General features: G+C 35.0%; 2 protein-coding genes across 9 annotated transcripts; one reads left to right on the top strand and one right to left on the bottom strand.

The window, feature by feature from the left end:
* Positions 1 to 4,857: 4,857 nt before the first annotated feature.
* Positions 4,858 to 21,060, top strand: LOC306869883 (interleukin-31 receptor subunit alpha-like). Its single transcript, XM_079416810.1, has 16 exons — positions 4,858 to 4,936; positions 5,046 to 5,081; positions 7,818 to 7,880; positions 9,008 to 9,110; positions 9,280 to 9,443; positions 9,640 to 9,782; positions 13,062 to 13,197; positions 13,461 to 13,558; positions 15,664 to 15,874; positions 16,029 to 16,208; positions 16,690 to 16,818; positions 17,289 to 17,435; positions 17,988 to 18,131; positions 18,285 to 18,378; positions 18,482 to 18,563; positions 19,584 to 21,060. Exons 1-16 carry the CDS (start codon positions 4,900 to 4,902, stop codon positions 20,133 to 20,135), a joined length of 2,319 nt encoding a protein of 772 aa, XP_079272936.1. The 5' UTR covers positions 4,858 to 4,899; the 3' UTR covers positions 20,136 to 21,060.
* Positions 21,061 to 21,262: 202 nt separating this feature from the next.
* On the bottom strand, positions 21,263 to 55,476 carry LOC306870025 (uncharacterized protein). 8 transcript variants are annotated; one of them, XM_079417049.1, is made up of 12 exons: positions 55,224 to 55,476; positions 38,298 to 38,431; positions 32,323 to 32,438; positions 31,109 to 31,276; positions 30,631 to 30,809; positions 30,353 to 30,483; positions 30,144 to 30,249; positions 29,397 to 29,489; positions 29,172 to 29,303; positions 24,260 to 24,334; positions 24,062 to 24,176; positions 21,263 to 22,710 (listed from the first exon to the last, which is right to left on the bottom strand). In XM_079417049.1, exons 1-12 carry the CDS (start codon positions 55,349 to 55,351, stop codon positions 22,555 to 22,557), a joined length of 1,533 nt encoding a protein of 510 aa, XP_079273175.1. In that variant the 5' UTR covers positions 55,352 to 55,476; the 3' UTR covers positions 21,263 to 22,554. The 8 variants fall into 8 exon arrangements, with proteins under 8 accessions (XP_079273175.1, XP_079273174.1, XP_079273178.1 ...); XM_079417048.1 differs by having other exon boundaries at positions 29,397 to 29,507; XM_079417052.1 differs by lacking the exon at positions 55,224 to 55,476 and adding an exon at positions 52,689 to 52,795 and having other exon boundaries at positions 29,397 to 29,507.
* Between the last annotated feature and the right edge of the window lie 604 nt (positions 55,477 to 56,080).

The following is a 56,080-nucleotide window of genomic DNA, read 5'->3' on the forward strand; positions in this document are numbered from 1 at the left end:
GGCAACAAAACACACCTGTCAGTCACATGTTCCAATACTTTTGGTAACATGGAAAATGTGTGGGTTCAAACAAAAAGTGCTATCTTCTAAGTTGTGTATCAGATCCAGATTAAAATACCTGTAAATAAAAGCTGAAATGTTAACCTCTCATCTCATATTTGTGTTTTGATGTCAAACCCAAATGTTTTCAGTCTACAGCAAAAATAAAGGAATTGGCCTTACTGTTCCAATACTTTTGGAGGGCACTGTGTGTTTAATTGTCACTATTGATGAGGATTGTATGATCTCTAAATAACATCTGTCTTTATAAGATAAGATATTTGAAGTTTACCTGAAGTATTCTTGCACTAGTTCCACTTTGACTCAGATGGACTTCAGCACTAATGCACAATTAAAGTGCATTAAGTACACAATTAGTTGCTCAAATTTAGCAGATTTGAAGTAGGCCTATACTAGGTAAGTATATACTAAAATTACAGTTGCAGAGTATTTTCAAGAACATGAATATGTAATTGTATTGTAATGTATTTGTAGCATACTTAGCATTAAATAAATGTATTTCAAATACATTTTAGTATTTATTTTTCACTAGGGTTGTCACAACTGTTTTATGGAAAATCACATCACTAATGTGATAATAATATTTACAATAAAAATACAATAAAACTTCAAATAAAACAAATATCTAAAAATATAATAAAATACCGAACTACATAATACTATTATTGTTAGAAATTGAAACAATATAAAAATAGAAATATAATACATTTATACATTTAAAATTTTAATTAAAACAATAAGTAAACAATAATATCCTGTCCAGAGGAGAACTGGCCCCCCGACTGAGCCTGGTTTCTCCCAAGGTTTTTTTTTTCTCCATTCTGTCACAGAGGGAGTTTTGGTTCCTTGCCGCTGTCGCCTCTGGCTTGCTCAGTCGGGGACACTTCATTTCTAGTGATTATCATCAATTTGATTTAACAGATAAACTAAACTGAGCTAGACAATGACATCTCTGAATTCAATATTCAAGTCAAGTCTGCTTTATTGTCAATTCTTCCACATGTACGGCACATACATACAGAGAATTGAAATTGCGTTACTCTCAGACCCTTGGTGCATACAGTTAACATTTAAGACACTGACGGTAGATGTTCAAATACGGAAAATTAAAGTTTAAACATATGTACATACAACTATACAGATATACATCATAATAATGATTTCATGAGCATCAGCTCATCAGTTTTATCAGCATACGTTATTTTTATTTTCTTATTATTTTTGGAGGGGGCGCTTTTCTTGTTATTACTCCGTAAAGATTCACATAAAGAAAATATAACCCAAACCATCAGGTAAAATGTGCTCACACTTTTGTTTTATTCTCGATTATATTACGATCCCCAGACCATTGAAGTGTTAAAAAGCAACGGGAGATGCTCTATCAGCAAGTGTTTTGTCCAGTGTTCATCACAGCAACTGTGCAACACCTGACATAACTGTAAACGTATAAATGTCAACTTTTTAATCACTACAAGATTTATAGATTCACTCTGTAGCTCTTTCAAACACATTTCAAGAAACATACATGCACACATATTTAAATGCTTTATTTGGATTTACAGTTAAAACAAGATTATTGACTATTTTAGGGACTTTTTTTACATAGAAAAGAAAAAAGGCAGCATTGTGCACATTATCTTAAAGTCAAAGTGGTTACAATAAGTAACTTTGCAACTACATGTCAGCTAACTATCACTATTATTAGCAAACTGTTAGATAAGGGTTAACAGAATAAGTTGACATACTTATAGACAGCAGAATATCTAAAGATATTAAGCAGACAGTCTATTAATGGCCTACTCTAATGACTAGTAAGTGACATGCAGTTGCAAAGTTACTTATAGTCAGTCGAATGTCTAAAGTGGACTATCAAATTAAAGTGTTACCATCTAAGTATGTAACTGTGTACTATGAGGTGAAATAGCTAGTTAGTTAGTTGGTACATTTACTTCACACTAGATGGCGCTCATCTACAATAGTTTGATTTTATGACTGTAAAGGTTTGTGATATTCCCAATGATATAATCTATAGTCCAACCTTTTGAGAATGATATAAAATCAGATTGTTTTCATTGGGATTAGGGTTAGGGGTTTAGGGTTTATACAAAGAAAAATAAAATTATAATAATAATAGAAAAAATTTTTTCACAAGAAATATCACTAGTTATTCAGACTCTCAGGTGCATTTCTCTGAATCTCTGAATATGTTTCTTCTTTGACTGGTGTCCATCTGTGGCTAATTCAATAAACTGAAATTATGTGGAAAAGCACACTCATGTCTATATAAGGGCTCACAGCTGAAAACCCATGTCAGAGCAATAATTGAATGTATTTTAGCATATGGCTGCAACACAGCAAAACATTATGCTAAATACTTTCTGTATGTGTGTTAAAATATTTTTTTTTCCCACTGTCATTTTCATCTCACTATACTTTGAGTTTCAACCCTTACCACAATGTCACACAGAGCAAAACAGCCCACACACTCTTATCTAAATCAAGGATCAAGACTGTCATCTTCCATCTACCAGGTGATCAAAGCAATGAGAGGTGAAAGTATTGATAATCTTAAAGGTGGGGGATTTTAAAAATGTGCTGTACATTACTCTAAATATATGACCAATTTCCTGTGAATGTCCCTTTGACTCCTCTATATTAAATTCAATTCAATGTTTGTCAAACAGACTAACACAAATGGCTGACTCACATATTGATGTTTAAACAAGAAGTCGGAACAAATTTGAAATATGCAAAGGAAATATATTTCATTTTTTCAATCTGGCTTATGCTCGTTTCTCAGAATGAGACATGCTATATGTAAACAAAATGAAAGGATGTTCATTTTATCAAACCCTCTGATCATCGTGTGGTTGCTGTTGTTCGCACTGTCACAAAAACATGTTCCATGTGCTGTTAGCGGCAAGCTGGGTTAAAAAAAAAAACCTCTGTTCTTCCATACACACAAACAACATTGCAGGTAGATTGCCGATAACACAATCAATCTTATTGAAATTGTAAAACAGTGCATATGTGAAGGCTTAGGTTTTGCCTGGATGTCTTTTCTGCGTTGATAAATGAAATGTGTAGACGTTGTGTTTCCTAAATTGGGCCTCCTAACGTTAAAGTCTATGAAGTGTGAACATGCCTCTTCCTGTGTGTGTGTGTGCATGTAGGAGAAAGAGAGAGATATTTAACATCTCACAGCTCATACCACAGGTTCTCTAGTACAGTATGTCTAGTAACTATAGAACTGCAACATACATTATTTAGATAAAACTGTTTATGCTGATTTTGTGCTGTTTTATGCACTGGACTTGTTTGTGTAAATATGGTATTCTCATATTTATAAGCATGATATATGTATTTAATCGCTTTGTATGTGCAGTTTATTAGTAACTTCAACAATTTCAGAGAGAGAATTAATTGATTTAGACATTAGAGTGTGTAGTACATTCATCAGGCTGAGAATATGTTTCCTTGAAAGCTCAACAGAAGCAAAGAATGAAACTGTCATAACAGTCGTCTTTGGTTTTCTGAAATCTGTCATGTGAAACGTTTACTCATTTCTCAAAAGTTTCAAGGGCCTTAGAGTAATATAGTGTTTTGTTCCCTTAAAAAGGCAAGTTCCCACCACACATTTTGTACTTGTTATGCTGCACTTCAACTGTGAACGTAGTAAGCAAAAACTGAATTTTGCCATGAGATAAAAAAAAAAAATCAAATATCAAAGTCATATTCATAAAGAAAGTTGATATCACATAGGCTACTTATAGTCTGTCCAATGTAACTGTTATATAATAACAACTACGTATTGTTTATTTGGTGGTAACTATAACTCGCTTGAGAATTATTTACAGAATTATTTAAGGATTTACAAAAAAAAAAAAAAAAATCAGTTAAAAGTGTAGTTCTTGTCTGGCCAAAAGAAAAACAAAAAAAGAGCTCCCCTGAAAAATTGAAGACCAGTCTGTACATCTTACTCTTTTCAACAGAAATTTAAATCAATTTTTTGCTGTTTTATTTTTAAGAGTTGACACAAACCTGCAGTTCAGTGACACAATTAAAAGGAAAGTTCTCAAGCCATAAGTAATTTCACCAGACTTGCCTCTACAAAGTTCAACAATATACATAATAGTTATATTCTGAGTTTGCAGAACTGAAACTGGTTTTCTGCACAAGCCCTGTATAGGTCAGTTCCATTGCAAATTGATATTTGTTTAGAGGATTAATTAACATCCAGATACTGAATGGCTATGATGGCACTATATAGCCCATAATGTAAGCACTATGCTAATTTGACTGTACATGAACATTTGGTCAGACGATAAAAACGTGAAGGCTGGCAACAGTTTTCCTAAAAGTTCTGTCATAGTTTAATGTCGTTCCCAACTGTGGAACACACAAGACAATATTTTAAAGAATGCTTCAAATGTGTTGACCATTTCCTCAGCGACTTTCATAGTAAATAAATAAATAGACAGACAAAATATTTTCAGTCCTGCAGCATTAATCTCTTAATTCTCTTAAATGTGGCCAAATCTATTCAGGCTTTGAGACGTAACTATAAAGGCACATTTTCACGAGCACAGAAGTGTCTGAATGCTGCGGAGAATCAGCTGACTTTCTGCCAGCATCGTTTAGCGCCTATAATGGCCAAAAATACTCCGCGCGCCTGAACGTTACAGAGTTGTGCTCTAGAAGTAGGCAGTTCACTAGGTTCTGAGACAGCCTATGAGAGTTAAAGAGCATCTGTTGGGCTGTAGTTTCATGTGTGCTGAGAAGGGAATACCCATTACTCTTCCGTTAGTTGGTAGGCGCAGAGTGTCAGAGGAGGCGACAATGCGCAAGTGCTTGGCTTCATTTTATATTACTCTAGGTATGTGCTTTAGCTGGGTTTTTTAAGCAAGTATTTAAACAGAAGTATTGTATATTATTGCATTTAATGTGGTTGCTGAAGTGAATTTCAGTAGATTTATTAATTTCAGGTTTTGTATCTCTCTGGACAACTGAAGCGTCAACAGGTCAGTACATCAGAAAGTGGCTGTGGTGTGTGTGTGTGTGTGCGTGCGTGTTTACCTGTAAACAATAAACAAGTTTTAGAAACAAGCCTAATAAGTTTTAAAGATAAAAAAAAAAAAAAATCAAAGACATGTTTTCACATAAAATAAAGATATATTCCAGATTCAGTGTTCAGACGCTTTTTGACCCGAGTTCGAGCCCGCCTTTTGCCGAACTTTTTTTCTCCCTTTTCAAATCTCATATTGCATCAGAAAGGCATTTATTTTAAATAAAACTGAAGGAAATAATCAAAAAGTTGAAAATAAAGTATCGGGTAGGGTTAGGGTAGGTGTAGGGAGGGCTTTATTGTCCCAATGAGGTGGCATCCATTTAATAATTTGAATAAAAACTATAATTTACACTCAATACCAGGGACGGATTATGACGCAGAGGTGCCCTGGGCACGGACTGATTAAAGGCCCACCTCAGTTGAAATTGCTGTCCTTTTTCTTAAATTCAAATAGCAATGGATTTTATCTACACTAAGTGCAAATAGCTATAGATTATATTTACACTATGTAAAATAGCAGGATTTTCTGCTATTTATACTACTTGTTGCAAAATAGTGGCAATTATCTGCACCTCAGTATTGTATTACATTATAAAAAAACAGTATGCATTAATAACGTATTGAGTGTAAATTATGATTTTAATTTAGATTATTAAATGGATGCCACCTTATTGATACAATAAAGCCCTCCCTACACCTACCCTAACCCTACCCGATACTTTATTTTCAACTTTTTGGATATTTCTTTAATTTTTAAAAAATAAATGCCTTTACGATGTGATATGAGATTTGAAAAGAGAGAAAAAAAGTTCGGCAACAGGCGGACTCGAACTCGAGACGAGTCGATCGCGTCAAACAGACCACAGTAAGAAAAAAAGGTGCAAGAAAAAAGAAACTAAATTACAATGTCACTTGCAATCCTACAGGATTTGCGGGTCTTGTCTTTTTCTGCTACAGATGACTTGCAGGACCCTGTTCGTTATTGCACTAAATTAGTTTTAATCGTTTAAGCACAGCGTCTTGTCTCCATTGGCAACGAACACGATTTGTGTCGAATGCAAGTGACGTCGCAGGTAGCAGAAAGTGCAAGAGGTGATTGCAAGAGACATTGTAATTTAGTTTATTTTTTCTTGTCTTCATCACCTGGCTACTGTTGTAAAATGTTGAGCGATTCAAACTAAAAATAATCAATAAATAGAACTAAATAAAAAAGACTGCAAGTGACGTCACTCAAGGAAGCGCAAGTGTCTGAGAGTGCAAGTCTGAGAGTGCAAGTGCAAGTCTGCAGCCAGACCCTTCTCCACAAACCTGTGTTTACCGAAGAAATGCATCAAATCGATGGCACTTAGAACTGTTCTCTCCAGAAGAGGATGCAAAACCCCCACGATTAATAACTCAATCGCTGGGTTACGTCTGACCCAGGATCTGAGTAATACAAAAACTACCCAAACATTGGGTTGCTATGTCTGACCAAAAAACTACCCAAACATTGGGTTGCTATGTCTGACCCATGAGCTGGGTAGCACTAAAAACTACCCAAACCTTGGGTTGCTATATCTGACCCAGGAGCTGGGTAACACAAAAACTACTCTCAGCATTTGGGTTAAAAAAAATAACCCAGGATTTTTGTGAACCTCTTTGTACAAAACATCTTTGTATACATTTTACTTGTTTCTATTTAAGCACAAGATACTCTCTAGTGCTTTCTCAAATCATGCTGGATTGCACAAACCTGTGGAGTTCATAACTATTTTTTTTTTTTTTACATTAAAGCTATCCTATGTCTTGGAATATGACCCAAATCAGAATTTTCACCGGATATTGTCATCTGAACAAGTAACAAGTCTGCCATGTTTGTTCTGCCCAAATGAGGAAAAAAAATATTACCATAAATCGCGCTACCAACAGTGATTAAATCTAACGATCGGTCAGCTCATATCACATCAAACCGTGCAAATTATTATTATTGTTATACTTTATTCTCAAATGATTAATGTTAACAACATCAGCACTGCGTGACTATGAGTAGGTATAGAGTGTATTAATGTGTAGATTTCAATTTCTGTACAGTTTAACCTAATTGTCATACCATTCGAATTTCATATTAAGAAATTCTTTTAACCCCAAAAGCAAACTATGCTCCCTTCGAACTGGTTTTCTATAAAATACAAATCTTGTGTAATCCCAGGCTATCTGTAATCAGAAGCATGTTTAAAACTGGAATATAATTTAATTTAGTTCACATGTGTTTCATAAACACAATCCTTCAAAATGATACGTTTAATTATTCTAGCTGCTGTGAGATAAATGATCTGCCACCTGCAGGATCCTCACATGAGATAGCCTACTAGCCGGGAAAATTTCTTATGTTTACAGACAGTGCCATGCTCGAATTTCCTGCGAAAACCTACCCGTACCACTCAGATTATAAAACATTATTATAAGCTAACCGTTGTGAATCAGGCTAAAGTAAGGTGATAGTTTTGAACACTGGCTGGATATGTACTTGCTCAAATATTGCTTTCGGATCAATAAAAAAAAAAAAAAAAAAAACGTACGGACTGCAAAAAAAAAAACCAGAATACATTCAAATTTGTGGAACTTAATTTCTTCTTTTGCAGGCGCTTATAGTCATTGTTTAGAAGATAATAATAATAAAAAAAAACAGCTTATCATTGTAACTTTACAGGATCCTGTAACTGTGGACGTGACAATTTGAACTTATTGAAAAATAAATGTAACAACACTGAAGGTAAGAATTTAACTTTTCCACCAATGATGTAAGCTATGTCTTTTTATCCAGTAAATTGGAGCGAAACAGAATATCCTGCTTTTTCTTAGTGTAACATGAATGAATAATGGTGGTGGTGATGGCGCAGTGGATAAGACACATGCCTTTGGTGTGAGAGACCCGGGTTCGAATCCACTGTGAGACACCAATGTGTCCCTGAGCAAGACACTTAACCCCCTAGTGGCTCCAGAGGCGTGCGACCTCTGACATATATAGTAATTGTAAGTCGCTTTGGATAAAAGCGTCAGCTAAATGAATAAATATATAAATAAATATATAATACACCTGAATAATACTTTATTTGTATTAGGAATAATGTGCATTGTCACATCAAAAGGTTTTATATCACCACTAAATTGTTGGAGAAAGTTTTGTGCTTGTGAAAATGGGTCAATACAAATGTCCTATAGCCACTTTTTCAGTAAACTTGAGTTATTGTTTGAGATTGGCCTATAAACTATTACTGTTTTCTGACATATAGAGCAGTTGTGTGGAGAGTATAAAGACAGTGGATTTATTTCTGACATGACCAACCTGAGTTTGAATCTTCCTTTCTCTAATCTTATTCTTCTCCCTTTTTCTATATATATAAGCAATTCCATGTTTGTTTGTTTGTTTGTTTTTGGTTGAAGTAGATTATTAGAAGAACTATTATTTAATATAAAACATAAAGTAGCGCTTAACCTTCTTGACTATTAAATAAATACAATTCAAATCATAAAACACCATGTCATAATTTTGACATAATCTCTGCATGTTCTCAGATTTTACATGAAAAGTTTTGACTGCATTCACAAGATCTGCATTCCACCCTGTTGGTTTATTAATAACTACAAACCAATATTTGTTGTCAAAATAGTGGCAGCTTAATTTAGGATGAGTTTGCAACTTATTTCCAACCCCATTCCCCTTTTCTTTTTTCTTTTTTTCAGGGGGAGGGGGGTAATGACTAGAACATAAAATGGTTTACGCCTCACGATTTGGACAAACACTTTGTATACACTTCATTGTTAAGACTACTGTATTTGTGGCAAGTGACATTTTTTTGTTGTTGTTTATATTATCAGTGAATTTTTCTAATTTCACAGGAGTTTATGATTTGACATGCTATGCAAGACATAAGAAGGATCTTGTGTCCTTCTGTGAATGGAAAGGAGACAACTCAACCTCATACACACTGTACACACAACAGTAAGTTTCTGTAAGAAGTGAGAAATGTGATGATTTCAGCTTTATTCTGTTTGCAGTCTGGCTGAGCTTCACACCATTTCTATTGTTTGATTGTTATCGCTTACTTATATATAAAATTTGATAACTGAAAATTATATTAAACAATCTACACTCTTTGTTTGCTGTGTAGGAGGAGATGTAAATGTGTAAAAGTACATCAGAAGAATGGAATTTGGACTTCCGATGACTTTTATGTTGTCGCAAATCATACTGCGACAGCTCACGTTATTGCAAGCAGTGGATATCTGCACTGGTGCACCTACAAAAATTTCAGTGGAAATCCATCCAAGATTAGTATGTTAATCAACAATATTAGTATTAGTAACTTTCAATTTATTCATATTTTAACTGTTTAATCTACATACATGATTTAAATTGTGTTTTCCAGAAACAGTATTTACTAGAAGTAGATGCTGCTTGAAAATTCTTTTACCAGACAAAAATTCTGCAGGTTCTGCATTGGATTGTTTAATGGTTTCTTTCTTTGCAGCACTGTGTGGTCCTCATTCAAAACTAACTTACAAAAGAATTTCAGGCCATCTGACCGTGCAGGTGGAGTGGGGAGATGAAATAAGTTTTATTAAAAGCTTCTTTGTAGAGTACAAAGAGTTCAACACTACGAGCTGGAAAGAGGTCAGTAACAACATCCTGCAGTTTAAGAGTGTCTGAGGCTCCACTTGTTATACAATCATTATATCTCCTTGCTTTTATTCTGCATATGCACTTATGTAAAATAAGGTGAAATGTCATAACTCTTTTGTTCAACTTTGTTATTTAAAGATGGGCCAGAAATTAACTGTTTAATTAAGGTACAGTAATTTTCAAGGGCATTTATTTAATTCATAACCAAATCACGCTTATAGCGCATTGTGACATTCATTTGTGAACTTAATTACTTGAAATAAATTCTCATATTTTCATAGTTAAATTCTTATAAATAATAATGGCTGATTCTTATAAAATAAAATAAAAAGTACAAAAGTATCGCTAGCACACGTTAATTAATTTGCCTATCCTTATGTCAGATGAGTACAAAGGGTATCTTTCTTCTTTCTAATCCCTGATTAAGCTTTTTATTAAGTAACATCATAATCATTGACATCAGTGTGGATCATTATAGATTTGAGAAAGCACCTTATAGGGTGTAGTGTGGCTTTGTGGTTAAAGATCTGGAGCCTCATTTATAAACCTTTGTGAGGGTTTAAACCCCAAAAGCATGTGTAAGAACAAACTATACAATAAGAGTATCTTATATGTACAGTATAATCCCTTTTCCGTTAGTTATAAGAATTATTACACATGGATGAAAGCTAAGTCTGGTCTGAACTTATATCTAGTTCCATCTATGAGCTACATTTTTAATATATTTTTTAAAATACATTCATGACCTACTACTGGGATTGGCAACTTTGGTCTTGTGGAGAGCCACTACTGAGTTTTGCTCCATCCCTAATCAAACACATCTAAAAAAAAACTAACTTTTGGATCTTCAGGATTGCTTGAAAATTACAAGCAGGTGTGTTTTATTACTTTGATTTGCAGTATATACTCTAAGAAAAAAATAGGGGCTGTACCTTTTCCAAAACCCCTCAAATGTGCATATTTGTATCTTAAAGGTACACATTCGTACCTTAAGTGTACATATTAGTACCTAAATTGTACATATAGCACCATTTTAAATGTTACCATCCAGTGACAACTTTTGTGCTTTTTTTTCTGAGAGTTAATTATAGCACACTTAGGCCCGGTTTCACAGATGGGCTTAGCTTAAGCCAGGACTAGGCCTTAGGTAAATTAAGATATTTAAGCAGCTTTTATAAAAATGTCTTAGAATAAAACTTTACAGGTGTGCATCTTGAGACAGAACAATGGCACTGGCATATTTTAAGATATGTCAGTGCAAGATATTTTTTAGTTGAGACTAAGGGGTTAGTGGCATACTACAACACATGATGGTGCTTAACTTCCATTTTAAGAGTGGCTATTAAGACAAAAATAATACAGTTTTTAGCATCTCTCATGTTTCATGTTGTTGTCTTATTATAGGAAAATAGTATACAGTATGTTTATTCATAGATCCTTTTGGTGAAAACCCACCTTTTTCAGATGAAAATAGGTCATCTACGAGATTTGTGTAGATCCAATGAGAAAGTGTATTTGGTGGTGGTGATGGTTGGTGGTGGTGATGGTGGGGGGGGGGGGGGGGGGTCTTTTTACAGTACCATTACCAATTCATATCTGTACCCGCTTGTAGTCAACCACTCCTGTGTGTTTTTGCGTGCATGCTCTGGTTTCGAATTACAGCGTTGAGTATTGCAGCCAATCAGAGGCATCTCTGTTGAAAGCAATGGCCAGTCAGATGTATTTTCTTTAGATTAATCAGAAGAATCCCCTCTGAACTCATTTTTTGTTTTTGTAAGTTTACAGAGTTCTAGACGCTTGCAGATTTACCTAATATAATCAGAGAGAGGCAAAACATAAACACACAATGTAAATAAGAGACTGATTGTGTAGTTAGCTAGTTTCATGTTGCGCTATAAGACCTTTGCTCTGTTTCTCTAAAATCTCTGCATAATCCATTGACAATTCGAAGAAATGTTTTGTTTGTCTAAGAGGACCGAACGTCCACTTATACTATTTCAAGAGTGACAAACACAAGTGTAAAAAATTACGCCAGTGAATCCACTAAATTGTTCCATCTGTCACTGCTATGATTGACACTGATAACTGCCCTGGGTGGAACGATCTATCTGACAAACCGATGTCAAAAATAGACCTGTGCATTAAGTGATGCAGAGTAAATCCATAGTAACAAAACTACAACATCAACAAGTCTGTGTTGGCTGAATATATTTAGCAGCTTCTACAGTTAAAACTATATTTGATGTGTCCTTTTTAAGGCATTGTTTAATTTTTTTTTTTTTTTAAATAAATCTAAAAATACTTCAAAATATTTAATGCATTATTATTTAATTATACTTGCTATACTACATCAGTACAGTACAGTACTACAATTTGTTATAATCACCATTTTATAATAAATTCAAAATCAAGACCTGAAAACTAGGGAGTGGAAATGACAATTGAGCTATTGAGAGATCCTCTGCTGCCATCTACTGGATATAAGGGTAATTTCATGTAATTGTCATCTCAAAAGTCTTTGTTTTCCACAAGGTTTTTTGGCAATTTTTTTTGTCATCTCCATGAATGAAAAGTGAATTTTTAAAGTGAATTTTACTGAACAACTGTAAAGTTAAAAATAATAAGGCTTTTAAATATTGTATAAGTGTTTAAAAAAAATTGTTTTGTGTGTGTGTGGGGTGGGTGTTGCGTGTCTTTGTCACCTTTTTCACCCATGATGCGTTTGCATCCCTGTTATTACTTGGTCACTGGAGTTGCACAATTAATTTAAAAAGTAAGTATGGATGGCAATTTTGTGAACAAGAAACATATATACTGTACACTAGGCCCCAAAGTCTTTCAGATGTTCAGCTAAAAGTTGTTGCAACAGCCCAAATGCCACTATTGTGTCCCTGAGTGTGTAGACTAATTTACAGTATCAAGTTCTGCAGCATGTTACAGTATGGTATAACACACTGGAGTTGAGTAGAATGCAAGTCAGCTGATAATATGGACGGTTTGGTACAGAACAGTAGTAGTAGTGTGGTGGGCTAACAAAAACAAGGGTGAAACATAGTTAAGAATAGATTCTATCTGTCATTTTATCTTTCAGTCTGTGAAACCTTTAAACCTTTTCAAAATTTTCTTTCAAGCCCACTAAGTTTGTCTTGGCTAACTTTACTTGTCTAGAAGTACAAAGGTAGGACTTGCAGTAAAGTTTGCCAAAGGTCCATTTCCTGATGTGAATTGACTTGCTTGTTCCACCTAATTTTCTCTTCTTGTCCTCAACAGCAACAGTCTAAAAACAACAAAGAATGTGTTTTGTGGTATCTAACAACATCTCTGCCTTACGAGTTGCGAATACGTTGTGATCCCACCGAAGAGTGTGTGCAGTGTCCTCGTAGCGAGGTCATCATGGTTCCACCGGGTGAGTTGAGCACAGGGTGTGTGTATTGACCCATCTCTGTATTTTCTTGAAATCCATGTCACGTAACAGGAAAAACACTGCCTCGCCTTCCATTGTTTGATCAAAGAATCGCACTAAACTAATGACACTATTTGAGCCAATGATGTTCCCAGTCCCTCTGCTCAAACAAACAAGTCCATTTTGTGGTGCTGGTGGCAGAGAAATCACACACTTTATCTTTAATATTTAATTGACCACTGTCTTTTCAAAAACAAATTTCCCAGAACTCACAGATGCACCATCAATCCAGCTGGAGATTCAAGACCATATACAAAATCGTTTTATATCACCAGGACAGAGAAAAGCAGTCGTGAAGTGGGAGGTACTAACACGTGTCATTCCGCAAGGCCATCTGTGGTGTTTTCTGTGGTTAAACTAATGAGATCTTATACGAATGCACTAATCAAATACGATCCTACTGGATAACCAAAAATTCCATTAGGATCTTATTTGATTCTTAGAGAAGTCTTATTCCCATTTGGATCCTGGTTACCAATACTTTTCTTTCATTAATGAAAAACTACACAAGTAACACAGTATTAGCATTCTAGTAACTACTATAAACTATTAGCACTTATTTGAATGCAGTAGTTCACTATTAGCTAATCAAAAATGACTATTTTTCATACCTCCCAGAAAACTGCTAAGAAACTCAATACAGTTTCATTAAAAATGTAAATAATACAGAATTATTTCTAATGTGACAATCATGGTAATTACTCAAATATTACCAAATCCTTCAGATGGAATTACTAATTATTTTGGTAAAGCATTAAAGTGAAAAACATGATAGCTGCCTAATAATGACTGAAGTTCTTGTAACCTTTTGAGGTTTTTGTAAGGTTTTGAATAGTCTCAGCCTCAGACGTTACGCCCACAGACTGTTGGCTGTGAACGTCTGATGCATGTCGCACACACAATTGGAAACACTTCAGGAGTTTCGAAGTCGTCATCAGATTGTTTGAATTATACAGGATTTCCGGGAGACGTGTGTCGCGTTCTTTAACCTTCCGTCTGGAAACAAAGATGCCGTGATGCCAAACAACCCCCTCATGGAAGATGAAATCCGTTGTGTTTACAACGGTGACTATTAGTGCTTATCAAGTTCAACTGATAAGCTGGATTTTCAAAAGTGTGTAAAATATTTAAATTTCACGGCATAGAATCTTTACAATATCTACAAGGGTTTTACACACATTTCTATGCCCCTAAACATGATGCAACACAAAATGAAGCGTGATTGGTTGCTTTACCGGTCAGTCATGTGGCCTCTTGAGCAGGCCTTGGCCATTCAAAGCAGCCAAGGTTCTCAGACCTTCTGCTATCAGTCTGAAGGTCTGGCTATGGCTTACAGTAATTACTAAGGAAAACCTAATTCTAAAGTAAGGACTCTTCTAACCATTCACAATAATAAAAAAAAAAAACTGAAGTAGAAGACATATGGGGTACGTTGGGGTACGTTAAATTAGTGACTGGCATTTGGGGTGTGGCTAATGACTTGAAAGGTTCCAATAGTCTTTATGGCTCTCCAGTGATTCGGTGAGAAGTGTGGACCTAAGCTACCTTTTCTTTAAGTAGCCTAGTAAAGATAATTTGCACAAAAAAAAAAAAAAGACTACAGATAAGGGTGAAGTTCTGAGGAAAGATTGGCCATGGTAGCAAGGTCTCGGAAACTAAAAATCCATTTCTTTAAAATGATCAATCTTTAGTAAATGGTTCTGTTAGAGGACTCATAAAATGTACTAATTAACAGCTTCTTCAAATCATTAGTCTGCTACCCCCTTATGATTATAAGTGGTTAAATATTAAAGTAGTGGATCAAATGTTAATTTATTGACTAGTTTCATGTAAAATAAAATTTAACATGTTTTCCTGGGAGGTATGAAAAAAATAGTTACTGATCAGCTAGTAGTTGTTGCTTTTTTGTTCCAGGAGAAAGAGCAGTAGAGGCAAGGATTTATTTACAAGCGATTTATTTTAATAAACAATCCAGCAAGAGAATGCAGAAGAGAATAATCCAACTCATGTAAAGACAACAACAACAAAGACTACTGACACACAAGTGTTTATAACCAAGGGATAAACAAGGCACAGGTGAGGGTAATTAATGCTGTAACTGTGGAAACAAACTACTAACTGGAACAAAGGAAGGGAATTACACACCAAAAGTCCAGGATAAGGAAATCGAAACTGAACTAGTTAAAAGTTAACTAATTAATTAAGCATTGCTAGTTAAAATTAGTTATTAGAATGTAAACATTGCATTACTCATTTGTGCCTGTGTACTTATTCATTAATAAAGGAATAGTGTTCCTATACTAGGTTCTTAATAATATTATGATTGGTTCCATATAATAGAAATTCCGTAATCAGCTATTTGTTTTTTTGGGGGGGGGGGGGTGCTCATACCATTAATTTTTTCACCAGTATCCAAACAGTGAGGCTGTGGCTTACTACAATGTGACAGTGAGGAAAGTATCCGGGGAACCCAGCGATCAGGACAGTTTCAGAACTGAAGATTCATCTCTCACACTAATCCTGTCTTACTCTGCATACAACATCAGCGTCAGCGCTTTAAACACTGCTGGATCGTCTCCTGTTTCCAGTATAGCCACTGAACAAATGGATGAATGGAGGGGTACATTACTTTTATATTTTCTTGAATTCTACATGCAGACTACTCTGGTTAGCCTTATGTCCAATAAGTAAACATATTGTATATGAACAGTGGGTGAGAAAATTTGACATGTTGCTGTTTGTGAATGCTGTGTATTATTTAAATTTTTTTTTAGATTCGTTTGGGTCATTCAGTGTCAACATAACCAGCAACAACAGTTTTAGTCTGTCCTGGAACAGTTCTGTCTCAAGTGTTTGTTACTCTGTGGAGTGGTGGGCCAAAGGACAGATACCAACTTTTCGTCCATTCTACGAAAAGCAGAAACACAAACAAATAACTGGGGAAACCGACAGCAGTACTGTTCCCTTTCATTCTCCCTTATTAAGTAGAAATGAAAAAATGAGTTGATGTAAACTAAGGATGTCCAAAAAGATGAAAAAAATCTAGAAAAAGAAAAAGTTCTATGAAATCTTTGTTTTTACGTTGTATTCATATTTCTAGTATTCTCAAAAATATTGATTTAATAACTCTACAAATTTGGTGTGAATAACTTGTAAAAAGTACAAGTGCATATTTTTTAGTAATTATTTTTCAAATAAAAAAAAAGTATTTTTATTTATTTTTTGATCATAAATTTTGAAATGTTATTATTGTTATTTTTAGAATAAATGATTAGGTCTAGACACAAATAAATACTGTTTTCTATCAGCATAGTAGACACTTTTGTATATATTGTATTTTGTATATAAGATGATGATAATTAACAGCTTTATTCATTCACAGCATTCAGATAATGTTCAATAATGTTCTACTTTTTTGTCTTTTTTTTAATGCAGTTTTTCAGCCATATATAAGATATTATTTTGTCCTGCACACCAGACCGTACCCAGACATCTGCAAGATAAAGAATGTAAACAACAGTGAGACGACCTATGGCACAGCCCAAGCTTACTTCACTGAAGGAAGTGAGTCTAAATATTCATATATCATAAAACTACTAATATATGCTGAAAAGAACAGCTAAGATGTTCAGGCAGATATATACTGGTGCTGATGCATTTTCAGAAAAAAAAGTGCAAAAATTATTTTTAAGGGTTCCTTTAGTTGTATCTGTTGTACTTGTAGGGGTAGAGTACAGTACCCTCAAAGGCACCCCCAGGACCCCCTTCTGAAAACACGGATATGTGATATACTATATATATATATATATATATATATATATATCTCCTGAACTCTGCCAGAGAAAAATGTGTTATTGTGTGAGGTAAAAATAAAGGATAAACACCGACAATTTACAGTATTTACAGTCAGATTATCTACAGTTATAATTGCTCTGCTCTAGTTTCCTGGTAATAGTTAAAGCAGCAGATAAGAAGAATCTAGATAATCGCTGCATCATTGTGTCTGAATGAGCTGAAGCTCTTTGGGATTTTAGGTCCTATCGGTGCTCCTGGGAATGTGAGCATTTTGAATATTACCCAGCATTCCTCAGTAATCACATGGAGCCCTGTGTCTGAGGAAGACCTTCGCGGATTCTTATTAGGCTACTACATCTACTTGACATGGGATAATAGTGAAACATGTGAGTAGACGTCAATCATAAGTTTATTACGATATGTTTATTAATGTTTTATTTTAAAGTTATTTAAAAATATATATTATGTACATTGCTAGTAGATTATTAATTATCATTGGAAAGTATTTTTTATATGCTATTCCTTATACTTGTGTCTGATTTTCAACACTGTTTCAAAAAAAAAAGAAAAAAAAAGAGCAGAAATCTGACAAAAAAAAAAAAAAACACATTGTGCATTAAGCTAAAATTTCGAGAATCACTTTACCACTTGTTTATCTTCTTTTATCTCTTTATTTTCAAGAAAATTATTAAATTTAGTTTAATTTTAAAATGATTGCCAAGGTAATAGCTCACTAATTACTGGAAAAAAAATGGACAAAATTTGATGTAAATTGATAGACCATGAGAGTTTCAAGTTCGTATTAGAAAAATTTAATTAAATTAAAAACTGATTCTCAAGAATCAGTGAAACCCAAATGATAACGGAAAATGTGACATTTTTAATGGCAGTCTTTTTGTTTTATTCTGTTTTTTCTACCATATTCTTCAAATATTAAGCCTTCACAGTGAATCCCAGCGTATACAGTTATGAGCTGCAGAATCTTGAAAGCAACAGTGCGTACCGTGTGCAGCTGTCTGCATTTACAACAGCTGGGGAAGGACAGCGGAGTGATTTCAAACACTTTGTCACAAATCCTCTAGGTAAACTCATATTTTTCATGAGATGATAATGTCTGTTATTGAGCTTCAAGCTTTATCTGTTCACGATACAGAGTAAATGTCTAGAGGTTTGTTTGTTAATTAAATGGATTGAAATAGTCACATACGTACTGACTATATGGCTTATTCTGACAGAATTCACAGCTTTGAACAGCATTATAGCCGCGGTCGTTGTGGGAATAATAATTCTTTTACTAGCAGTTCACCTCAGCTGTCGACTTCTGCACAGGTAGAGACACATGCATTTTATGTTCTGAAAGATTGCCACTATATGACCAATCACTATCACTGCATGTCTGTTATCTAATGGAGCTTATTCTGCATTTGTACAGAGCCAAGAAACTGCTGTGGCCGAGTATACCAAATCCTGAGAACAGCAACGCAGTTCAGAAAATTGAAATTTCCTATGAACTGGTAAGCAAAAGACAATATAATGATGACAATACATTTCATTGTCAGCATACAAAAAAATGATATACAAACACTACTGAGACAGGCCAGAAGTACAGTGATGACCTGAGATGGTAATACAATGGTTTACAAGGTACTTACAAGGAATATCATTGTCTTACCAGTGCATGTCAAAAAAGATAATGTATTTATTAATTATTATTATTATTTATAAATATCATGAATCCATTCATTATATCATTACATGAACTTTTTCATCAAAACATGAAATTATCTGATGCTTTAAGAGACGTATTGAGCCATGAGGGTCTTTAGGGGTCTGCTCTTTAATATTATTTACTGTTTTTTTATGCATGATTCTGCTTGTTGTTTGGATCACATGAGATTGATTTTGAAAACAAATTTATTTCAAAAATAAATAAGTTGTGAAGGCTTTTTTGTTCAAATAATTTCATTGATTTAACAAAACTGCTTTCCTCATTATATCAGGGCAGTTGTATCAACCTGGAATTTTTGACTTTCAAAATGACTTAATACAACCATTACAAACATGCACATCATGGAAGAAGTGTATCCAAGAAAGTATATGTACGCTACCAATCAAATGTTTGTGTCAAAAGTCTGTTATGTTTACTAAAGCTGCATTCATTTGATATTGTGAGATATTATTTCAATTTAAAATAACTGTTTTCTATTTTATTATATTTGAATATATAATTTACTAATGTGATGACAAAGCTGAAATTTGCATTTTTTTAAGTTTTTGAATAAATTGATTACCATGTTTATATATCATGGTATTTATATGGGACGCCAATCATAGTACTATCATGGTACATGTCCAAAAGAACACAGCATTACAATGGTACCATGCCAAGAAAGCCATGAACATCCCATGACATTTTTTTGTAATAGTACATGTTTTACTACATTCCAGTTCATGATGAGATGTTTGAACATATTTATGAGTGAAATCACTTTTTGAATCCTTTGGCCACATTCTGCCATGTGTTTCTTCTGCAGGGTATCCTGGAGCCACTGAACAGACAGCGCTTAGAGGAAAGTGAGGGATGTGATTCTAGTACAGTGTGTGTCGTTGGGAGCAAGAGGGAGGCATCTCCTCTCTGTAGCCCTCCTATTGCTCAGGCTGGTGTGCCCACCACACTTCTCCTCAATGAAGATGAGGACAGCCCATCCATCCCGGAGCAGATCGCACCACCTGACACCCCAACACAAGTCCCCACCAATGAGTCAGAGTCCACAAAGACCTTCCCTATGGACTTCAATAAGACGGACTCCACTTTGAACACTTCTGTTGATGAGGAAATCACAACCTTTGAAAGCAAAGATCCTGGAGAGACCATCTCCAACACGACAAGATCAGACTTCATCCCAGCATCTCAGCCTGCTGTGGTTTTCATGAGCGATTACACTACCATGGAGATCTTCCAGCAGGTCACTATGGCTGGGATTCAGGGTCCATCCATACAAACAGTGAAACCTGGATTGGTTCCTGTACATCCAGGGCAGGATTATGTTCGCCAGTCCTATTTTTCGCAAGAAACAGTCCAGTAACCCACCCCGGGCATGTAACGGTACTGAATTATTGAACCCAGAAATCACAGTGTCCTGAGATGCTTTTATCCAGTGATTTAGAGGAGACTTACAGTACAGACACAATCCCTCAGAAAATAGTTGAGTCTCGGGGTCAGAAAACCTAAAAACAAAATTGTCAAACAGCACCTAGTTCACCACATGTTCTTCGGGAACTCCGGCATATTCAGTTATCAGACACGACTGGAACTTCAAATGGGACTGGCTTCTATGGTCAGATGAAAGTAAAAAATTAGCTTTTTAGCAGCAAACACTCAAGATGGGTTTGGTGAACACAGGGATAAAAAGTACCCCATGTGTACAATGAAATATACTGCTGTATTTTTGATGTTGTGGGCCTATATTTCTGCTGGAGGTCCTGGACATCTTGTTTAGATACATGGCATCATGGATTCTATCAAATACCAACAGATAAAAAATTAATAAGTGACTGACTCTGTTAGAAATCTTATAATGGGTCATGTTTGGATCTTCCAACCGTACAATAATCCAAACACAAACCTCAAAAACAACACAAAAATGGGTCACTGAGCACAAAACTAAGCTTCTGCTATTCCAGTCCTCTGACCTGAACCCTGTAGAAAATGAGTGAGGTGAACTGAAGAGAAGCACCACCAACATGGAGCTGTGAATCTGAAGGATCTGGAGAGATTCTGGATGAAGGAATGGTCTCTGATCTCTTGTCAGGTGTTCTCTAACCTCATCAGGCATTATAGGAGAAAATTTAGAGCTGTTAAACTGGCAAATGGAGCTTTCAAAAAGTATTAAATAAAAGGGTGCCGTTAATTGTGGCCAATGTGTATTAGAGAAAAACATTTATTTCATAATGATATTTCCCCTCATTTTAAATTCTTATCCAATGAAAGTTCAGATTTTTGTGAATTTTTTTAAATAAAAGATCAAAAAAACATTAATTTTCACAGCCTTCTTTGATCATATTTACCAAGGGTGCCGATATTTTTGGCCATGACTGTATATATGTATGTATATTTTATTTATATATACATATATACTTCAAAAACAAGATAGCGAGTTGTACATGTGCAAACATCATTCACTTACACAATATGAAAAACACTACAGTTGATTAGCTGGAAGTATAACTCTTTAATGTAAATTTTATGTTAGGGAAAATCTTTTATATACGTATGTCTAAACAGATGCAAAAAAAAAATCACACAAACCAATATCATTAAGATGTTACTTCTTATTCATATTAGTTCTGCTGCTGACAAGTACTGTATATAATTATATATACCCACTTACAAAATTAGACTGAACAAAAAAAGACTGTATAAAAAATAAATAATATTCAGAAGCTTAAAGCTTAAATTGTAGTTATTCTGAACGAGCCAGCGGTCACTGCTAATAACGTTGCTGTGCTCATCAATCAGCAAATCTTAGAAAACCTATTAAACATCTGAATATATGTCACGCAACAATACTTTATATGAAGAGATTACTGTAGGACTGTAGGACTGGTTCAAACAAAATACTGTTAAAAAAATAAGGATAAAACTATGCATTTTACACAAGCTTTCCTATAATACTAGATAAATAACTCTCGACTTGATTTTCTTTGCCATTAAATATTTTGTTGCCACACAAACTCTGTCTAGGCACTTTTTGAACATGTACTGTGTTCTTACACAGTTCACCTGGAGTGTTATAATACACATGTTCTAAATGTATTTTTTGTTTTTTAACTAAATAGAAATGATGGAAAAGACCAGGTAGTGGGTGAATCTCAACCAAAAAATCTATTTCTGGTATTATTTTCATCACACTTAAGCAACTCCTTGTCCACTTTAATGTAAATAAGTAAAATTAAATTAAAAAAGTCTGTCCAGGCAGGATGTTTTTACATTATAGCAATAATGAGAGTTTTAAGGAAAATGTACTTAAATGTCAAAAGAAAAATCAAAAACATCTTAAAATATGCATTATTGTCTTAATGCAAAATACGTAATTTTGATTTTGGGGTAAAACATAACTTTTTTTATATTTACAATACTAATGGCTTGTTTTAGTAAGATGGATCTTCCCACAAGAATGTAAACACAAAGTTACATGCAAAAGAAAACAAATGCAAAACTTATAAAAAAAAAAAAAGTGACCTCAACACAAGCACCTTCATTCAATTTACACCGCATCTCTCAGCACAATAAAGATCTATCCAAAACTTTACATTTTCATCCATATGAATATCATATGACAGGTGGCATATTCACAGCAGTAGAAAATGTTTTCAGAAGCCTAAAATCACACAGCAATGGACGCAAAAGAAAGCACTTCAAAAGGAGTGACAGCTGTTTGAGTATGATACATGATGCCGTGCTCTCCAGACATCACTGTTCTTGGCATTATGGGTACACGAGAATCACTCAGCTGTAGAGAGCTCATCCTCCTCTGCGTAAATGCTCCTATAGCTGCCGTTGAGATGAGGTCGAGGAGATCTGTCATCACTACCCACAGAACCCGACTCATCCACGTCACTGTCATACTCTTGGTCCGCCTGCTCGTAGACCCTCTCCATCTGCAAAAATCAAACCATGAGTCAGGAAAGGACACACAAGAGTAAATCTGACTGAAAGCATCCCATGTATATTATAATAATTTCTGAAGGACATAGGACATCATAGGACACTGAATACTGCTTTAAAGGCTGCTGAAAATTCAGCTTTGCATCACAAGAATATATTAGATTTTAAAATAGAAAACTGTAATAATATTTCACAATATAACTGTTTTACCTACTAATATTACTGTATTTTTGATCAATTAAATGTAGCCTTGGTGAACATGAGAGCCTTCTTTTTAAAAACATTAACATAAATCTTACTGATCAAACTAAATAAAAAAAAATCTTACCCTAAAGTTTTGAATATATATTATAATATTGTTCAGTACATTATCAATCATAATTTATTAAATTTCTTGCATTTTAAGTCAATTATTGGCCAATGCAAATGATTCATGTGATAAATCATATTTATAAAAGTCACATAAATGCATATAAAGCTTGTAAAACACTACACTAGGTATGATTGATTTCTAGATTCTGTAACTGATGTATTCATTTTCAGACTGATGTTTTGATGTACCATGTCAAAAGTGTTTTCTTCGAATGGCAAAAATGTCACAAAGGAAAAAAACATGTAAAACAGTTCACACTTCGTCAGAAAGATGTAAGATTTGGCGGAAATAGAAAAGCTTTACAGTTAAAACGGTCATATTGATGGTTATCAGAGGTAGACAAGAGAAAATAAGACTGAAAGTTGATCTTTGAGAGCTGTGATCACCTGTTTCTTATCTATAAAAACTAGAGCAGCACTCTGAGATACAGCACAGCTACATGTTGTGCAAATTATTTAAACTAAACACACACAGTGAGCTCTTTGAGATGCATGGGAGTAATGAGTCCCTCAAAATGAGCATTAGAGGTATAGAGTTTTCATTTATCCCTTCAGCATTCAAAAATATTAGCAATACAATATAATAGTATCAATGCAAACTGGTTATTAATCCAGCAAGCTGAATACATAAGAAATTGACTTTATTGACACTAGCTGTTCTCCCATAATCAAACCAACAATCTGATTAGCACCACACTGCTCTAACCATCAGTCCACACGCCTCCAGAGATTAGCTGTACCTGGTAATGGTGTAGTTTCATGAAAACCACAATATGAATAAAGTGACTGCACTTACATGGCACTATTAACATTATACGTCAGAGTATTTGGGTTGGCGTTAATTTACATAACCTCAGACCAAAATTACTGCACCAAATCACCAATACAACTTCATTTTGCTTGTGTTTCATAAATGAAACTGAATGTGTAAATGTAAATGAGATGTGTGTTTGAAATATAAATTGGACACACCAGTGATGGTTTAGCCTTATATTCATAATCCATGCTTTTCCTCCTGGGCATTGAGCTCTCGGTCCTTTCCCTGCTACCGTCCCATCCTTTATCCCTCTTTTTATCTTTCTTGCCTCTGAAAATATACAGAAGAGATTAAGATTTTAATAATGAGTCTGATCAAACAATGTCAGACACAAATTGTCACACACAGTAAACCTTTTAGATGGTGATGGTGACCTGGCTTTCCGCCTTGGTGACCTGGATCGAGATCTGCTTCTTTTCTTATGGCCTCTGTGAGATAAAGGGGAAAAACATTTTCTTTATCTAAATGCACAAGCTAACTTCAAAAAAATCTAGTGCTGTCAAAATTAGTGTGTTAATGCAGGTGATTACTTTTTCCAGTTTAACGACATTAAAAATATTTAACGCAGTTAACACAGGGGTGGAGCTTGGGTTGGGCCACCCCACTCACAACTGCTGATTCGGTCTCGTTTTCTTGATAAGAATTGCTTTAATTTAGACGCAGTCTTTATGAACACACACTTTTCAGACACGCACTCTACCTCAGTGCCAGGCGCTAGTCAAACGAGCGCAGAAACGGTACGGGTGACAAGGAGATTCAGTAGAACAACAGTGAAATGCAGTCAGATGAGATGTTGTCAGGCCATATATCAGTAAAAACTCATTTTCCTGTCCTGTCAGCCGTTATACAGTCATCAACATTTGAAGTGGATCAAAACCTTTCATCAAAGTTGTCCTAAAACCAAAATGCATTCTTGTCTTAGGACAACTTTGATGAACTTTCTTTTTATCCACTTAAAATGTTGACTACTGTTCACTTCATATTAAAGCGTGAATGAAACTACGAGGAAGCATGTGTGTCAGATCCTAAATATGACATTTATTATAATGGGTTTATGCGAAGATTGTTTTAAATTAACTTAAATTAAAAGTTGTTATTTAAAAAAAAGTCTTATTAGGGCCCAAGCCAGTAAGGCGCAGGGCCCTATTGTTCTTCTAAGGATTATTATTTTTTTTTTTTTTTTTTATTTTTTTTTTTTTTTTTTTTTTTATTTCAATCATCCGGGCACTTTTGGGGGCCTTAACGTGCCCGAAAACTCTCGAAAATTGGCACGCACGTTGGAACCTGCGGCCATTAGGACGCCGCTGAGGCTGGGACCCGGGCGTGGCACAGGGGCTCTACGGCGCCCCCTGGAAAATTGTCAGAAAGCTTGATGTATAGCTCACACATACTTGCACGTATTCATATGAAACTCGGTACACATATAGAACTCATTGAGCCGAACAACTTCCGCGCAGCATGTCATAGGCTCCGCCCAACAGGAAGTCGGCTATTCAGGGCTGTTTAAAAAGCGCATGCTCTGGAATTTGATATACTCCTCTGAGGATTTCCATACGATTGCCACCAAACTCGGTGAACATGATCTCAAGACATTGGGGACGCTAAATTGCGAAGATATTTTTGATATGTCGAACGGTTTGCCCGTGGCGAGGCGATGAAGTTATGGCGAAAAATGAGACCCAGGAAATGCCTAATAACGTCCACATACATTGTATGATGTATATCAAACTTCAGTGATTTGTTCGTTGTATGATGCCGATCGGATAGATGTGACTATTATGACTGAAAGTTATAGCGCCACCAACTGGCTGCAGGAAGTGTGTCGTTTTCAAAATGCTTTGAATTCAGCATCTTCTTTTACCTCGATTTGCTTCAAACTTCACCAGAATAATGTCAAAACACGGCCGATGTAAAACTGTGAAGGGAATATTGATATCTAAAATTATGTTGCCATGGCAACGTGTCAAAGTTGAAAATTCGTTTCTGGTGATTTTGAGGCAGATAACATGTTTAGAATGTCATGAAACTCAACACACATATCAGTATTAATGATAGTTAGACACTGGAAAAAGCTCATAAACGGGCGTGGAAGAGACACTCTATAGCGCCACCTTTTGTCAAAAATGAGGGGGTTAGTTTTAGCTACAGACACCAAACTCGGTACATAAATTGTTCTTATTAATCCGGACAATTTTCTAATTTACAGTCATTAGCTACGACCAACAGGAAGTCGGCTATATTTATTTTAATGTGGGTTTTTTTTAAAAACGGGCTGTAAACAAATTAATACTCCTCCAAGCAGAAACACGGAAATCACACCAAACATTTTTTATCATGATGCCAAAATACTGAAGATGCTAAATTGCGGACGGATTTAGGATATCTTGAACGATGATTTAATGGCAATTTATTAAAGTTACAGTAAAAAAGATAATTTTTTTTTTTTTTTATCTTTTAAGAGCAGCTTCCAAACACTTCATAAAAAATTACATACACAGAACAATACAGTCTGAGGATATGTGATTAATTTCATGAATTTACAATACACTATGCTTAGGAGAAAATTTAAAAACTATCAGAGAGCTCTTAGACTGCTTCTGAGTGAGAGAGCTCCCTGTCAGCCTGCAGCTGAGTGAGGGGTGGGGTGGGGTGTGAGTGACTGTGTGAGTGACTGTGTGGATTGAGGAGCTGGGTGAGAGAGAGAAAGAGAGAGAGGGTCTGTTTTTTAAAATCTTTAAAAAATGCTTATAAATCATTAAATAAGGTCTCAATTCTTAACATTAGGAAATGCATTAATTAACGTGAACTAACAATGAAAAATATATTTTTACATCATGTTAATTCTTCCATGATAGTATGAACTAACAAAGAACAATTTTTTTAAAGCATTTATTAATCTTTTTAATGTTAGAAAAATAGTCATGTTCAAAAGATAAACTTTCAAATGTAATAATATATTAACACATTTTGGAATTAATATTGATCAACATTAAATGGTATATAATTATTAATGATTATATATATATAATGATAGCTACAGACACCAAACTCGGTACATAAATTGTTCTTATTAATCCGGACAACTTTCTAATTTACAGTCATTAGCTACGACCAACAGGAAGTCGGCTATATTTATTTTAATGTGGGTTTTGTTTTTAAACAGGCTGTAAACAAATTCATGCTCCTCCAAACAGAAACACGGAAATCACACCAAACATTTTTTCTTATGATGCCAAAATACTGAAGATGCTAAATTGCGGACGGATTTAGGATATCTTGAACGATGATTTAATGGCAATTTATTAAAGTTACAGTAAAAAAGAGAAAACTTTTCTTTTCTTTTTTTCTTTTAAGAGCAGCTTCCAAACACTTCATAAAAAATTACATACACAGAACAATACAGTCTGAGGATATGTGATTAATTTCATGAATTTACAATACACTATGCGGAGGAGAAAATTTAAAAACTATCAGAGTTCTCCTGTCTCTGTGCTTCTAATGTTTGCGGTAGGTGACTGGGTGAGTGACTGACTGTGAGTTCAGTGAGTGTGGAGGGGGAGAGAGAGAGGGAGAGAGAGAGAGGGTCTGTTTAAACATCTCAATAAAATCCTTAAAAAATGCTTATAAAGCATTAAAGGTTTTGATAACACTTTATAATTAAGTCTCATTTGTTAACAGTAGGGAATGCATTAATTAACATGAACTAACAATGAAATATATTTTTTACAGCATGTTAATTCTTCATTGATAGTATGAACTTACAATGAACTAACAATGAACAAAATATTTTTTATATTAGAAAAATAGTCATGTTCAAAAGATAAAACTTTAAAATTTAATAATATATTAACACATTTTGGAATTGATTTTGATCAACATTAAATGGTATATATTTATTAATGATGTAAATTAACAACAGTTAAATAATGTTGTTTTTTAACATTGGTTAATTCACAAATAACATTAAATATTAACAATATATTTTTTACTTTATTAATTTGTGTTAGAAAAAATTATTCATGTTAGTTAATGGAAAAATAAATCATTAAAAAATGCTTATAAAGCATTACAGGTTTTGATAACACTTTATAATTAAGTCTCAATTGTTAACAGTAGGGAATGCATTAATTAACATATACTAACAATGAAAAATATATTTTTTACAGCATGTTAATTCTTCATTGATAGTATGAACTTACAATGAACAAAATATTTGTAATATTAGAAAAATAGTCATGCTCAAAAGATAAAACTTTAAATTTTTTTAATATTGATCACCATTAAATGGTATATAATTATTGTTGATGTTAACTAACAACAGTTAAATAATGTTGTTTTTTAACATTGGTTAATTCACAAATAACATTAAATATTAACAATATATTTTTTACTTTATTCATTTGTGTTAGAAAAAATTATTCATTTTAGTTAATGGAAAAATAAATCATTAAAAAATGCTTATAAATCATTAAAACCTTTGGTAACTATAATAATTTCTAATTTGTTAGCATTAGTAAATGCATTAACTAACATCAACTACCAATGAAAAATATATTTTCACAGAATTTAAAGTTTTATATGTTGTTCTGTGTGTGTGTGTGTTTCACAGAGTTGATGGTTTGGAATAACCCTTTAATTGCCGTATCCCTTAAAACCAAACTGCCAGAGGGTTACTGTGATGTGCGTGCTCGCTGGGCACCGTTTTATCGATGCCACCGGGGGTGGCGTATGCACTGACGGCTTGGGCCCGTCATCGCTGCTTGCAGCTATATTGTTAAAATTAATAGCTCTCAGTTATACTGTAATATTGAACGGCTATAGTCAAAGGTGAAATATTAGGAAAAAAAACTTCAGAGACATTAGTAGTATTGGTATCAGTGATACTCACCTTAAGTCATAAAAATAATTTTTTAAAAATACACTGTCTATAAAACTATACTATATGTTGTTTCTACAGAAATTATTGCAATTTAAAAGTGCATTTAAAAACTTTAATATTAGGTGTTATTAATCACAGTTAATTTCAGAAAAAATGTGAGATTAATTAGTTATTTTTTTAATTGACTGACATCACTCTAAAAACCTTTTCCCCAGTAAAAATGATCCTTCCAAGCAGCTCTCTTTTTACTGATACTGTAAAGGTTTTTTAGGTCTTTTTTTAATTGTTAAACATCAATAAATGTTTGTTTTATTTTTTTGCATTGTAGGTGATATTTTGAGCATGCAAACTTTGTTTCAGGTTTAATACGGACACTTTCTTCTGACCTGCTTATGCTGCGGGAACGTCTAGAGCCACTGTAGCCTTTAGGAGGCGTCCTTCCCTTTTTGTCCCGTGGCCTCTTTTCTTCCCAGTCATCATCCTTCCTTACTTTGCCGTCTTTGTCCTTCCTTTGGTCCCTGGGTATAAGTGACAACACTGTCTGAAATGTCCTTTGTTGGACAAAAACAGAATATGAGTGTAAAGAGGCCGATATGGTGGTGTAGGTTAACCTAGAATGAGATCGACTTCGGCTGTGTTTCCTTTCTCGGGAACGTGAGCGCCTCTTATGGGACCTACGGGAGTCGTTCACCTTCTGTCGTGATCTATGGGACAGGCGTCCCCTTTAAACATCATTGATGAAATAAGTTATTTTTCCATTGCTACAGTAAACATTGCTACATGCTAACATAACAAATAAAGGAGAATTTATGTCCAAACATATCTAACAAGCAAAGCTCAGGTTATTTAATACAGCTTACCTGCAGAAATTTTAAAATCAAATTTACAATTTTTTTTTTGGCTGGGGCACATTTTCAATGAGGACTTATATCAGCAAAACAAGGGTAACATGTTTTATTCAATGTGTATTGAAATTGGTTTATGTGCCAATTTATCAGTGCATCCAAATTAGAAGTTGGTGCAAAACACCAATAATAAGAGAACTTTTGTTTTGCATAATATGGTTCTTTTAATAATAGCCAGGCTGAAATACACCAGGACTCTTATACTGAAATGTCTATGCTTTACTACTTCCAGATGCTCATTCAAATTCACATGAAGGAAATAAAATATAAAGACATACATTGTTAGTAGCATGTTTGTTTTTATTAGTACATCTTGTATAACTTCTGTAACTAATTACTTTTTCAAAAGGTTAGCTTGATTCCTACTCAACTGTGAGTAGCCTGTAGCTTAGCAAGCTCTTAAGCTTGCATGAGTTTAAATGGAAAACATGTTTAAGGATGTGTGTAATTTACCTGTGCTTGGATCTGGATCGCTTTCTTCGTGAGTGTGATGGGGAGCGAGAGTGAGATCTGGACATTCTGGAACGTCTGGATCTACTGGATGAACGAGTTTTATTTTCTGGAAGAAACAATCAAAACTCTCATCAATTAAAAAAAAAAAAAAAACATTTTGAGAAAGCCTCACTCTGTTTGTGTGTGTGTCCAGGCTAGAGAGGACATACCTGGCTCGATAGCAGCAGCAATGGTTGACTGAGCCTCTCTGACTTTCTTCATCACGTCCTCCAGCTCTTTGGCTGCAGCTTGAGGTGTGAGCTCAGGAGGCTTTACTATGGCATTATTGGAGTGGTTAATCCTAAAAAGTTGATTAATAACTATTAAAATACAATGCTAGCACATAGATAAAAAAATGACACTGAAAATACTGTATTAAAGAAAACTCGTAGATTATTGTGTATTTAAAAGGTTCAGAAGAGTCGCTTTTTCAAAAAAGAACACTCACTTTAGTGGTCTGTCACCAAACATGACTCCATTAAATGTAAGCGCTCGTGTCACCGATTCCTGATCAGCAAACTCCACAAAAGCAAAACGTGTAGGCTGGGTTTCATCTCCTGCCATTCTAACAAACTTAACATCTCCTACTTGCTTGAAGAACTTGAGGAGCTGGTCTGCTGTGGTGGTCTACAGGACATTGACAAAACAAGTACAATGTGTGCTCGAAAGACAAAAGCGAATCTTGTCATTTTTGATGCCCACTTTAATTACATTCCGTTTTCTAGGCATTTGTCATGTAGTGGCAATAGCAATTATGTTGGAGTGACTTGGACCTTCATTCTTGAACCTTCAATGACACCTTGATTATTTCATCTTAATGCATAGTTTTATAATGTACTACAAATACACTGAGATGCAAATAGTATCTAACATCTGCACTTGTCTTGCAAATAACCTCTGAAAGAATTCAATTCATTTTCACATACCTGTGAATTCAAATTGCCGACATACACCGTCCTCCTGATCTCATCAACTTTAGAGGGATCTACATTTCCCATGAGCGGAGGCTGTGACGCAGTTGCATTTAGAGATGTGTCCACAGATGTGTCCCAATTAGAATTCAGGACCCCCAGATTAGCTAAAGGAAGACCACGCTGTCCGCCAACAAATATAAGACTTTAGTGACAACTGACAATCAAAATAAAATACAGTAAATATGTAGCATGCAGCTGATGATGTAGGTAATATTTTTTCATAATTCAGAAAAGGCTGGAATACACTAAACAACTTTTAAATCTGAAAATCATTTAAAACACTAGGAATGATACACTTGACAAATTTGAAAACGAAAAACTACCACTACCAGACTCTTTCATGGAAATCCATGCAGAAAAACGTGCCTCATTAATAAGAGACATGTGAGACATTAAACGATATGTGACCTTGGACCACAAACCAGTAATTAGGGTCTTTTTTTTTTAGATTTATACATCATCTGAAAGCTGAATAAATAAGCTTTCCATTGTATGGTTTGTTAGGATCAGACAATGTTTGGCCAAGAATTCTTGGCCAACTATTTGAAAATATGGAATCTGACAGTGCAATAAAATCTAAATATTGAGAAAATTGCCTTTAAAGTTGTCCAAATGAAGTTCTTCGCAATGCATATTACCAATCAAAAATTAAGTTTTGATATATTTACAGTAGGAAATTTACAAAATATCTTCATGGAACATTATCTTTACTTAATGTGCTAATGATTTTTGGCATAAAAGAAAAATCTATAATTTTGACCCATACAAGGAATTTTTGGCTACTGCTACAAATATACAACCAGCAACTTTTAGAACATATGTGTATCTAAAAGCCCCAAAATATACATTTTTAAACATTCTGCGACTGGATGGAATCATAATCACAAGCTAAAAACACATATGTTGGCCATCACACACTATGTGACTTTCTGTGAAAAGTGTCAACTTCGCCTGCCCAAAACCTGCAAACTTTCTGCCTTTTACCAACTACCACTGGCTCCTCCAAACTGCAAATTTACATTTACATTTATGCATTTAGCAGACGCTTTTATCCAAAGCGACTTACATTGCATTCAAGTTACAGTTTTTACATTTTATCAAATCTGGGCAAAACCCTGGGAAAAAGCAGTGTAGTGTATTCCAGCCTTAATTTGCGAGATTTTTACATTCTGTAGTGTAGCAGGGCTAGGAATGGGCAGAAGTCCTCCTCCGCTCATCAGGCTGGCCACTGGCGCGGCGGGGGCCAAAAGCGAGAGCGCCTTTGCCTCTTCAGGGATTTTTCCTGAAGAACAAGAGCACCGGCATTAGAGAGGCCAATGGAGACGTCTCCAGCTGCTTCACCTACGACCCAAGATTCAGAGGAGTGTCCTCCAACAGCCTAGCGCTCTCTAACACCCACCCTAAGCATCTCCAACCCAGACCATGAACAATCTGAACTAGCATAGCTACTCTCTTTTTACTATCAACACAAGACATACTGTAAACAGGATGACTTTTGCACAAAAACAGAGAAAAGAACATTGTGATTTGTCCTTTTCTCTCTTTTAAAAAAAAAGATCAGAACAGAACATGTAGAGAATGAGTTAACACTTTGTGGTATGGGTCACCTGTACTGGAAACATATTGGTCATGAACCATACGATATCAAGCATGGGCGCTTTTCTCCCTGGGGTGATCGTGTCGCAGTGTTGGAAAGGGTGTGCAACACAAGACAACCGTTCATGTTGGCTGCATCACACTAATAGCACATAGAACATCAGATACAGAAAAGAACAACATTTTAAGTGTCTTTGAGGAATCCCCCCTCAAACTGTCTCCCCTAAAATGTATTGCCTTCACAATAAAGTTAACAACAAATCATTTTTCCAAATATGTTTCAGCCAATGTTGGTACAACATATAGTATACACGCATGCTTTGTGCTTACAGTGGCTATAGTATTCATGGGTAAACTGTTGCTTGGTATTATCTGTGCTTTTGTGTTAAGTTAAGAACTAATATTAAAACCTCAAATGTGACTTTTAGCCACTAGTAGGTACTACTCTAAAGACAATGTTCCCCAAAACCATGCAACGGAATTAAACGTGCAATGTTGTGAGCTTTTTTTAGAAGAACGGTTTAATTTCTTGTAATTACAGTGAATTGAACAAAAGTGCCTTGCAAAAATAAGCAATTCTAAAAACTCTTTCCTAGCAATTCTGTCATTTTACTGAATTACAGATCCTGCACAGGCAGTGTTAGAAAATATTAGGGATGCACGATATTGGAATAAACTGATATTGCAATATTTAGTTTTTCGGTTATAAAAAAATAGTAATTTTCACCAAATGACTTGAATAGCTCAATTTGAAAATAATGAATAATTCTAGAAGGGGAGCAGTTAGTTTTTTTTTTTTATTAAAGTGTTTCCCTGAGTCTTCACATGCCACACTGACTACAAATACACATACATATATATAAACACACACACAATGATTTTTTACTTATTAATACAAAAAATACTTAACAAGATAAGAAATGTATTGCATTAACGCTATTATAATGTAATAATTTCAAAAATCTAATGCAAATCTCTTTGCAAACATGTTTCAAAAACAAATATTAAAACTTGATTTCATAGCATATCTGTAAAATTACAATGCTATTATTTATACAAATGTTAAACTATTAGGCTTAGAATCATCAAGCTCCATACAAGTAAACGAACAAAGTCATGTGCTTCACTCCAAAACCCATAGCACATTCATTTATTTAAAATGACAACTTGCAATGTCAATTTTATTGATATCATGCAGCCCTAGAAAATATGTATTTAAAAATAAAATTCTGCACGAAAACCTGTTTTAGCTTACAAACTGAAGCTTTGAAAACTGAAAAACTGAAACTGAAAGTCCTGATCTCAATCCAACATTGAATAAGCAGCTATATTTGAGCATCAAATGATTAAAGATAACTATATAGCCTACTGTTCTCAAAATGTAACAGTCCTTTCTACTAAAAGTTTTGCAAGAATATTAAAAATAAGTTATATAAATAACTAACAAACTAATTATTTTCTAACAAAACCTGACATTCAATTTAGGGCTTTGATCGGTGAAGAGTCTGAATACTTTTGTGAGGCACTGTGTGGTTATATTAAATAATGAAGATATATATTATTTTTTCAAACTAAAACCCTGAGAAGATCAGTGGAGAGGAACGAGAGAAAGAGAGAGAGGAGGAAATCTTAATGCATTAGATATCAGGAAGAGCTGCCCTTGTACCGTTCAAACTTCCCTCCAATACTGGGCGGCAAGTCAACCTGGACAGCATTCAAAGACAGGCAAAGGGGTGCAACTGTGGGATTGGGGACGAGGGACAAGGGGACAGGAAAACAAACAAAAAAAAAACAATACAATGAATATGCAACTCTTCTAAGAAGCAAAAAAAGGGACAACATGTGAGAGAAATAAAAAAAGGAAATGAAAATAAAATAAAAATAAAATAAAAAGAGACAAGGTGTCCATCTCGGAAGGTTCAGCGGCTACGCTCCTGGTCACATTCCCCACTTGAAGGCAGCGTGGGCCCCGGCGGATATAGTGGCTTGGAAAACAAAGCCTTGAGTCAGGCTAGTGTAGTAGTGTAGCCTGGGTCACTCTAGTCATCTGATATGCACACATAATCAACACAGAAAAAACATACAGAAACCAAATTAATCAACGTAGTAAGCCATCCAGAACCAAGTCACGAGGACAAGCATTTTAGGCAAGAGGGAAGCTTAGATACCATGTTTTGCATGAATACGGATGTTTACACTAAAAAAGAAAAAACTAAAACAAACGAAAAAAAAAAGAGAACCCAAAAAAATAAATAAAAAAATCTAGTGGTTAGGCAGTGGTTGCACAGTAGATTTGAAAAGATCTCACCCTTTCACCTCATACCCTTTGCCTTCATACTCTGCTTACAAATGCTTGTTTTATAATGTGACTTCCCTTTGCATAAAAAGGGTACAAAAACAAGGCTTGAAACTTTTTTTTTTTTTTTTTTAAACCAAGTGATCTATTGTTTCCAGGTCAGTGAATGAAGGAGCATAACCTTCAGAAATCTAAGGAAGTTTTATTGAATCTTTTTTAATATGCTATGTGGCACATGTCTGAATATAGTTAAAACTTAAAACTAATGAATGTTATTTTGTACTTTTCTTTATTTGCAATACAGATTACCCAATAAAAATATAAAAATGTATACAATTAAAAAAACAAACAAAAAAAACTGAATAATACGGAAGTTCTAAGCGGCCATGCATTATTATATTTTTTCTGTCTTGTTTGCTCGTGATCACGACATAACGAAAGTTGTTTTGTCGTTATCACGACTTAATTTTCTCATGATCACGACATAACGAAAGTTGTTTTGTCGTTATCACGACTTAATTTTCTCGTGATCACGACATAACGAAAGTTGTTTTGTCGTTATCACGACTTAATTTTCTCGTGATCTCGACATAACGAAAGTTGTTTTGTCGTTATCACGACTTAATTTTCTCTGTGTATTCTGCATGAGAAAATGCTATAGAAGCAGCATCATCGCAGCATCATGGATGATCGTATTCGCTTTTACTTTGATCAGGGACTCACTCAAACTGAAATAATAAAAATAAAAATATGGTATAAGTACCATCCCAAATATTGAAGGTGTTGTGTGTGTGACCGACTACATTGATCCATGATAGAATACTTGTCATGCATATTCATACTCGGCCATTTTAGCTCTGTGTCTGTCAGTGATTGACGACTTACACATAAGTGTTGGACACTTGAGTAGGAGGCTGTCGGGTCTGCAACTTTATCGTCGAAGACAATATAGCGACCCTGATTTCCTCACGATAGCTACAATTACGTCGTGAGAAAACGGTTTTTAGGTTGAGATCAACAACTTTCGTTATGTCCAGATAACCTCAAAACAACTTTCGTTATGTCGAGATCACGAGAAAATTAAGTCGTGATAACGACAAAACAACTTTCGTTATGTCGAGATCACGAGAAAATTAAGTCGTGATAACGACAAAACAACTTTCGTTATGTCGAGATTCCGAGAAAACTAAGTCGTGATAACGACAAAACAACTTTCGTTATGTCGAGATCATGAGAAAATTAAGTCGTGATAATGACAAAACAAGACAGAAAAATTATAATAATACATGGCCGCTTAGAACTTCCGTTGAATAAGCCTGAGTTGCAGTTTTATACTTAATTACTTAGCTGTTGTGGCCAGCTATTTATTTATTTTTGTTAGTGTATGTGTGTGTGTATATATATATACACATACACACACACACACACACACACACATACACTAACAAAAATATAAATAAATATATATAACTTCCCATAAATTACATAAGATGTATTTTATTGTTTTTATTACATACAAACTTCAGTACCAGGAATGAACAACTGCGAATATGAATAGTGAATTGCGAATAACTGTTACTGTGTTTATATAGTCTGGTGTACTGTGGGCTATTCTTGAAGTTCCTGTGAGCTAACACATCTAATGTTTTAGCAAACAAAATCTCTCACAATTCACACATAGCAAACAACTCAAATTCAAAATTCAATGCTTTGTTCATCAGGCAAGCAAGAACAATTAATGACAGCATCAAACAATTACGCACATACCTATTATTATTCTTTTGGAACATATACTGCTGAACCAATGGCCACTAAACGAATGGGGTGTAACAATTTACACTCAACAATTCTTCAAGTTTATGTTTTTTTCCGCAAAATTACAGAACAAATAAAATCTTGACAATAAAACACCTTTGTCAAAAGCTTTGGTAGAATTTAATAAATTATTAGTCATGAAGCCTAGGAGTGATACTTAAAAATGTAATCCAAATTTTTAAAAAGTAATCAAAATGTTTTGATTAAAATTTGTGAATAAAATCAATTTTCAAACTGGCAAAAAATAGACATATTTAAAAGAGTCTGTTCTTTCCACGTGTGTTAATATTAGTCATGATATGTCTTATATTCAACTAAACCAAAAAGCTGATTGGATTTATTTGTTGGCTTATTGTTTTTTTTTTTATATTTACACTACCGTTCACTGCCAGGTCAGTATCCTTTTTGTTGGTTTGTTTGTTTGTTTGCTTGCTTGCTTGGAAAAAAAAAAAAAAAAAAAAAAAATCAGCAAAGATACATTATACTGATTCAATTTCAAAAAGTCTTTTTTTTGCCTTTTTTTTTTTTTTTTTTTACAAAACTGTTCTTTTGAACTTTCTATTCAATAGTGAATCTTAAAAACGTATCACAATTTCTACTAAAATATTAAGTTACACAATTGTTTACATTGATAACTGAAAATTTTTGAGAAGGTTTTCTGAAGATCACGTAACATTGAAGACTGAAGTAAAGGCTGCTGAAAATAAATAGAAAACAGTTATTTGAAATTGTTATAATATTTTACAATATTATTGTTTTTACTCTATTTTAATCAAATAAATACTTTGGAGAGCATAAAAGACTTTTGCAAAACAGGAAAAAAAAAAAAACTTACAGACCTCAAACTTTTGAATATGTCAATTGATTTTTTTTAATATAGTTTTCCTTAATGAATAAACTGATAATTGATTCTTATATTTCATTTTTAATTGTCACCTCTAGTCCTCCAAACACATGACTTTTGGCATCCTTCCACCCAGCATTTCTCATTTTCTAGCAATGCAAGAAATTGTTAAACCCCTATTCAATAGGCAAAAACCATTTATGAATATAAACTAATGACTGTGTGGCAATAATCCTTTGTGTTTAGCAAAACACTAACTGCATGTTCACACAGTCCTGATACTGTTACATAACACAGAGTATGATCTTAATCATCTCCATCAGTTCCACATCCTCCAGCTCAACTGATAAACAAGAGAGCTAGTGTCACTCCACCCACCTCCACTGAACTCACAAAATAAAACTGATAGCAGTGATACCTCAGCACACAGACTCATGTTTATCATACATATCTGGGACACAAAAACACACAAAATAATGTCAGGAAGCCAATTATGGTTTGTTCTTCTCAAACGTGTGATTTGAAGTTAGATAGTCAGTGTCTCTGTTTCATCAAGCACACAAATGCAGCACACATGCAAATGTACTAACCTTCAGCGCAGGGCACAACAATCAAAGCTCTGTCAATAAACACAGTGTTGGTTAAATGTTGTGCCACACCAACACTGGAAGGCTCTCCATACTTTATGTAACAAACTTTGGATGAAAAGGAAAGAGGTGCATTGCTGAAAGAGAAGAAAACAAGGATTTAATTCCCCTTTTTTTATACTGTTGATGTTTGCATAGGACTGTAGGGTTTTTTTTTTCCTGGTCAATTTTCAAAAAGGACGATATGAACGTTGTAAAACAGTGCTGAGTCTGTAAGGCTGCTCTTATGTGGAGAGATTTCCTCTGTGGTTTAGCTGCTGTCCAAAGAAGCTTAAGCCAAGTTCACACTACAGGACTTTACACTTCGGCAGATCGCTGTGCCGTTCAGACTACACGACTTGATTTTCTGTCTTTTAGTCGTTGTGGCGTTCACACTACATGACTTGATGTAAATGATCCGCAACCAGGGGTTACACACTACAGGAGCTGACAACAACTGACACCCAACTACTCGATTCGGTCCCTAAACCACGTTTTGTCATGAAAACACGCGAGAATTGACCGTTCACAAAGAGTTTGATTGAGAGGTGATCTGACCAACCAGAAGCGCTGCTATCCGCCATCTTGCCCGACAGCTGGCCAGTCTTCATAGAAATACATGTTAAAACGGGGTGAAAAAGATCGACTGAATTGAAAGTTTTTCAATATAACTAAATATAAATATGTGCTGTTGTTGGCTGCCATGGTAACGGCAATAAGCTGAGGTTTTTAAAAGTGCTTGTTTTGCTTACCAGAAAATCTGCTCATGCACTGTATGCATAGCTTGCAGCGCTAAAGTTAAATGCTGAGTGTTAAATAATAAAATAATATGTTAAAAAGTGTGCTCTTATCATTCTGTGGACAAAATCCTGTGAACTTCGCCCGATCGGGAGCTGTATGTGCACATGTGCGCTCATCTGTTTTCAATGCAGGTTAACCGCGAGCTTCATGTCATCTTCCACTCATTAAACTATGACAGGTCCTTTACTGCAAAAAGACCGTCACTGCGACACTCGCAAAGTGATGAAACTATGGCGCTATGTGCTTTTTAAAACCATTTTCATAGGTTTCACGTTATATTGTGGGCTTGGAAAATATGTAAATGTGCATGCCCGGTAGCCGCAGCTGTATCCCTTCTAACCTTAACCACAAATCAGACAGGAGTAGATTAACTTCGGTGGACTTAAAATGGTGTGTTCCGTGGTTGAAATTAAACACTTTCTGATGTTTATTCATGTTCATTTCGTGCATTAAGTAAATATGAAAAGATGATCGGTTCACGTGTTTGAACTGAGGCAATAAAGTGATCTGTCACACATTGAAGAGCCACAAAAAGGTATTTATTGTTTGAATTTCTTTAAAAATGACTCGATTTAAAAGCTGAGAGTCCTGAGACCTTGTTTCATATCAGCAGTAACCTGCTCTGTCTTCTCTGTCAGTGTGTGGTCAGTTTCCTCTCTGCTCTGAGATGTGTTTTTCACTGTGTGAGATAGAGTGTAGTGTGAGTGTTTGTAAGTCATGGCAACAGTAACTATTGGTGGTTAATAAAAAATATAGCAGCCAAAAGCCTGTGAAAGAGAGTGAAAGATGCTTATGTGCAAAAATATAAGTAGCTGCTGTTTTTCTTCTGGTGACCTCAACCCATGCCTTGCTCTTTCATTGGCTGTAGCTCGTCACCACACCTGACACCATGTGATGTCGAGTCGGCCGACCGGTCCAGATATTTGGCATGCTAGATATTTGTTTGGCGTCGGCGACGCGTCAGCGAGGGTCTTTGATGTGTCGTTGTGTAGTTCACACATAAAGATCGCGGAGCGCCGATCACCTGCAGATTTTCCCCCGATTACAGCCCACCAGTCAGCGAGCTCATTAATTTGCAAATCGGGCTTAAATCGGGCTTAAAATCCTGTAGTGTGAACTAGCCTTTAGCTGTTCTTAAAGGGGTAGTCCACCCAAAAATGAAAATTCTGTCATCATTGACTCAATCTTATGTCATTCCGAACCTGAATGACTTTGTTTCTTCTGTGGGACACACACACAAATATATTTTGAAGAATGTTGGTAACCAAACCAAACCAACTTCCCTTTTGACTCCCATTATATTTTGACCAATGGAACTAAATGGAAACCCAAACTGTTTGGTTATCAACATTCTTCAAAATTCTTTCAAAGATCATACAGCTTTGGAATTACATAAGGGTAAATAAATGATGACAGAAGAAGAAAACCACAGTGAGTTGATTATCCTTTTGTTGTTATTAAATATGAAATCAAACAAATGTGTATATATATATATATATATATATATATATATATATATATATATATATATATATATATATATATATATATATATATATATATATATATATATATATATATATATATATATTTTTTTTTAAGGGTTAGTTCACCCAAATATTAGTCCATGTTTTACTCACCCTCAAGGCATCCTATGTGTATATGAAATTATGTGTTATAAATGTGTTATAAAATTATATTAAAGAGTTATATTAAAAATTCTCCTTGCTCTTCCAAGATTTATAATGGTATGGGGGGGGGGGGGGGGGGGGTGTTTTTGTTCAACAGTCCAAAGTAGTCAAATAAAGCGCATCCATCCATATTAAAACATGCCTCACATGGCTTCGGGGGGTGAATAAAGCCCTCCTGTGGCAAATCGATGTGTTTTTTTTTAAGAAGAATATCCATATTTAAAATGTTATAAACACCTTTCACTTCCGTCAACAGTCATAAGCGGAAGCCGTTCTGGTGGATGAAGTAGGACGTATGCGTAGCGTAAGTGCTGGTGATTAGCGACGAACGCGGAAGTGCGATGGAGAGATCACGAATTAGAAGCACAAAACAAGGATCTGTAAAGAAAAATGTAGGAGGATTTCGATATAAGGCAAGAGGAGACTGGTTTTCATTTGGTAAAGTAAGGAAACTTTGCTTCCTGTGCTCCTGTAAACAAACGTGGTTTTTCGCAAGACTCATATGCGCTACGCCTTAGGGGCTGTGCGGAAAAAATAAATTAAAAAAAGATATCAATATTTTTGGGGATTTTTTCGATAACGATAATTAGATGATATTTTGCAGAGTGTGCTATTGTGCTGATATCTGACTACCGTGGACAGCTGCAAATTTTCATATTCTTCATATTCTGTGTGGTCAGTTCACATGAGTGATATAAATTAATCCTTTCATATAAGTTTTAATTCATTTTTACCTTTTATGGGCAATTATACCTTTAAAAAAGCCATTTCTTCCTAAAAGTGTGCATCTTTTGAATCAAACGGTTACATTTAATCAGTCAATTAGAATAAGACGACATTTAGGCTGTTACCAAACAAATGAAACCAGGATCAACAACATTAATCTTTGCAGTATTGTATTAAAGTAAACAATGTGCTACAACAGGTATTCTATGCACAGCCATCTACGTCTATCTTAGAATGGTGGCGTGTGAGATGAGCCCTCAAGTTTGGTTTGGTTTGGTCCTCACACTACACATAGTGTGACCCATTAAATATAACTCTAAAAATATTAAATAATAGTGATAACTGGACTTTTAGTTTTTTTTTTATTATTAAATAATAAACAAAATAATAAAGTGTGGTAATACTATTGTGTTTTAAAATAAAAATGGAGTAATAAATAAAAATGCAATTATTTTAAAAATAAAATTATAATTTTTACTTTTTTGTGTGAATTTTCATCATTTTCAAACTTAAATTAGCAAGCTTTTATTTTGGCGGGTTGCCGGCAAGTATACGCGCTCCCGGGTTTAGCGTTTGCAACTGAAGAGCGTTCAGAGAATGAAATGTCACGGTTTTGCATTGTGCTTTGAAAACGGCAGCGAATAGCCTAGAATTATGCTTTCAGTTCGAATAGAAATCTTATACAGATCTTATAATTGATTTTATAATTCTGCTAAATAGTATAATAAAAGATCGATACTTGGCGTCGGTGTATTGCCATGGAAAATATCGCAATACTATGCTGTATCAATTTCCCCCCCACCACTAGCGCTCATGCACACTCGCAGTGCGCACACAACGCCAGGTTCACACATACTCCATTCGCAGTGCGCAGGCCTATGTGGTGCATATTTTTTTCCACGCTCATGTTAACGGATTTTAAAGCATTCCCACGGCAGTGCGTTCCAGTCTGCAGCATTGATTCCACACCGAGTTTGCTCAAGTGCAAAACCAGTGCAATCTGGAGGATTGGGGCGGGGCGACACGTGTCGCTCCGCCCACCCCCAATTCCATTGGTTTATAACACGGCAAATCTTATTGGTGTAGACCAGAGCATGCGCATTCCTTTGTGTACGATTTTGTAATTGATTTGGTCATATTACAGAAATATTATGTGCTAACTAGTATCATAAGCCTATCTTAATTATTATCTGATTAGTAACCATGGTAATTTTAGTCAGATGAAGTCTTTGTTTACAAATAAACTCTTGATGACAGCACCTCCGGGTTCTTCAGGCTGAATAGCGCTTCATTCATATTTCCTTTAGGATCGGCAGGCCACGGATCAGGACTAAGTTGGGATTTTATTCGCAAATTACAATAATTTAGAATAATTTAGGTGTATTTTAGAAATGGACAAACACAAACATAAGCGGCTGATTTTACGTTTTAAAGCACAACCGTTTTTTGTTGTTGTTTAAAGAGACGAGTTATATACGTTGCTCAATGCATCACAAACTTGTAGGTTATAAAGTGCTAATAAAATGTTTTCATGGCAAGCTCAATGTTTCCTTTTTTATATCTTAATAAAATATTTGAGCCTATATTGATTCTCTTAACATTTTTAATGGGTTCCTATATTATAGTAGGCTAAATAAGTGTCCACGTAACATCAGATATTAAAAATCAATTTATTTCTGTATCCACGCGCTCATTGTGTGCGTGTTCTAATCCGGGATGAATTTAGATTCATTAACACTCGATCATTGCAGCCATATAGACCTGCAGAACTATCCAATATTAAATCACTCAGAGCTGTAAATCTGTGCAATATACGTGAGCACTGCAAGAGTAAAAGAGACCGTCTCTGTGATTAATATTTTTTTATTTATTAAAGATATAATGACTATAATAATTAGCCTACTAAAAATCTAAAATCAGTAGGTCTAATATAGTACAGTGATTCCTGATTCGTTTTAAAGGATTTAGTCACAAAACCTATATATAAACATAGCCTATTTGTACATAGCCTATATATAAAAGTGTAAATAAAAATGTTACAGAGAAAACAGATGAACATGTATTGCTTAAATACGCATTAAAATACATTAAAAATATGATTCTATTTGATTGGTCAGATTTAATAACAGCTGTTTTAGTAAACATTTAAAATAGGCCTATATGCAAAATAATAATAATAATAAAATATAGTTAATTTTAAGATTTAAATATTAAGGTTTTCATTCCCATTATCCACACATAAAACCCCAGTTCACGCTGATGGGCTATTTGGTATTATTGTCTTATTTGTCACCGCAGTTGTTCTTTAAAATAAAACCATTTGCGTGTTTGTCCTATGTTTTACTGAACTACAGGGAATGATCATCATTTCCTAAGTTTGTGCTTATTACCTAAAATAATGAATATGGGCAAAGAATAATATACAAATAGGCCTATACAAAATAGCAAAAAACACAATATATAATATAGACAATTATGTATGTACAGTTATGCACATATCATAACTGTACATACATAATTGTCTATATTATATATTGTGTTTCTTGCTATTTTGTACATTGTTTTGTATATCTGTATATTATTCTTTTTATTATCTGTGTCTTGTCGCTGTGATTCTGTTGCACTGTGGAGCTTCTGTCACTAAAACAAATTCCTCGTATGTGTAAACATACCCGGCAATTAAGCTCATTCTGATTCTGATTCTGACTACAAAACAGCTAAATCTCAAATAGTGGATCATTTTTATCAACATCGCCCAGCTAAAACTGCTCAATTACTACTTCGTGTAGCCTACTGTGAAAAGTGCAATAATATCTGACTTCATTTAACGTGCTATAGCATAGGTAGGACTATATCATAGCCACGAATTCGTGAGCCGCTCATATTACACAGCTCTGTTCTGCCCGAAGTACTTGGAGATGCTGCCACCAAGCGTTTGATAGGAACTTAATCTTAATTTTGTCATAAAAAAAAATAAAAATAAAAAAAAAACACATTTGCTAATTCATTCTAACTGAAATCGCTGTTGTTAGCACTTAATATTTCTGTAGTACAGCCAAACAGTGTAGATCATTCATAAAAACGTATATAAAAGAAAGCTCATTCGCAAACGTCTACACCAATAAGCTCTGCTATATTATAAACAAATGAAATTGGGGGTGGGCGGAGCGACACGTGTCGCCCCACCTTAATGTGTGTCGCCCCACCCTATCGTCCAGGGTGCACTCTGGGGCTACTCAGTTTGCTGCACTGCACACGCTGAATTAAAGTGACAGCGCATTATTTGCGGTAAAAATTAAAATCAAAATGTAGTAATTACACCATAAATGAATATAATTGAATTCTACTGTGTTTCACAGTCAACACATATGGCTTTTTGGTTAAGTTTAAAGGGTCATGAAACCTCCTGTTTCAGCACTGGTTAGTTCTCACCATATTTTTAAAAAACGCAAAAAAAAAGTGGGCGTGGTGCACTGCGGAGTGGAGGGGGGAGAGGGGAGACAGAAAACACACACGGCTTCGGGTTCACAGTTTCATTTAGCTCCATTTTATCCCTTAAAGCTTATCTTTGATCATCAAAATGACATATTTAAATGTTTTTTCTTGTGAAAATGATTTTCCCATGCCTTAAAATAGCTCGAATGTAACTCAACTAGTGATCGACCGATATTGATTTTTTATAACCGATACCAATTATTTGCATGTCTATAGCCCGATAACCGATATGCAGAAGTGATATTTATTTACTGTTATAAAGTAAATAAATGACTGCGTGAAGTAAGTCCATACTTCACTTTGGTTTTTCCTCCTTTCAGTCATCTTAACAAAAAATGTTTTGAGAATTAGCAGTCCTTCATGCAGGGCTCTAGACTCATTCTTCCCACTGATCTCACTTTTGCGCACGAGCACATAATTTGGTTGCAATTTGATTTTTGTTTTTGCTACAACATTTGATTAATCAATGCATGCTGATGAACTTTTATTATAGTTTATAGTTATATGGTAACGAACGTTTTCAACATTCAACTCGTTCTTTTTCATCTGTATTATTTGTGATTTATATTTTGTGAACAGGAATTCCTTTTTTCGTGCGTTTTTTACTTTCAAATTTGCGATCTTGGTGTCACATTTTACAAGAAAAGATCATTGTCTGTTTTGCTTATATCTATACACCTTTAACTTTTTAAGACTAAAACAAAAATTCATTGTTATTCTTAATTAAAAAGCGCAACAACAATAAAACAGTACGTTGACAATGACAAACTCTTACATAACATTTATCAACAAAAACGAATAAGACGAGGCATGGCATAGGACACATCACATGCTGTACTATATACCTAGTATATTACAGAATGTTTAGCAAACTCTGAGGAAGCAAATAAATATTAATATATATATTTTTTTAATTAAGGAAAGCCTCTATAGAATAACCTGAGGTAAACAGCAAAGATAACAAGCTTCTCAAAACGAAAACAAAAAGAAAAGTAAAACTAAACTGGCTGTAGCTGACAGGACTTGCATGTTTTTTCTACAAGAATACCACCACGTTCACCTTCTCTGGTTTAAGAAGCGGTCTTTTACTTTAGTTTGAAAACAAATCCATCCGTTGCGCTCCATCCGCGACGCGCACCTTCACGCTCGTGCTGACGCGGCGAGTATAAACCAGGCTCTACCCACTAAGCGCTCGTGCTGAAAACACCTCTCTTCACGTGATCAGTGAAATCTGTCTCCTGCTATAATGTGCTGCGGCTGGCAGCGCGCGCTGTATGAAGCAGACGCTTTGGAGTAGCGCAGACCTGGCACTCGTACAAATGCGACCACGTCAAATTTTAAGTCTAGAGCCCTGTCATGTTAAATTTAATCTTCGTATTACAACAATAAAAAAACATTTTATTTATAAAAAGCTTTAGCAGCAACACTAATATTAGCAGTAAGCAAAATGAACATAGAAAGTCTAATGTTTTCAAATGGAGAAAATAAAGGAAAGGAGTCATATCAACTTCATTTTTAACTACAGTTTTAGTAGGTTTATAAGCTGTTTAATAGGATAAAGAGTGAAGAATAATTCACTGGATAATGTTAATTCACGGAATAATATTCTCTGGAATATTGGAATATAACAAGCATTGTATTTTATTGCATTTCTCAACTGGCATGCTCTAAATTATGCTGCTGACAGCGCGGTTTATCTATGCCTTTACACAGAACTATAGGTTACTCAAACTGCGATCGATCGCGGAGAATTTCCATAGAGTTGTATTAATTTAGATGTTTATAAACGAAATAATGGTTATATAGTAAGTGTTAATACAATTTAGGGTGCTTCAAAAAAGTGAATCTTGTTAAAAGTTACATGCAGTGGCTGTGCTGAGCATTTCTTGAGCATCAACCGCTGAGTGAACTGATATGAAAGCGGCTTCACGAGACTAATGATGAGCATATAGACAACAGAGAGAGAATTACATTCAATGCTTTTCTTTCCAACATGCAATCATTCATGGCTGTATTATTTAATTCATGCAAAGTTACGTCTTTATTGGGAGAGGACTTGACGGATTATCTATGTGACTCCGACTTCACGAGACTAATAGACCACAGAGAGAATTAAATTCAGCGCTTTTATTTCCACCATGTGATAATTCATGGCTGTGTTATTTCAGGCAAAGTTATAGCCTATCTTTATAGGGACAGGGCTTGACAGAGTATCTTATTTATCATATTTCTTAGAGCCAAGTTGCATTTAAACTATATATCAGGCATTTATGTAATACATCTAATTTATGCATTAATGCCTGTAATATTAAATAGTTTACTAACTACAGCAAATCAAGTACCTGCACACCGTTGCTGTCTCGTCTCCCCTCAGATACGCTGCAATTGCGATCCTGCGCGCAATTCTGAAAACGTCCACAAGATGGCGGTGTTTATCGGGGAATCCGATATTACAAAACTGATATTCGATTATGGAAAAATGATTAAATATCGGGGAAAATATCGGTAAATCGATATATCGGTCGATCTCTAAACTCAACACCCTTGCCTCATTTACTATATGCTGATCTATGAATATGCAAATTAGCCTTGCCTCCAATCAGTCGCAGCAGCCAGCGCCTCCTGATCCACTGAACTGTAGTAAACGCATAACAATGGCATACACTGATAATGACTGATAAAACCATGTTTTTACTAGTGGACAACCACAGTGAATACTGTAACATTCGTTAAAGTTACTTACTTGATGTTGTGTCCTCAAAAAGCCTTTAAGACTGAATGCAGCCGTTTGTGATTCTAATTCGCACCCGCGAGCAAACGCGTGTGAAGTGCAGACACTAGGGATGGGCGATATGGCCTAAAATTCATATTGCGATATACATTGCAGCCTCTTGCGATAACGATATATATTGCGATATATAAATTATAGTAGAACCATTTCAGAACAGGTTACATAGACCCTTAGGAAAACCAAACTGCTAAATGTATTTTTTTTTTTAAGAAATAAAGAAACGTTGTATGCCGTTTTGATAACATTTAAACTGTAATTATACAACACAATGTTGCAGATAAATAAAAGAAAATCTTTCCTTCTAAAAAGGCACTACACTTAGTTTAAGTCCTTGGTTCTTAAAATGCCACCCAAGTTGCAGGGAACAAAAAAACTGGTGTCTTTTTAGTTAAGGAGCATACACTGTACTGAAAATACTTCCAGTATTAATTAGGCAAAGAAAATTATTTTGTGTAATGCACAGATACTTTAAATAAAAACATATTTCAAACCTGCAGCCTAAGGTAACGCATTTGGTTTTAAACATTGTGTTCTCCTAATGAAATTAAAACTGGTGTCTTGTTAATAAAGGAACGGACACTGAATTAGGGATATACTTCCAGTATTAGGCATGGCTATTTTAAATAAAGAAAATTCTTAAGTCCTTACACAAGTAAACAATTATGGCCCTGGTAATTTCAATCCATCGCAGGCTCTTCCTAATATAAGGAGTACCTTTTGAAAATGACTGTTGGATTGAGGTTTGGATCAGTTCCTGTTTTTTCTGTCCTGCGTTCTTCGTACTGGATTTTGCGGTTGGCTGCATTGCCTGGCAATGCTGGTAACGTTAATTCAACGACATGTTTAGTTTTGAGGTGGTAGAACAGATTAGTCGTGTTACCTCTCTTAGCTGGAACTTTTGCCCCACACACTCTACAGAGTATATTTTGCTGCTGCTCGTCGGACGGCTTAAATCCAAACCAAGTCCAAATAATAGATGTTGCACCAGTCTTTTTCACGAGCTCCTCTGTTTCGCTGACGCTTTCAGCCATGTTTATTCAAGATGACGAATATGATGATGCGTTGCAGCCGGCTGCAGGTCGTTGCTCTAAATTTCGCAGGTAGATTGCGTCATCAACATGCATTATCGCGATAGTGCAATAGAATTAAAATCTCTATCGTAGGCCAATTTTGTATCGTTTATATTGCATATCGTTTATATCGCCCATTACTAGCAGACACCGATGCAGGAGAGGCGGGTCTGACTCCGGGCTACTTTTACACTGTTGCCGTGGGTTATAATGCAAGTTAGCAGTTGTAAATTCACATTAAACCACGGCTTCATGGGTCTTTTGCTCTAATTTATGTTTGGTTTTGTGCTGGTATATGTCTGTATTTAGCCTGTGCTTAGCCTGTATATGCTCCCACTAAGTCAGATAATGAGGAAGAACCAAACTGCTTATCACAGCTATGCTGATGATACCCAGATTTACCTAGCCTTATCTCCAAATGATTATAGCCCCTTTACTCCATCTGCCAATGCATTGATGAAATTAACAGTTGGATTTGCCAAAACTATCTTCAGTTAAACAAGGAGAAAAATTTAATCATTGCATTTGGAAACAAAGATGAAGTTTGACTCTAGGGGCCAAACAACTAAAAATCAAGTCAAAAATCTTGGGGTGATTCTGGAGACAGACCTTAGTTTCAGTAGTCATGTCAAAGCAATAACTAAATCAGCATACTATCATCTCAAAAACATTGCAAGAATTAGATGTTTTGTTTCCAGTCAAGACTTGGAGAAACTTGTTCATGCCTTTATCACCAGCAGGGTGGATTACCGTAATGGTCTCCTCACCGGCCTTCCCAAGAAGACCATTAGACAACTGCAGCTCATCCAGAATGCTGCTGCCAGGATTCTGACTAGAACCAGAAAATCTGAGCATATCACACCAGTCCTCAGGTCCTTACACTGGCTTCCAGTTACATTTAGGATTGATTTTAAAGTACTTTTACTCATTTATAAGTCACTCAATGGCCTAGACCTAAATACATTGCAGATATGCTCACTGAATATAAACCGAACAGACCACTCAGATCATTAGGATCAAGTCAGTTAGAAACACCAAGGGTTCACACAAAACAAGGGGAGTCCGCTTTTAGCTATTATGCTGCCCACAGTTGGAACCAGCTTCCAGAAGAGATCAGATGTGCTAAAACATCAGCCGCATTTAAATCCTGACTCAAAACTCATCTATTTAGCTGTGCATTTGTTGAATGAGCACTGTGCTACGTCCGAACTGACTGCACTGCATGTAATCATTTTCTATTCTTAACTGTTTTAAATTCATTTTAAATCAATTTCTATATCATTTTAAAATTCCTTGCTTTTATTTATTTTTTTAATTCCCTGTTTTTATTGCTGTGATGACTATTAATGACTATTTATTTTATGTAAAGCACTTTGAATTACCATTGTGTATGAAATGTGTTATATAAATATACTTGCCTCTGTATATTTTGCATGCTAGTGATAGGAATCGATCCCTTGACATGATTGGTTATTGGTTTGTGACATAGCAACCCGAGGGGTGTTTCAAGCCGCATTTCTGGGTGTGCCATTGGGAAACTACAGTTTTAAGGAGAAAATACTCAGTTGTGTCACGGAGCTGTAAAAACCCTTTCCTTCGATCCATGGATGTTTCTCTCAGTTAATGTGCGCGATGTCATCTCACTCTGAACAGAGCTCTGAGTCTGAAGTGTCTGTCATAGGAAATCAACACATGCTGTTGTGAATAATTAAGTGAAGCGGCTTCTCATAGGATAAGAACATGCAGTCTCATTAATAATTTAATAGACACCGACGTGTCATCGATGTCTTATCGCCCATTGCCACGTCACAAATTGTGACGTCAACACCATGTAGATTTTAAACCCGGAAAATGAAAATAGCGCAAAAAAGCTTAAAATTAACCAGTTTTCTCCAACAGTTAAAATGATCGGACGCTAACATTGTCTTCTATGATGTGCAACACAAACACCTCTGCTTAAAATCTCAGAAAAAGTAGTCAGGGGTTTCATGACCCTTTAAAAGAAAAAGAGCACTTTTAGTTAAACAAGGGAATAATAGATGCACTTTAAAAAACATTATGTAGTTTTTACAAAAAATGTTTGGCAGCTGTGGTTACCAGAATAATTTTGTTTACAGAACAAAACTGTAAAATTTACAGTATAAATCTGTCATTTACAAACAAGGAAATTTGAATGTAAACCACTAAATTCAACAATACACAATGCTATTAACATCTGTTTTGTACCTTTAACATACTGACAACCACCATAATAATACAGGTGGTAAAAGAGAAAGCCACATGAAGAATCAAAGCTCATCACAAGCAGCTGCCACAAGCAGATACTAATATATAGAAGGTGCACAGAGTCATTCATGCAAACACAAAACACCATCATGGTAACACACATGATACTTAATGCAATAAACTTTCATTAAATAACAGAAGATGTAACATAAAGCCCAAATGTACATAACTGATAACAAAAACTATTAAACAAAACATGATTATTTAAACAAAATACTTTCAAATGTGGAGTGTCAACGCAGAGATTCTGGGAATATTAGTTTACAGTTTTTGACTGTAAATTATATATTGATTTGTTATTTTTACTTCTAAAAACTGTACAATTGACAGCATTTTACTGTAAAATTACATGAAATGTCTGGTTAGATCTTTTACAGTTTTTCCCTGTATATAGTACGGGAACTTACTGTTAACCGATTAACAGTTTTTTATTTTTACAAAATTTTACAGTTAAAATTACACTTATTTTTTACAGTGTGGCACTCGTGTGGATGTAGGAAAACAAAGTTCTTTATGAAGCACAGGATTGCTTGTAATAAAGATTTAAATGCAAAAAAGGCAGTAGAGTTGACTGTTTCTGTCAGTCGTAAGTTTTAGTTTAGAATGTTTGTGATAATGTAAGCATTTTAAATGTTTTGTGACTTGCTTGTGCAACTGTGTTGTGCTGTGTGTAAGCTATTGAGCAACAATTGCACGAGTGTAAAAACAAAAATGTACTGCATGATCGAACATTTAGGTGAGATAAACATATTTTTTAAAAATGTCTAAAAAATGCTCCCCTCCACGCCTCAAATAAAAAAATAATCCCCTCTCACAAGAGTCACCTATAAGAGGGAAATTCCCCCCATTTTAAAAAATGAAATTCAGACACTGAATAAATGTCTAAAATTCCTGACTGGAGTATTACTAAAAATAATTCTACTACACGATAAAAATAAGGCTTTAAAAAGATCGGTATCGGTGATCGTATCGGCAGATACTGCTTTCTGTGATTGGCGATCGGCCTCAAAAATCCTGATCAGAGCACCCCTAACAAAAACGCATCGATTCACTACAGGAGGCCTTTTTTCACCTCCCGGAGCTGTGTGAGGCATGTTTTAATATGGATGGATGCGCTTTATTTGACTACTTTTGGACTGTTGAACAAAAACACTGCCCATGCCATTATAAATCTTGGAAGAGCAAGGAGAATTTTTAATATAACTCCGATTTGATTCATCTGAAAGAAGAAAGTCATATACACCTAGGATGCCTTGAGGGTGAGTAAAACATGGGCTTTTAATTTTTGGGTGAACTAACTCTTTAATTATAATAGCACTATTCAGAAATCTGCTAACAATACTTAGAGAATTTAAACAATAACATGATCTACAAAAACAAGTATAGAGTGCAACAGTTTTGATTTTACATACTGAAACAATTATTATTATTTTTATGTTTATTGCAAAATATGCATACAAATATTTAAGTAGTTTGAAAGAGTAAGGAAACTAACTTTATGTCATTTGCTTTAGAAGAGTAAGCAGAGCTGAAGTGTTCTTGCATGTTGTTGTTCTCTGATTGGTGGAGATTTATTTGCAGAATAATTGCAGCAGTTGGGTCCTGGAATTAAAAACTCCATTCATTTTCAACTTATTACAGACCTGCTGTGAGCTCAGTGGTTGTTAATTGATTACATATGCTCTTGTTGAACCATCTCCATCTGTTTGCATTAATTCACATTATTTGTAATTAAGATGCTGAAAAAGTGGGTGGTGCACTAATGTACTCTATGGGTAATGTAGATGTTCACCAGGAATTCTGCTGTCTAACATGATTATTTAAAAAGAAAGTTTGCTGCTCAGTTAGCATTTGAACTCATTGCCCCCTATCGAGAAAAAGAATGCTGTTTTTACTTCTGGATCCCAACTGTTGCAGTCTAGCAGAATAGAGATACACATAATTAAATCGACAACTATCTACAAATATTTAAAGGGGTCATGAACTGCTTTTTTTTATTATTTTGTACTGTCCTCTAAGGTCCGCTTATATTGTTACCAAGATTTTTACATCAAAAAACAATAATTTAGAAGTTATAGGCTATTCAATCCAATATAGTCGGCACTGCATCTAGGGCTGGGTATTGATTCAGATGTCCCGATTCGACTCGATTTCGATTCGCAAGCTCTTGATTCGATTCGATTCTCAATTTTTTATTACATTCAGTGAATATAGTTAATACAAAAGTTATTGATATTTCTAAAAAATGAAAAGTAATATATCAGTTTACAAATTGTGAATTAATAAAAAGAAATTATGAAGCACAGGCCTGTATTTTAAACCTATTCTTTTTTTGTATATGGTCCTTTCTTAAATAAGGCTGCTAAATAGTAATATATTCTGACAGTTTCTGCATGTTAAACTAAACGTTTATTTTGAAGGGTTGCCGTGAGGAACTTGCAGCTGCTGTGTATGTGATATGATGTTAGTTTTCTCAAATTAAACGGTAAAATGCTAATGAAATGACTCTCAGAGCAGCTGGAGATGATATTCGTGTGTTAATATCATCATAGTGAGACGGCAGAACGTGAAAATACTGCGAGCGTCGTCCACGCCTTAGTATGTGTATAGTAATGTGTATAGCGCCATCCGCCATTCATTCATTCATTGCGGAAATCATGGAGCATGATATCAAATGCTTCCACAGATTTATAGTATTACAATAGCATTTCACCTGAGCATTACGAATCATGCGTATGGCTTTGTTCTTGGTTCGCATCAACAGTATCTCCGCCATGATAAGCATTGAATGAATGACAGGCTTTCTGTTGCAACATCGCGCAAGGTAAATAAGGGTGACATCTAGTGGAGAAGACTAATGATAAGAATCACATTAATCAGATCTTGTTTTAAATGTGTGCTGAAATAAATACCGAAAAAGATCGTTTCGCGGCTTTTGAGAATCGATATGAAATCAACTTAATTAAAAAAAAACTAATAATCGGAAAAAAACATTTTTTTTTGCCCAGCCCTAACTGCATCGTCATTTAGTTAGTCTGCGGTAATATCAAGTAAAAAAAGGACCAAGTTCTTTACTGATGTGGTCTGGTCTGGAAATTAATTAAAAATAATGTTCATCCACTCTTTCTTAACATTGGGATCAAAAGGAAGGCAATGCAAAGACTGTTTTTCCACAACTTGTCTTGTCTTTGAAGCCATCTTTATCGTTTGGTTTCTGCGTACACCTGCATTTGCTTCTCTCATTATTTTCATACTACATGCGCGAATCGGTGGGCGGGGCTAAACAGACAGTGATGTAGAACCAGGCGTTGATCTTCTTCTGCACTATTACATCATAAAGTGGCACATCCCATTTCCATCCACATTCATTTTGGCAGATTGGTTTCAAAATGAGCAGTTTTCAGACTAATGAGAAAGTTTTGAGTTCTGAAACTTACAGGATGTTCTTATAGTACAATGACCTCTTACATGTCAAAAAAGGGAATTTTGATTTCTCAGTTCACAACCCCTTAAAATCTGTTCAAGTGGGGTAAGTATAGTGGAGTAACTAAGCAATGTGCAACGCATTATGGTAGTGCAATAAGTTCCACAACAGATATACACAACAATACATGATTTCAAATAGCACATAATCAAGTTCAAGAGGGTTCACACATGTCATTGCCAAGGCCTTTGATACGATGTGAGACGTTTGAATGATGTCATACTTCTCTTCTCATAGTGCTTGGATGCATGTTGTTTTTGATGTGCATGTGGGTGTGTGTTATTGGCTTAAGTATATGACGTGTTGTGGTGTGTTTACAGTAATTTTATAGGTTGTGCAGGTGTGTTTAATATGTACGGGTGTCGTTTGTACGTATGTGATGAGTGTGTATGTAGTTATGTGTTTAATGTGTGATGCTGATGCTGTGTTGTCATCACTATTAAGTGGTCTGATATGTTTGTTTGGGATGTGTGTGTCCGATATATATGATTTGATGTGACTTTCTCAGGCGCGCGCGCGTGTCTGTGTGTTATTGTTGTGACTCACTCAGGCGGGTATAGTCGCAGCTCCTCAATGTCCCCCAGGAACCCAAACAGAGTTCTCATCTGATCACTGCTCACCGCCGACGACAGGTTAGTGATTTGAATCACATTCGTCCCGGGCATCCCGCTCATTTCCAGATGGAGATTCAATACTCTGATATTGCAATGATGCACCAGAGTGGTTAGCTATTGGCTAACTGGTTAGCACAGAGTGCTGCAGACAGCCGTCAGAGGATGAGCGCTGCTTACACAACAGCGCCGCCCGCTGGCCTGGAGGTTTAGGCCAACAACCCCAGTTCCTTCAAGTTTTCGTACATTTAAATACTTTAATAACTTCTTAATAACTTTTATTTTAAGGTCGATATGAATGCAAAGTGCAAGGAGTCCAAGGAACACATTTTTTCTAAAAAAAAGTATTTTTTAGTTTATTTCAAACGTTTTATCTGAAACATTTTTTTGTCACACTGCCCACCAGTCATTGATGGGCAGTGGGCATACTGATATTTAAATCAGTAGTTTAAATATTATAGCTTATTCCTACAGTTTGTATTGGCATTAGGTAGGATTTAGGTTTGCCTTTTATATTATCAAACATGATTTTCAAAAACATTATTTGAAACAATGATCTGTAAAGCATTATGTAATGTTTGTTGTTGCTATTCTAAATTTTTATTTGTAGATGAATGTAATGAATGATGATGTAATGAAGAGCACAACTATTTAGAGCACATTTAGAACTGGAGTCAGTAGGTCTACACTGTAGAAGACAATTGAAAATGTACTGGTAATTTTACAGCTCTTGGAGAGTGGGGAGGGTTGTACCAATGATACGCTCAGCATTCCGGACTACCCTCTGTAGTC

This window comes from Barbus barbus (genome assembly GCF_936440315.1).
Source record: "Barbus barbus genome assembly, chromosome: 5".
In the NCBI taxonomy this organism is placed as follows: Eukaryota; Metazoa; Chordata; class Actinopteri; order Cypriniformes; family Cyprinidae; genus Barbus; species Barbus barbus.

What these genes read in the sequence shown, in the direction of transcription:
- LOC306869883 (XM_079416810.1), top strand. Translation starts at nt 4,900, where the DNA reads ATGCGCAAGTGCTTGGCTTCATTTTATATTACTCTAG. An exon ending in TTCATTTTATATTACTCTAG is followed by an intron (nt 4,937 to 5,045) that starts GTATGTGCTTTA and finishes TATTAATTTCAG; the next exon opens with GTTTTGTATCTCTCTGGACA. An exon ending in GGTCATCATGGTTCCACCGG is followed by an intron (nt 13,198 to 13,460) that starts GTGAGTTGAGCA and finishes CAAATTTCCCAG; the next exon opens with AACTCACAGATGCACCATCA.
- LOC306870025 (XM_079417048.1), bottom strand. Translation starts at nt 55,351, where the DNA reads ATGAGCGGGATGCCCGGGACGAATGTGATTCAAATCACTAACCTGTCG. An exon ending in TTTGGTGACAGACCACTAAA is followed by an intron (nt 30,484 to 30,630) that starts GTGAGTGTTCTT and finishes TCAACTTTTTAG; the next exon opens with GATTAACCACTCCAATAATG. An exon ending in TGCTGCTGCTATCGAGCCAG is followed by an intron (nt 30,250 to 30,352) that starts GTATGTCCTCTC and finishes TGTTTCTTCCAG; the next exon opens with AAAATAAAACTCGTTCATCC.